Here is a 71,399-nt window from a genome sequence, read left to right as displayed (position 1 = left end):
TTTAAAGCAACAACACGATCAGCTTATGTTTTTTGTGATATTCACTGCACTTGGACTTTTTGGAGAAGTTGGTAGATAACCAGTATTTTTAAACCTGGGCTCTTTTTTTTCCAACATATCCTGGTGTGGAAATAACTGGTAGGAACATTAAGTGTTGGAATTGGTCCAATAAATCACCTCGGCCACCAGACTCCATTCACAAAAACAGTGATTTTAGCTCACAGACCAGCAGCTCCTGAGTTCTCTGAGCTAAAATGACCATTTTTCTCAATGGAGTCTGGTGGAGTGTACTGACTCCTGTGTTCTGAGTGTACTGACACCTGTGCTGTGTTTCATCACCTGCTGCAGTGTTCCCACCACCTCAGGCCTTCCTCCATGCAGGTAGGCAGGTCGCTGGAACAGGGAACACAAATATGGTCGATCCATGATCAATAAAATCTGATCTACGACGGCGGTTTGGGTTTGGAAAGATAAACTGTGGAGCCAGAGGACGGTTAATAATCTGTGAAGAGTAACGTCGCTAATTCATGAGAAAAAGCTCGACGTGACCTCACAGTTTTAAGACTTTAATCTGAAAGAACAATCAGATTCTTTTCTTTTCTTTTCTTTATAATCAGAGAACATCTGGTATGTTTTCAGTACGTATTCAGACTTCCTCCTCTGAGTCTTTTTTTAAACGGCCGGTCGTAGATTCATGATGTGTGATAATTCTGTTAAATGATAATTACAAATGATTTTGGAGTTTTTATGTTTAGTTGCACTTATTGAACATCTGCGACAGTCGAAAGCTTCTTGCTGTGATGTTTCTTGTATTTATTTTTCTTTGAGACGCTCGTCTGTCGCTGTCTTTGCTTTTCGCTTCGCTGTTGTGTTCTGCTTCACTGAAACTGTAAAAACGCCATCGGCTGCTTTTTAATGGATTTAAAGGGGAATTCCAACTATTTTAAGGACTTTTTAAGTCATCACATTTTTAGATTTACAGATTTACACACATGAACTGAACTGTGGTGGAAACAAAACCGTAAAATAGGTGAAACTCCCCTTTAAAAACCACAGGAAGTGCTGCGTCTGCTTTGGTGCTCACATAGAAATAACTGAATTATATATAGTTAAAATCATGACAATGAAAAACAATGAAATAGATTTAAATAATATTAACAATAATAACAGGGTTCAATCAATGAATTGATAATTAATAAATAGTTAAATATCCAAGTTTTTCCTCATAGATTTAGATTTTTACAACGTCAAAGAAATTAGTTTTAGTTTTTTCTTGTAATTGTTTGAGTTTCTTTACAATCAGAGAGCAACAGTTACTAAATTTGGACGTATACGTGTTTTTGATTTGTGATGATGTCATCACGTAATGATGCAGTTTTACATCAGTCGATTAGAAAAATATAAAACGTGAAATTTGTTGGTTTACGCTTGTTTATTGAATCAGACCTTCAGTCTGATGAGCTGGATGATGAACACATCAGTGAATGTTGTTTCCTGAATGTTTCTCTGTCTTCGTCCTGCAGCTCTGAAGCGCCCGCCGTCCACGTCGGAGATCATGTGACTCGGCCAGGTAAACTCACCCGGCGCACTCTCACCTCACAGCGTTTTCTCTGATGGCTTTAATTTACCACATTTAGACCTCCAGAGCTTTCAGGCACAGACGAGCAGCTTCATTCATGTTGTCTGTTATCAGTTCAAATCAAGTTACATTATTTTTCATTACATTCATTCAGCAGAAACTTTTATTCAAAGTGACAGCCGTTATATCGCTCTCTGCACACACACCAGACTACATTCACTAAAACAGGGATTTTAGAGAACAGGACACAGGAGCTGCTGATCTGCTGCTGCCTCCATCAGGTAGTTTGTTCCTGTTATTATGTGACTTTGGTGTTTTAGAGAGTTAGTCTGGATCCAAACTAGTCTATTAAAACACCAAAGTCACAGCAGCAGAGCAGCAGCTCCTGTGTCCTGTTCTCTAAAATCCCTGTTTTAGTGAATGTAGTCTGGTGTGTGTGCTGTTTGTGGTTAAACCAAAAGGATCTTCCAGGTCTCTCTTTGTAGGGATCCTTTCCATGATGCTGTCACACACTTAGAATAACACTCTGAGCCTGTCAGTGGATCAAACAAGCTCTTTTAGTGGACCTACTGTGATCAGGTGCAGTTGTCCCAAAGGATCACGTTGCAGCCATTGCAGCCCGTTTGGTGGCTGCTGGCTGAGGTGATCTACTGGACCAGTTCCAACACTTTTACTACCTACCAGACATCCTTTAGTCGCTTATTTAACAGTTATGTGTTCGTAGAGTCTTCGCAGTGACCCAGACGACGTAAAACGACGTCCTCACAGGTCTGAACGCCTGCTGTCACCTTACACCCCAATCTGTGTTACGTGACAGAGGAGTGGGTTCAGGAGGCTGATTCCTGTCACACGCTCAGCTCTCAGAATAGATCTGTAAGCCTATTTAGAGGCAGCAGTCTGGTCAATGGAGGGAGGGTGTAGCCGTGACTGAGTCAGTGCAGGACATCAGGGTTAGTGGGATCGTGGCTGCAGGCTGCTGCTCCTGGACTCACAGGGTTTATATTCAAACGTCTCCATCCGGTCTGTCAAACACTGGATCCTCCAACACAACAGAGGGAAAAACCTCCAGAGTCCTGGTTTAAATATCAGAGTTATCCTTCAAGCCACAGAACTGGTGTTACCGCCGTGCTTGTGGCTCAGGAGCTTCATTCGTCCTTTCACTTCTGTGTTTTCCTTCCACAGGTGGAAGTGTTGGCATCAGGTCGGACACAGCCACAGCCAACCAAGACGGTCGTCCACCAGGCTTTGAGGTCGATGCCTGGCTCTCTGCGACCGAGGGGTTCATTCAGGAGGCTCCAACGCTCTTGACTGAGATTCCTGTGGATTCGACTTTGGCGCCTGCGGTTGCTGCTAAACCAGATGACGCCAAAGACAACCAAGAGACCACTGTGGTACCGAGTCCGCCTTTGGTCATCGCTGACCCCGAGGTTCCCTCTGCGCCTGAAGGAGTGGATGTTGAGGACCTTGTGGAGGATACCGTTGCTGCCTCTGTTACCCAGAAACCCTTTGATGGGATCGTTGAGGAAGTAGAAGCCAAAACTGATACGACAGGAGAGGCTGTGGTGGAAGATGCCACAATCCTTGAGGTCATACCTGTCGATGTGGAAGTCCCCGATTCTGAGGTGATTCAAGAAGTTTCCCCAGAAGGCGAGAAGCCACCGTCCGAGGTCGTGGCTGAAGAAGCCCCCACAGAAGCTGCTGTGGTGGTTCTTCTGGAGCCAACCATAATACCAACTACAGAAGCTGCCACGCTGGGAGCAATAGGGCAGGAAGTAGCCCCAGAACCCGCCACTGAGGCTCCATCAGAAGTCGTGATGGAGCTGGGGGTCATTGTGGCCCCAGAAGTTGAAGAGACTCCAGAAGAGTCTTTGGTCACCACTGCAGATGTGGCCTTGACTGAAGAGGCTGTGGAGAACCTCACTGAGGAGACACCAGAGCCTGTCAGTGAAAGGGCTCCAATTGCTCCTGATTTAGTTGAGGCGGCAGTTCTTCTAGAACATGAAGGTGACGGACTGAAACCACCCGTTGAACATCCTTCTGAGGCAGCTGTAGAAGTTAGCCAACATGAAACTCCAACTGTATTTTTGATGACAGAGCCAGAATCAGAAGAAGACGATCATATTTTTATAAATGTAACTCCAGAACGGGAATCTGAGTCACACGCAGAAACAGAAGTTCCCTCCCAGACCACAACCGACAAGACAGCAGCAACAGTTCGTAAAGATGTTAGCGAGGACAAAGCACCAGAGGACAACCCAACACCAATGGCTGCGGTTACTCCTGAGCCCTTCGTAGTGATCCTGCACGACGACGAGGAAGAAGAAGATCCCACCAACGTCTCCGAGGAGGAACAAGTCCCAGAAGAAAAGCCAGAAGAGGAGGCAGAAGTAGAAACAGCAAAGACTGATGTAGAAGAGCTGAGTGAAGAACCAGCAGTGGAACCAGAAGGTGTCACTGTGGCAGAGGAACAACCACCGGTGGAGGAACAGGAGGGAACAGTTGGTGTAGAGGATTCAGCAGAAGCTCCGGTTCATGTCGGAACAGACACAGCAGAGGGAGAACCCAGCAAAGACCCGGTAAAGACAGTAGATGAGACAACAAAAGAACCAGAGGGAACCAGTCAGGCCACAGGAGAACCAGCTGTAGGTCGAGGTGAAACACCTGAGGAACCCCTGGGGAAAGAAGGAGCTGATGTAACCGAAACTGCAAAAGAACCAGAACCGGCATCCGAAAGTGTAAGAGAATCAGAACCACCAACTGCAACTGCACAAGAACCAGAACCAGAACAGGCAACCGATAATGTCAGAGAACCAGAACCAGCATCCAAAGCTGTAGGAAAACCAGAAATGGCAACTGACACTGCACAAGAACCAGAACCGACAACTGAAATTACACGAGAGCCAGAACCTGCAATCGAAAATGTACAAGAACCAGAACCTGTGGAGGAAACTGTAGAAATAGTAGAGTCTACAGGAGGTGCTGCAGTGGAAGCAGAACATACAGGAGAAAATGATGAAGAAATAAAATCTACAGAAGAACCAGCACAAGAAGCAAAACCGGCAACTGAAACTGCACAAAAACCAGAACCGGCATCCGAAAGTGTAAAAGAACCAGAACCACCAACTGCAACTGCACAAGAAGCAGAACAGGCGACCGATAATGTACGAGAACCAGAACCGGCATCTGAAAATGTACAAGAACCAGAACTGGCAACTGAAACTGCACAAGAACCAGAACCAGCATCAGAAACTACACAAGAACCGGAAACTGCAACCGAAAATGTACAAGAACCAGAACCTGTGGAGGAAACTGTAGAAATAGTAGAGTCTACAGGAGGTGCTGCAGTGGAAGCAGAACATACAGGAAAAAATGATGAAGAAATAAAACCTACACAAGCACAAGAAGTGGAACCTGCACAAGAAACAGAACCTGTAGAAGAAACTGCCATAGAAACAGAACCCAAAGGAGAACCAGCGCAAGAAACTGGACCTGTAGAAGAAACTGCCATAGAAACAGAACCCAACGGAGAACCAGCACAAGAAACTGGACCTGTAGAGGAAACTGCCATAGAAACAGAACCCAACGGAGAACCAGCACAAGAAATTGGACCTGTAGAAGAAACTGCCATAGAAACAGAACCCAATGGAGAACCAGCACAAGAAACTGGACCTGTAGAAGAAACTGCCATAGAAACAGAACCCAAAGGAGAACCAGCACCAGAAACTGAACCTGTAGAAGAAACTGCCATAGAAACAGAACCCGAAGGAGAACCGACACAAGAAACTGGACCTGTAGAAGAAACTGCCATAGAAACAGAACCTAGAGGAGAACCGTCACAAGAAACTGAACCTGTAGAAGAAACTGCCATAGAAACAGAACCTAAAGGAGAACCGACACAAGAAACTGGACCTGTAGAAGAAACTGCCATAGAAACAGAACCTAAAGGAGAACCGACACAAGAAACTGAACCTGTAGAAGAAACTGCCATAGAAACAGAACCCAACGGAGAACCAGCACAAGAAACTGGTCTTGGAGAAGGAACTGCTGAAGAGACAAAACCCCAAGTAGAAATATCAGAGGAGTCAGCAGAACCAACAACAGAACCATCACAAGTAACAGAACCACTCGAAAAAACTGCAGAAGAGACAGAACCAACAGGAGAACCAGCACAAGAAGCAGAACCTGAAGTAGGAACTAATGAGGGTAGAACAGATCTTTCATCTGTAGATGAAACACAAGAACCAGCTGGAGGGGAACCACTGGAAGCCTCAGGGGGGACACTGGAGGACAATGTTGTGGGTACTAAACCAGGCGCAGAACCAGAAGGATCTAAACCAGATGTTTCAGAGGAAGTTGTCCCAGAGACTCTTGATGAAACCCGTCTGGACTTTGATGAGGAGATCACCCCAGTTATCGTTGTCATTCCAGAAGACACAGAGTGGTTGTTTCCCGGGACCGAAGTGGACCGAACACCTGAACCAGAGGTGACGGTGGACATTCCAGGAGACTCTGAGGTTGGCAAACCACCAGAAACCACCAAGACAAGTACCATACAGGTGGTCGAGCCTGCAAGTGAAGGTCCAGGACCTGAATCCTTCCCTGAAGAGGAGAAAGAAATAGTCCCAGCGGCTCCACGCGAAGCATCTCCAGAAGTCGTGACTCAGGTCCGTCCAGGATCAACTGCAGGAGGAGAAACCACTGCAGCTGAGGAGCTTCCTGATGATCCTGTCCACGAGGTTACACCTGAGGAACATGGAGTCCCCAGAGAGGACGGCGTCCAGGTTGTCCCAGAGGAAGCTGAGGGCGTCTCTCCAGGTGATACTGCAGAAGATTCAGAGGAAACATCCTGGTCCCTTGATGAAACCCTCCCAGAAAGTGTTGTGGAGGTTGCTGCGGAGAGCACGCAAGGTCCTGCAGTGGCTGCCACCGAGGAGCCCACCCCAGGCGCCTCTGCGGAGGCCACGACAAAATACGACGTGGAGTACAATAACGGCAACTTCCCCGATCTAACCGAGAGGCCAGACGCAGACGACGACTTCCTCGGGAACAACGGCGCCGGGTTTGAGTACGACGACGGGAACTCGGTAAGCTAACAATGATGCTTGAGTGTGGACGGACCATTTTCAGCCCCAGAACCAACGGGACGAACTCGTATCTATTTGTTCCTGCACATCCAGATCAGTAACGAGATAGACGACACCGTGCTGTGGCCCCAGAGGCCCCTGAAGGAGCAGGTGGTGGAGCTGAGCATCAAGCTGAGAGGAGAAACCTACAACGACGACCTGAGAGATCCGAGCAGCGTCCAGTACCAGCAGCTGGCCAGACACTTCACACACAGGGTACGGCAGCTCATAGTGTTATTCTGAGTGTGTGACAGCATCATGGAAAGGATCCCTACAGAGAGAGACCTGGAAGATCCTTTTGGTTTAACCACAAACAGCACACACACCAGACTACATTCACTAAAACAGGGATTTTAGCTCTTACTGCTGCCTCCATCAGTCAGTGTGTTGGTGTTCTTGTGTGTTACACAGATGTTGTTGGAGCTGAATTAACCCTTTAAAACACCAAAGTCACAGAATAACAAGAACAAACAAACTAATCGAGGCAGCAGTCGACCAGCAAAAAATCACTGTTTTTGTGAATGGAGTCTGGTGTCTGAGGTGATCTACTGGACCAGTTTCAACACTTTTAGTACCTACCAGTCATTCAGACACCAGGATGTGGACAGAGAGGATCATGGGTAGAAACAGTGGAGTGTTCCTTTAATTGTGAACATTCAGAGCTGAGCCAAAGGCCTCCAGGAGGGCTCCTGTCCTGCTCAGAGACGTGGATGCTCCTCAGTGACATCGCCTCACTTTGGATGATGCAGAGGGCTGCGGTTGGTCAGTCAGCCAGCTTTTGTGATTCCTGCTCTGACGTCCAGGATTCACACTCACGTCCAAACCGACCTGCTTGTGGTTTCCTGCAAACTGCAGACTCAGGATCCGGCTCTGCTTTCAGGGCCTCGCCTGCTTGTCACGCTTTAAGGGCCTTCACGCTTTAGAGCGCGGCGTCCTGGGGCCGGCCACGTGACCCTCTGAGCCACAGACAGAATACGAGCGGTGACTCACCGCCAGCCGTGCCAGGAAAGCAGAGCGCCGTGTATTCCCGCTCCGCCGGCGTGACGTGGGGGCCAGTTTATGGGCTGAGAGCCGCGGTCATTAATGAGGAGTATGAAGTGGGGGGGGGGGGATTACTTTGGGCTTTAAGGCTCTTTAGTAAATCTATACCTTGGTGTTTTTAGTTTCTACAGATCCTGGTGTCTGAATGACTGTTGCTTGTTTGATCCACTGACAGGCTCAGAGTGTTATTCTAAGTGTGTGACAGCATCATGGAAAGGATCCCTACAGAGAGAGACCTGGAAGATCCTTTTGGTTTAACCACAAACAGCACACACACCAGACTACATTCACTAAAACAGGGATTTTAGAGCTGCTGCTCCGTCAGTCAGTGTGTCTGTGTGTGTTGTTGTGTTACACAGATGTTGGATCTGATTTAACCCTTTAAAACACCAAAGTCAAAAACAATCCAACAGATCACAACAGCAGCAGACCAGCAGCTCCTCTGTAAAATTCCTGTTTTTGTGAATGTAGTCTGCTGGCTGAGGTGATCTACTGGACCAGTTCCAACACTTTTACTACCTACCGGTCACTCAGACACCAGGATGTGGACACAGAGGATCATGGGTAGAAACAGCAGGAAGCTTTGGGTCACATGATTCTGAGGCAGCTGAACTAAAAGGCTAAAGACCAAACCGTCTTCGTGTGTTTCCCTCCAGATCGAGGAGGCCTTCCAGAGGCTGCCGGCCTTCAGGAGCGTTCACATCGTGGAGTTCAGGTACAGCTCCTCCCTGTTTGAATCCACGCTTCAACCGGCTGATGGTTAAATGGTCATGTGATGTTTGTTTGTGTTGTCAGGCCGCAGAAGGACCTGCAGCGGTGAGTCCATCCTCCTTTTCTTCTTAGGATCCTTTTTAACCCTTAAACCTGTTTTACTCACTGGATCCTCCGGCTGCTCTCTGCGGTTACATAACGAACCCTGTGGCCTGATAAATCCATCCCGTCCTCCCGCGGCTTTACGGCGGAGAGCACGGCCTGATGGGAAACTCAGCTGTCGTGTTTGGGGCTGAACAAAAAGAATCACAGCAGCACACCAGCTGTGTTCTGGTCCAGTGTCAGCGATCTTTTACAGACACGAGGAAGCATCGTAGGCCTCGTTAACTCGTTAGAGTCCGCTCAGAACCAGAGAGAACATCCAGGGGTTCGTCCTCTGCAGACAGGAGCTGCTGTCTGAACACCCAGGGGTTCGTCCTCTGCAGACAGGAGCTGCTGTCTGAACATCCAGGGGTTCATCCTCTGCAGGCAGGAGCTGCTGTCTGAACATCCAGGGGTTCGTCCTCTGCAGACAGGAGCTGCTGTCTGAACACCCAGGGGTTCATCCTCTGCAGGCAGGAGCTGCTGTCTGAACATCCAGGGGTTCATCCTCTGCAGACAGGAGCTGCTGTAACTCCCTGACTCCATGGCAGATCTTACTTCCTGTGTACACCCCCAGAGCATCATGGGAACTGTAGTTTATCTCCAAAGTAGACGTGAGACAAAGAATCCATCTTATGAGTTAATTTGGTTCTTATTTACCTGAAACCCCCCACACACCCCCCCCCCTCACAGTTCAGAGGGATTTCCTCACCTTGTGCCCCCCCTTTAGCCCCCCACCACCTGCCTGTCTCAGTAAATCAGACCTGCTGCTGCTCTAATTTCCCCGTAATGTCCTTAACAATAGTAGATCAGCTGTTAAGTGGGATAAGACGCTCGGCGCCACCTGCAGCCGCCACAGGATTACCGTTAAAGGTCAACCCCCCCACCCCCCACCCCTCTGACCACGCTGATAAATTCACTTTGTGACTCTTAAACTCACCTGAACTCTGAGAGTGGCGGTCGTAAAGCGGCGGACGGAGGTCGGCGAGGCGGGAAATAAGAGGCGGGATTACAGGGCGGCCATATTGGCAGCCAGGCTGCTTATTTAAGGTGAATGTGGAGGTTATGGGCCGGGACCAGAAAGAAGATTCAAAAGACATCCAATCAACGAGAAAGTAACCACAAGGTTAAAGGGACCGTCCATGTTTTTTAAAGTAGATGCCCACTTTGGGGGGTTTAGCCCCCCTAAAAAGGGGTGTGCTGACTGTGGAGACAGATAACACGGACTGTCCCTTTAAAGGATAAAGGTTGCCTAAGTTACTAGAACAGGTTGGCATGTTGTTGCTGGCCAACATGATCGTGGTCTCGCTGCCTCTCAGGGGTCTGGTGGTCCAGGTGCACTACGCCATCACTCTGGAGGTCGACGGCGGCGGCATCACCAACGACACGCTGGACTTCATCTCCCTGCAGAACAACCTGGTGGAGAAGAGCTTCCCCGGCGCCGGCGAGCAGCCCACCGTCGTCTACACCATCACCGACTTCCGCAACTACATCACGGAGGCGCTGCACAAAGACAACTTCATGGCCAACAGCAGCCTGGAGACGCAGCCGGACCCCCAGCAGCTGGAGAACAGTACGGTTCTTCTTTGTTCTATTTAGTCCTGCATGTGTCGGGATGTTCACTCAGAACCAGACAGATTATAAAATACAGAGCCAGTGATTAGAATAATTAGCTATAATTAAAAATGTTCAGATATTCTCTGAGATTAAATTGAAGAGGATTAATGAGAAAGATTTATGAAAAAAGTTTACATGAAAAACTTTGTGTAATTTATAATTTAATTTATTAATTAACTCAAATTTCCTCCAAGTGTGTAAAGTTGTAAATTTCCTAGAAAAAACAAAAATGTATGAGAAGAAAACTCAAATATTCTCTGGAATTAAATTTAGGAGAAGAAATAACGTATAAATATTTATTTATTATTTATTCATGAAGTCATACATTTGTGATAAAAACATCAATCTAGAACAATCAACAATCTGTACGTTTACACTAAAAAACTTTATTTCAGATTATCGAGTCACAAATTTCCGATAAAAACCTGAAAAATTCTCTGAATGTCAGAAAAGAACAAACGTAAAGTTGTGAATGTGAAAAAGTCAGACGCTCTAACAGACGCTGCCTTTTTCCCGCAGCAGAGAATTTGTTGCCGGCGGTGAAACCGACGAGCCGACCGGCCGACGCCTTCGATAACATGGTGAGTCACACCGGACGACATTTAAATGGAAGTCGGTAAACGTCAGGTGGAAAAGAAACTTCTCCTCTTCCAGGACAACGTCCTCGCCGCAGAGAAGCCTCCCGACGCTCCGAGCCACGAGGACGCCGCCGCCGACGTTTTCCTGAAGAAAGACGACTTCCTGTTCGACCCCTTCGACCAGTGGAAAGGCCCTCGGACCGACGGCGTGAGTGAGAACGACGTCTTCAGGTTCGACGACGGCACAGGTCCTCCGCCCGCCGCCGACCTGGACGGTAAGTCAGCGCCACGGCGGCCATATTGACACGGCGGCCATGTTGGCGGCCTGGAAGCTTCTTTCCCAGAAAGCTAGCGTAGCATGTTTAGCATCAATGGATTCATTTTGATCTCAGAGTTCGTTCTTCACCACGACGCCTTCAGACTGTGAGTTTGTTTCAATAAAGTTGGTGAATTCAAACAGTTTCGTAAAGAATCTAAAATAAGAGATAAAGATTATTGATTAAAGATTATTGAGTTAAAGTCCACTTACCACATTTTCTCAGAAGCTTTTAGTCACAAATTAACTCTTTAACGTGTTTAAAATGCTGTCGAGGACGTAACGCTGTCCATCATCGTTCAGACGACGCCGACAAACCCGGCGGTAAAACCTCTCTGTGTGTTTTCCTGGTTCACAGTTCATGGAACTATTGAAGATGATGGGTTCTTCCTCGGTAACGATCCGGCCACCGGGAATGCCACGCCCCCCCGGGGGGACCACGCCACCTCCGAGGTCGACGACGGATCTGGCTCTGGTTTCTCTGGAGACGGAGACGACCTCTGGTCCTGGCATCCGGCTGAGACCGCTGATGGGACTGGTTTCTATGATGACGGGGGCAGCCTGGAGGTGCTGCCACCGCCGGACCTGGAGGTCAGTGTGGATGAAGACGAGGACGAGGAGGCCGTTGGTGCCGTTGGTGAGGAAGATGAGCTAGTTACCAGTGGTCCACTTCCTGCTGCTGAGGAACCCGAGCCAGACAAAGGCATCGAGGAATCTTTCTTGGACCAGGTTTTGGTTACGCCGCACATCAGCACACACCCCCGGCACTCAACCACCACCGAAGCACCCGTTTTCTCTCCCAAAGGAACCCTGACTGTCGAACTTTCAGTGCAAACATCCAGCATCTACGATGACGACCCCTTGACCGAACTACATGCGCTTACGGCACCGGTCACAGGTTCTCCTGGACCTGAAGCTCGGACTCATGAGGCGTCTGTTTTTTCAGGACCAACTGAGTCAGCAGTCAGGCTTCAGGACACCGCCGAGGAGGTGGAGATGACTACTGAAGCAGCAGGAAAGCTCCCGGGGGCTACAGTTGGGTCTAAATCAGGGGATAAACCTGAAGATCCGGATACTCCCTCAACCACAGAGTCACCGACCTTTGTAGAAGTCCAGGCGGTGACCGTCAAAGAGTCCAGCTCTGATACTAAAGAGCCTCCAGAACCCAAGGCGTTCACTGAGGAACCCAAACCGCTGCTGCCGGAAACTCAAGGTCACCAAGAGCTTGAGATTTTAGAGGAGCAACACATCGACGCTGACCGTGCGGTTACAGCAGCACCGGCGGTCGGCGTCCAAGATGAGGATCTATTTGTGGATGAGGTCATGGTTGTCACCATGACGACTGCGGCTCCACTCTTCACGTCGTCTGTAAGTACAGACGGCAGCAGCAGCATTGCGCTCTCACCTGAGAAGGACTCGCCGTTCACTCGAGTATCGGATGTGGCGCCAGAGGACGAGGACCTGGTTCACCACGAGCACACGAACCATGACGACTTTGACGACGTTCCACCGACCTCAGATCCTCCTCATTTGACGCCATTGGTGGTTGTCATAGACAAAACAGAAGGCAGTCCAGCGGACGCCGTTGGAGGGCTGACAGGTTCTTCGGCAGAGGATGAAGACTCGGGTACCACCTTGACGAATACTTCAGAAACTGAAAACCTCCAGACAACAACTTCCCCTGTTCAGGAAGTCATCAGCAGCGGCGCCACTGAGATCGAACTCTTCGAACACGGTTTTTCCAACATGCCGAGCATCGACGTCAGCTTCGATGTCTTCCAGTACGGCGGCGTGGCGACCGAAGGCGACAGCAGTGGTTTCTCCAGCGGGGCTCAGGGGTCGGACCCGGACTCCGTCGCACTACCTAACCGACCTGGCCGGGCGCTGACGGTGTTCTTCAGCCTCAGGGTGACCAACATGGCGTTCTCCATGGACCTCTTCAACAAGAGCTCCCCGGAGTACAAGGCCCTGGAGCAACGGTTCCTGCAGCTGGTGAGACCTCAAAGAACCTGATGTCCGTCATTAAAAACATCCAGATCGACGTGTGAAACGTTTTTTGTCTGTTCGCCCTACAGCTGGTCCCATACCTTCAGTCCAACCTCAACAACTTCCAGAACCTGGAGATCCTCAACTTCAGGAACGGCAGCATCGTGGTGAACAGCCGGATGAGGTTCGGTAAGCCGGTTCCCAGAGGGGTCACCAACGTGGTCTACCTCATCCTGGAGGACTTTGCTAACAACGCCTACCAGACCATGAACCTGTCCATCGACAAGTACTCGCTGGACGTAGAATCAGGTGGGACGTTACATTAAAAAACAACAGTGAGAGTCATGTGGCCTTAGGGAGGTGGTCTGGGTGGTGGTTGAATCCTGAGTTTTATTTGGATATATTTTGGGTTTGAAAGGACTGAGACAGACCTGGAAGATCCTTTTGGTTTAACCACAAACAGCCGTTAGATCGCTCTCTGCACACACACCAGACTACATTCACTAAAACAGGGATTTTAGCTCACAGGACACAGGAGCTGCTGCTCTGCTGCTGCCTCCAACAGTCAGTGTGTTTGTGTTGTTGTATGACTTTGGTGTTTTAAAGAGTCAGTTTGGACCCAAACTAACATTGTAAAACTATTTAAGCCACAGCAACAAATGTAGCGGCTCCTGTGTTCTGTGAGCTAAAATCACTGTTTTACTCAATGGAGTCTGGTCTGGAACATGGCGCTAAAGTGCTCAGACGCTAAATGCTCTGATCGTATTGTTGGCGGATAAAAGACAGAGAGATTAACCGCGTTCACAGACTCAGATGTTTATGCCGCTGATCAGATGTGACTCTTACGCTCAGCTGTGTTTCCTGCGTGCAGTAAATGTGTTCCTGTGGTTTAGTCTCCCTCCGTGTGTCACGTATTGATCGTACACATACTGAGACGACTCCCAGAAATACTATTATACTAATCCCAGTTTGGACACCCTGAGTGCTTATAAGACCTTCACGCGCAGCAGCTGAGTCCCGAGTGTGTGAGTGAGTGCAGGTAACTCCTGTCAGATCTAATACCTGAGATAATCTGTCTGGGAGGAACGTGAGCAGCAGCACGACGACTCAATCTGATGAATCGACAAGTCGACAACACCCGGGGAGACTGAAATCTGATGGTCTGTTACCAGTTAAACTCCCCAGAGGTTTATACTGGTACAGCTGCAGCCGTCAGCCAGTCAGCCAGACTCCATTCACAAAAACAGGGATTTTAGCCCCCAGAACACAGGAGCTGCTGGTCTGCTGCTGCCTCCATCAGGAAGTTACTTTGGGTCCATTTGGATGCAAAACAATATTTGTGCAACACAAAATAACACAAACACAAACTGATGGAGGCACCTTGTTCTCACATACATTTACTGTAGTAACAGAGTACTTTTACTGCAGTAAAGTACCTGGATGCTCCTCCCATCAGTTTTAAGTATTTTTACAGCCGTTAAACGAGCTGAACATAATAAAGGTATGAGTCAATAAAAACTCTTAAAATGTCTAAAAAATGAACTGAGTCTGGTTCTAACAGATCTGCCCCCAGACAGTACGAGCTGGACTTCATTCCCCTTTGCAGACGGCGGAAGCTTTTATTTTGAAGGGCAGTTTGAGGTAGCAGGAAGTGTCTGGGTGTGTTTTATTGTGAAGAAGGTGTCCAGACTACAGCGGGATGATTCCTCCTGCTGAGACGAGGCTGTAACGTGAGGTTTCCATCTCTGCTGAGCTGCAGCTCTTTAATCTGTCTGAGCCAATCAGAGGGGCTCCTGACAGCCTGATAACCCTAATCTAGAGCGGTGAGTCACCGTGCTCACCGCCAGCACCATAATCACTTCACTCCGATCACCTCCACCGCGCACTCAAGCCACGTTTTCCATTGCACAAGCACACGGTGGACTGAACCGGGCCCATGTGGTCTGGTCTGTAAGTCCACCTTCAGGGCGTCTCCACGGTCATTACAGCCGTTATGTCGCTCGCTTCAAACACACCAGACTCCATTCACAAAAACAGTGATTTTAGTTCACGGGACACAGGAGCTGCTGGTCTGCTGCTGCCTCCATCAGTCAGTGTGTCTGTGTTACTGAGTGAATTACAGCTAATGTGCTAAAACACCAAAGTCACAGCAACTCCATTGTTCTGCGCAGTGGTAAAATCCCAGTTTTAGTGAATGTAGTCTGGTGTGTGTGCAGAGAGCGACAAACGGCTGTTAAACCAAAAGGATCTTCCAGGTCTACTGAACATCTTTCCATCAGTGTCCACAGAGGGCTGACGATGGCGGTACAGACTGATGGTAAAGTGAACACTGATATTTAAACAGGTGATGAAGCTCGTCTGATCCCCGACAGCTGATTTGTGGAATAATGAATCTTCTCAGGTGCACCAGGAGCAGCTCCTCCTCCTCCAGGTGTGTCCTCGTCTCTCAAACCGCCTCTTCTTCTTTTGTGGTTGTCGCTGTCTCGTGCTCAGGTGACCGGGCGGACCCCTGTAAGTTCCAGGCGTGTAACGAGTTCTCCAGCTGCATGGTGAACCGCTGGTCGGGCGAGGCCGAGTGCGTGTGCGACACCGGGTACGTGAGCGTGGACGGGCTGCCGTGTCAGAGCGTGTGCGAGGTGGAGCACGACTTCTGCCTCAACGACGGCAAATGTGACGTCATCCCCGGCAAGGGCGCCATCTGCAGGTGGGAGGAGCTCTCACATTAGTTTTTATTCTCACCGAAAAACATCGAGCTCAGTTTAAGTGGATTCAGAATATTGTCAGTGTTTGACCTCTCTGATGAGGAACTGAAGTTACATCACGCTCTTCAAACACACCAGACTCCATTCACAAAAACAGCGATTTTACCTCACAGAACACAGGAGCTGACATCATAGTTCAGATCTGAATTAACCCTCTAAAACACCAAAGTCAAAGTCAGTGACGGAGGCAGCAGAGCAGCAGCTCCTGAGCTCTGTGAGGTAGAATTAGTGTTTTTATGAATGTAGTCTGGTGTGTTTGAAGAGCGTGAAGAAGTAGAAGTTCAGCACTATAGATATACAGCTCACATTTCTGTTTACTGCGGGTGCAGGTGTCGGGTCGGAGAGAACTGGTGGTATCGCGGCGAGCACTGCGAGGAGTTTGTGTCCGAGCCGCTGGTGGTCGGCATCGCCATCGCCTCGGTGGCCGGTTTCCTCATGGTGGCGGCCGGGATCATCTTCTTCCTGGCGAGGTCGCTGCGGGAGCAGTACGACGACGAGGACTCGGAGGACCCGCTGCGGTGAGCACCAGGACACCAGGATGTGGGCACAGAGGGTCAGAAACACCAGAATGCTCCTTTAACAGAAGACCTTCACGTTCTTCTCTCCTCCAGACGTAATGACAGCGTGCCGACGCTTGAGCGCGCCGCCAAGTTTAACCCCATGTTCGAGAGCGACCCGGTCGGCGCCCAGTACTACCGTCGCTATGACGACAACGCGCCGCAGTACTACCACCTCTGTGACCCCGACCTCCCCCAGTACAGCAGCTCCGTCAGCGTCGACGGCTCCAGAAGCTTCGGCAGCGACGAGATACAACACGTCCACCGGAACGCCTCGCTCACCCACGAGGTTCAGACCTGTTCTCCACGTTCCACGTTTCACGTCTGTTCACGTAGAGCTCAACATCATCAGCGTAGAAGTTCATCTGACGCTTTGATCCAGATATTTATTAACAGCTTTTTACATGTTTTCTGTAATGTTTCAGGAAGAGCAGAAGTTACAGACGACCTGTTGATTGATTGATTGATTGATTGATTGATTGATTGATTGATTGATTGACTGTTCCGCCTTCTTTTGGAGTGCAGAAGTTCTGTCACTTAGCTTAACTAGCTAGTTTAACTCCGTCTAACAATGAATTAGTGATGAGTAAAGTAAACAAAGAGATACGAAGACTCCGTTCATGTCCATTGAGTCATAGCTCCTGAGTCTTCGGCTCTTTATCTGGACTTCCTCCTGGTTCATGTATTTCTGCTCCTCTTCCTCCTCTTCCCTTGTTAACCATCACGTCTCCCTCTGTGTGACCTCTGACCTCTGCAGGAGATCCAGGAGCGTCTGAGGGTCATCGAACTTTGCTCCAGAGACCAAAACTTTGCAGACTTTGTGCGCCAGACTCAAGTGTGAGTGTTCTAAAGTTCATAAAGTTTAACGTGGAACCTGCAGCAGTCAATTTAGTTTTATTAACTGTTTCATTTCAAATGTCATTATGTTTAAATTTGAACACAAATATTATTTACAAATTATTAACTTCAAATAAAAAAGAAAAATTCTAATAATTATATTTTAAATGACAAAAATTAAAAAGGTAAAGTAAAAAAAACTGATTGTTTAAAAGAACTAAATGTAAACTACAAAATCTACAATAAAACTTCCACTGAAGTAAAGATGTTTAACAAAAATAAATTATAACACATTTATCATAATTAATTAAACTTATAACCCATAAATTATTTTATTAAGGTTTGAATTCATAAGAAAATACATACAAATAGAATAAAATAGGAAATACAAACAATTTCTTTCCTGTATTACTACACATTAAATCCCACTGGATAATATTTTCAGTATTTTTACTTTCATGTTTTTAAGCATACATTTTCTTGGCACTAATGGGCTTCCGTAGTAACGATAAATGAAGAGTCTGAGCTGTGGAGCTTTTATTCAGCAGTGACGGATCATAATAAATGCTTTCATTTTGGTTTAAATGACACTGTTTCCCCCCCTGGTCCTCTGTGTCCACATCCTGGTGTCTGAGTGACTGATAGGTAGTAAAAGTGTTGGAACTGGTCCAGTAGATCACCTCAGCCACCGGACTACATTCACAAAACAGTGACTTTTACGTCACAGAGCACAGGAGCTGCTGGTCTGCTGCTGCCTCCACCAGTCAGTGTGTTTGTGTTATTATGTGACTTTGGTCTTATGATGAATTAATTTGCATCCAAACTATTGTGTTAAAGTGAACAAAGTCACAGCAATAGACCAGTAAATGCCACGTTCTGCGAGGGGGTAAAATCACTGTTTTTGTGAATGTAGTCTGGTGTGTTTGGAGGTCTATCTCTGTAGGGACACCAGAGTGTGTGAAAATAGGACCCAGGTTTAAAAATACTGCAGTTCTCCTTCCAAGACCCTGAAGGACTTAAATCACACTGTTTCATATAAAAAAGTTTCTGGTTTTCATCATGTGAAAGTAAAGTTTTCTGCTTCTTATTAAATCCTGTGAGGTGAATTTAGAGTCCGGGTTTAATCAGCGTCTCCTCCGTGTTGAAGGAAAAATGTTTGGAGCCGTCGGATCAGTGGAAACACAGCAGGCCGGGATGTTTGGGCGCTCTCGTGTTTGTATTCTGGGCTTTTTGTGGTCTGGACGTTCAAACTAAACACTGTCTGATCTTTGTCCTGTTCTGTGGAGCAGGTTCCTGGAGAGGAGAGGAAGCTCACACACACAGTGAGAGCTGAGCTGCTGACCTCCAGGTGACCCTCATTGGTTTTATACCAGTACACCATCTGTACGTGTCCTGGTGTCTGAATGACTGCTAAGTACTGTCCAGCACATCACCTCAGCCACCAGACTACATTCACAAAAGCAGGAATTTGAACTCACAGAGAACTCAGCAGCTGCTGGTCAACTGCTGCCTCCATCAGTTAGTGTGTTCGTCTTACTGTGTGACTTTGGACTTTTAAACGGTTTGTTCTGTCCAACGTGATATTTGTGTGACACAAAATAAGACAAACAAACTAATTAATAAAGGCAGCAGCTCCGGCGTCCTGTGAGCTAAAATGACTGTTTTGTCAATGGAGTCTGGCTGCAGTCATTTTGACACCAGACCGGTCAGAGGTTATGAAAGGAGCTGTGGACGTGTCCCACATCACTAGTACTAGTCTGACTGGCTATAATCAGTTCTATAAATCTAAACTAGTCATAACATCAACCGACAATCTCAGTTATCATCACATTCAGAAGTCCATTCATGAAAGGTGTGATTTAAGAACAGCATTTCCACTGAGTCGCTGGTGTCTTTCCCAGCAGGCAGACTGATGCTGACGTCTGTGCTCCTCCACAGGAAGCTGCCTTCGTCTCTGATTGGAGGAGGAAGAGGAGTCCGCTCTCCGTCACCCCGCCTGAGCTCCCCTGACCAACCGGAGGTGAAGGTGACGGGACGCTGAGGCCTCTGGGAGTTTATTTTGGGGACACTTTGACAGTGCTGTCCTCCTGTCCTGTACATACTGTGTTCTGTGTTTGTGTCGCTAACACTTCAGTCTCTGCTCGCCGCTCTCTCACTTTAACTCCACATGTCCGCTGCTCAGTACCTCCGTCTTACTCTTTCAACCATTTCTCATGGATTTCATCTTCACTTTGAATTCGAGGGCTTCTGTGTGACCTCCTCGTCCCCGTCAGTGCCTTCACCGCTCTGTTAGCGACTTTGGGATAAAATACGTAGGATCTCAAGCCCTTTGAAGTCAGGATTTCTGTTTCCACGACAACCCGGATCATTAAAGGGTCACTCCACCGTTTCTACCCTTGGGTCCTCTTTGTCCACGTCCTGGTGTCTGAATGACTGGTAGGTACGAAAAGTGTTGGAACTAGTCCAGGAGATCACCTCAGCCAGACTCCATTCACTAAAACAGGGATTTTAGCTCACAGAACACATGAGTTGTCTGTGCTACCACTGCCTCGATCAAAGAGCTAAGACACTAGTTTGGATTCCGACGATCCCTTTAAAACACAAAAGTCACATAATAAGACAGACAAACTGACTGACGGAGGCAGCAGCAGACCAGCAGTTCCTGAGTTCTGTGAGCTAAAATCACTGTTTTTATGAATGGAGTCTGGTGCGTTCGCCGACTTTAAATGACTGGAGTTCATGCAGCCCGTTTGGTGGCTGCCGGCTGAGGTGATCTCCTGGACCAGTTCCAACACTTTTACTACCTACCAGTCATTCAGACAGCAGGGCGTGGACAGAGAGGACCCTGGGTAGAAAAGGGGGAGTGTCCCTTTAAGCCATCACTCAGCTGCTCACCAAACGGCCGCCTGTGTGTCACCTGAATGTTTACAGTAGTCAGTCAGTCAGTGTTACCTGAAGAGTAGCTCACGTGTAGCCGTCCTGTCGTGTCCGTGCACGTGTTCTCTTTGTTGTTTTTACAGAACTTCACGAGGAAGTCCAGCTACGTTCTCTGAAAGTTCCTCACATCTGTCGACCTTTAGTCAGACTAATGTTTTAAAGGGACAGTTCACCGCACGTGAAGACGATTCAGCCACAAAGTCCAAACATTTCTATCTTAGCTTTTATTTTTACGCGGACGACTTCATGCTGCCGTCGCTTGTTTGAACTTGTCTCCAGCCGCTGTGAACAGTAAGTGCAGAGGAAGTGTTTGGAGGTGATTGTCACACATTTACCACAAGGTTGATGTTCGACGCTCTAAAATCAGAACTTTACCATAAAAACCATTCAGGTGGAAAATCTTATTTGAAAAACGTTGGATTCTCTGAAGACGTCACAAACTGAAGCTACGACGGTTCCTCTCCAAATAAAGTAGCTGTCTGTCTTTACGGTTTATAATCTGACAGATTATTTACCTTTTAAATGTATAATCTCATGTGAGGTCGAGTTTATTGTCCCAAATTTCTGACTCAAGTTTTTGTGTTTTTTCTCCGTAAATCTTTTTTCCGTCGTTCATTTGTGACTTTATAACCTCCAAAGTGTTTTTCTTCTAAATGTACCACTTTTATTTTCGGTCCTGATTGGTCTAATTGTCAAACAGTGAATAAAACAACGTGTTGAATCAGATGAAGCTTCCTTTTATCGATGGCTTGAATTATTTCTTTTGCGTTTACTTGAAAAGTTTGGACTTAAAGTCGCCGATGTGGATCGGAGGTGAAACGTGTCCAGTAGACGAAGTGTGTTTAGACGCCGTACGTTTGTTTCCTAGAGGCCCCTCCCACTCCACCGTCACAACGGGCCGCCTGATTGGCCGGGCGCCGGGGCGGGGGCGGGGCTCTGGTCTCTGTTGTCTCTGTGTTTTGTATCGTGTTTTCTAAGCTGTTTGTTGGATTTTAGAGCAGAAACTACGATGTGAACGTTTTCTAAAATATAATAAAATATTTTTTACAGTATCACCCAGTGCCCTGTTTTATTGATTAGTGATCATGATTGGAAACCCTTAACGCCTCTGGACAGACGTAACAAGTGAGTCAAGGAGAGGGGGCTGATGGGAAATGTAGTCTAGGTAGTAAAAGTGTTGGAACTGGTCCAGTAGATCACCAGTAGATCACCTCAGCCAGCAGACACCAAACGGGCTGCAATGGCTGCAACGTGATCCTTTGGGACAACTGCACCTGATCACAGTAGGTCCACTAAAAGAGCTTGTTTGATCCACTGACAGGATCAGAGTGTTATTCTAAGTGTGTGACAGCATCATGGAAAGGATCCCTACAGAGAGAGACCTGGAAGATCCTTTTGGTTTAACCACAAACAGCACACACACCAGACTACATTCACTAAAACAGGGATTTTAGAGCTGCTGCTCTGCTGCTGCCTCCATCAGTCAGTGTGATTGTGTTGTTTAGTGACTTAAGAGTTTTATTAATGTATGATTCAATTATTTAACTTCATTTAATCTAATCATATATTTAATATTTATATAACACACTTTTCGGTAGAGGAGCTAAAATCCCTGTTTTAGTGAATGTAGTCTGGTGTGTGTGCAGAGAGCGATAGAACCTTTAAGAGTCAGAAACATTTAGAACAACCAGATCAGTTAAAACTCAGAGAGATGCATGCTGGGTAATGGGGGTCTTCTGGGGGTCAGAGGAGACGTCACATGACCGTGAGATGTTGTTGTTAGGGTGCGGTCTAATTCCTGGAGCTCTGTCAGCGCCTGTCAATCAAACTCATCGCCACGACGACCCGCTGACAGGGAGGGGCGTGTGTAAACAAAGGTGAGAGGGGATCTCAGGTGTGAGGGGGGGGGTCACTCTTCATCGTCCTCATCATCCTCACCTGTTTCTCCTGTTTTATTCTATTTTCAGACTTTTAGACTCTTTATTCTTTATTTTGATCCTAATTTAGATTTCTATCATTTAATTTGTGTGAAAAATATTTTGGGATTTTTCTTGATTTGATTATTTTTATTTTCTATTAAATATTTTATTCTTAATATTCTTAATGTATTTATTGAATATAAATATAGAATGATGATGTATTTTTTATTGTTTTACTGTTTTTAATATTTCATATTTAGAAAAATAAAAATCTATTTTGTTTCTACATTTCTTCCATATTTCTGATTCATCTATTTATTGTTCTGTCTGTGGTGTTCTTCTCTGTTTTTCAGACAGGTGATGAAAAGAGGAGGATTGGACCTTCACCGCCTGCCGGAGGAGGAATGTGGCGACGCTCTGTTGCGTAACGTGAAGCAGGTGATGAAGGAACCTGGATCAGGTCTCTTCAGCTTCCTTCTTCATTTCTTCTTCTTTGTTCTTCTGCCCGTTGTGTTGGAGGACTCACTGGGATTTTCTGCTCATTTTCCATGAAGTGGATCAAAGCAACCAGACTCCATTAAAAAAACCAGTGATTTTAGCTCCCAGAAGTCTGGAGCTGCTGCTCTGCTGCTGCCTCCATCAGTCAGTGTGTTTGTGTCATATTATAAGTTTGGTGTTTTAAAAGGTTGGTTGAGATTCAAACTAATGTACTAAAGCATCAGAGGCACAGCAGCAGAGCAGCAGCTCCTGTGTCCTGGGAGCTAAAATCACTGTTTTTGTGAATGTAGTCTGGTGTGTGTGCAGAGAGCGATATGTTTATTGATCACTCATTGATGAGTTGATAAAAGTCACTGACTCGTCCTCGTCTCATCTCTGTGTCCTCTCAGTAAATGTTTGTTTCCACGGCGATGCTGCTGCTGCTGATGATGATGAAGATGTTTCCACTGTGTGCCGTTTGGAAAGTTTGTCTCCACAGTGTGAAGCGTTCAGCTGGTTTGTGTCAGACGTGTGAAAAGCTGATCCTCCCTCACGTCTCAGTTTCAGGGTTTTTCCACAGTTTTGGAGGAAAACACTCCTTCTTCTTCTTCTTCTTCTTCTTCTTCTTCTTCTTCTTCGTGTCTTCTGCTCCTGGTTACCGTTAGTTTGACCACCTGGTCATCACCTTTAGCGGACGCCCAGAGAGCTCTCTGACCTCAGACTCCCTCAGAGTCCTTCACAGACTCTGGATCTGTTTTAGAGCTGAAATGATCAACCAGTTCAACCACAGGCAGCCGTTATATCTGTGCTCTCTGCACGCACACCAGACTACATTCAAAAAAACACTGATTTTAGCTCACAGAGCGCAGGAGCTGTGTATTTAATGAAAACTGTCGTATTTATGTGGAAGTCATCAGTTATAGTGTCAGATATGTGAATGTGATTCTGTTTCACTCTAAATGTTTTATCTGCTGCATGTTTCTGTCACGTCTGCTCTTCCTGTTTACTTTATAGAATTAAACCTGAAGGAACCTTAAAAACAGACAGGTTCTCTAGGAGGGTCTGCAGCCTGGAGCTTTATTCTGGAGGGACGTCACACGATGACTTCCTGTGGAGGAGGAAGTTACTCTATAGTGTGTGTGTGTGTGTGCTAGTTAGTCAGTGTGTCAGTGTGTAGTGGAGGTCTATAGTGTGTGTGTGCTAGTTAGTCAGTGTGTTAGTGTGTAGTGGAGGTCTATAGTGTGTGTGTGTGCTAGTTAGTCAGTGTGTCAGTGTGTAGTGGAGGTCTATAGTGTGTGTGTGCTAGTTAGTCAGTGTGTTAGTGTGTAGTGGAGGTCTATAGTGTGTGTGTGTGTGCTAGTTAGTCAGTGTGTCAGTGTGTAGTGGAGGTCTATAGTGTGTGTGTGTGTGCTAGTTAGTCAGTGTGTCAGTGTGTAGTGGAGGTCTATAGTGTGTGTGTGTGCTAGTTAGTCAGTGTGTCAGTGTGTAGTGGAGGTCTATAGTGTGTGTGTGTGTGTGCTAGTTAGTCAGTGTGTCAGTGTGTAGTGGAGGTCTATAGTGTGTGTGTGTGCTAGTTAGTCAGTGTGTCAGTGTGTAGTGAAGGTCTATAGTGTGTGTGTGCTAGTTAGTCAGTGTGTCAGTGTGTAGTGGAGGTCTATAGTGTGTGTGTGCTAGTTAGTCAGTGTGTCAGTGTGTAGTGAAGGTCTATAGTGTGTGTGTGTGTTAGTTAGTCAGTGTGTTAGTGTGTAGTGGAGGTCTATAGTGTGTGTGTGCTAGTTAGTCAGTGTGTCAGTGTGTAGTGGAGGTCTATAGTGTGTGTGTGCTAGTTAGTCAGTGTGTTAGTGTGTAGTGGAGGTCTATAGTGTGTGTGTGCTAGTTAGTCAGTGTGTTAGTGTGTAGTGGAGGTCTATAGTGTGTGTGTGTGTGCTAGTTAGTCAGTGTGTCAGTGTGTAGTGGAGGTCTATAGTGTGTGTGTGTTAGTTAGTCAGTGTGTCAGTGTGTAGTGGAGGTCTATAGTGTGTGTGTGTGTGCTAGTTAGTCAGTGTGTTAGTGTGTAGTGGAGGTCTATAGTGTGTGTGTGTTAGTTAGTCAGTGTGTCAGTGTGTAGTGGAGGTCTATAGTGTGTGTGTGTGTGCTAGTTAGTCAGTGTGTTAGTGTGTAGTGGAGGTCTATAGTGTGTGTGTGTGTGCTAGTTAGTCAGTGTGTTAGTGTGTAGTGGAGGTCTATAGTGTGTGTGTGCTAGTTAGTCAGTGTGTCAGTGTGTAGTGAAGGTCTATAGTGTGTGTGTGCTAGTTAGTCAGTGTGTCAGTGTGTAGTGGAGGTCTATAGTGTGTGTGTGTGCTAGTTAGTCAGTGTGTCAGTGTGTAGTGAAGGTCTATAGTGTGTGTGTGCTAGTTAGTCAGTGTGTTAGTGTGTAGTGGAGGTCTATAGTGTGTGTGTGCTAGTTAGTCAGTGTGTCAGTGTGTAGTGGAGGTCTATAGTGTGTGTGTGTGTGCTAGTTAGTCAGTGTGTCAGTGTGTAGTGGAGGTCTATAGTGTGTGTGTGTGCTAGTTAGTCAGTGTGTCAGTGTGTAGTGAAGGTCTATAGTGTGTGTGTGCTAGTTAGTCAGTGTGTTAGTGTGTAGTGGAGGTCTATAGTGTGTGTGTGTTAGTTAGTCAGTGTGTCAGTGTGTAGTGGAGGTCTATAGTGTGTGTGTGTTAGTTAGTCAGTGTGTTAGTGTGTAGTGGAGGTCTATAGTGTGTGTGTGTTAGTTAGTCAGTGTGTTAGTGTGTAGTGGAGGTCTATAGTGTGTGTGTGTTAGTTAGTCAGTGTGTCAGTGTGTAGTGGAGGTCTATAGTGTGTGTGTGTTAGTTAGTCAGTGTGTCAGTGTGTAGTGGAGGTCTATAGTGTGTGTGTGTGTGTGTGTTAGTTAGTCAGTGTGTCAGTGTGTAGTGGAGGTCTATAGTGTGTGTGTGTTAGTTAGTCAGTGTGTTAGTGTGTAGTGGAGGTCTATAGTGTGTGTGTGTTAGTTAGTCAGTGTGTTAGTGTGTAGTGGAGGTCTATAGTGTGTGTGTGTTAGTTAGTCAGTGTGTTAGTGTGTAGTGAAGGTCTATAGTGTGTGTGTGTGTGTGCTAGTTAGTCAGTGTGTAGTGGAGGTCTATAGTGTGTGTGTGTGTGTGTTAGTTAGTCAGTGTGTCAGTGTGTAGTGGAGGTCTATAGTGTGTGTGTGTGTGTGCTAGTTAGTCAGTGTGTAGTGGAGGTCTATAGTGTGTGTGTGCTAGTTAGTCAGTGTGTAGTGGAGGTCTATAGTGTGTGTGTGCTAGTTAGTCAGTGTGTCAGTGTGTAGTGGAGGTCTATAGTGTGTGTGTGTGCTAGTTAGTCAGTGTGTCAGTGTGTAGTGGAGGTCTATAGTGTGTGTGTGTGCTAGTTAGTCAGTGTGTCAGTGTGTAGTGGAGGTCTATAGTGTGTGTGTGTGTTAGTTAGTCAGTGTGTCAGTGTGTAGTGGAGGTCTATAGTGTGTGTGTGTGTTAGTTAGTCAGTGTGTCAGTGTGTAGTGGAGGTCTATAGTGTGTGTGTGTGCTAGTTAGTCAGTGTGTCAGTGTGTAGTGGAGGTCTATAGTGTGTGTGTGTGCTAGTTAGTCAGTGTGTCAGTGTGTAGTGGAGGTCTATAGTGTGTGTGTGTGTTAGTTAGTCAGTGTGTCAGTGTGTAGTGGAGGTCTATAGTGTGTGTGTGCTAGTTAGTCAGTGTGTCAGTGTGTAGTGGAGGTCTATAGTGTGTGTGTGTGTTAGTTAGTCAGTGTGTCAGTGTGTAGTGGAGGTCTATAGTGTTCCTGTTGTTCTGGATCAACATGTTCTCTGTCTCTCTTTAGTCTCCTCTGATGAACAACATGTCTGAAGTCTTTTCTCACTCATTCAGCTTCACTGACTTCTGGAACCTTCTAGCTGAGGTTGGACACATTTTAGGGACATGAAGAAGAAGAAGGTCCTCCAACAGACGACGTCACCAGAAGAAGAAGCAGCAGCGAGGACGCAGGCGTGTAGATGACCCCCCCACAGAGCGTGACGTCTGATTGTGTCTCTCATTGTGAAACCAGCAGTTTCAGAAGCAGATTAAACAACAGTGACGTCACTGAAGACGACGAGAGGCTCTAAAACTGCCGCTGTCTCATTTTCAGAGAGAAAATAAAGGTAATCTGTCTGCACGATGAAGACCATGACAGGTGGTCAAAAGCTCTGAAAGCAGCTGATTTTACATGAATGATTTCTGTCAAGCTGCTGTTTCTAATGTTAGATCAGTGAACCTGTCAGCTGTGGACAGATGAGCTGCTGTTTGCTCTCTAACTTCTGTTTACTACATATTTCCTGTGTTAAAGTCCGTTCAGCTGGAGGAGGAGGAGACCAAACACGGAGCTAAAAGATGAGAAAACTGGACCGACGTCCATCAAAACGACTAAAAAGACAAAAACTTCAGCAGCTTTGATCACATGAAATCTGACTGTGGGTGTCGTCTACGTCAGCGTCACCGGATCATCTGCCGCCTCCATCGGCTGTTTGTGGTTAAACCAAAAGGATCTTCCAGGTCTCTCTCTGTAGGGATCCTTTCCATGATGCTGTCACACACTTAGAATAACACTCTGAGCCTGTCAGTGGATCAAACAAGCTCTTTTAGTGGACCTACTGTGATCAGGTGCAGTTGTCCCAAAGGATCACGTTGCAGCCATTGCAGCCCGTTTGGTGTCTGCTGGCTGAGGTGATCTACTGGTGATCTACTGGACCAGTTCCAACACTTTTACTACCTACCAGTCACTCACACACCAGGATGTGGACAGAGAGGATCATGGGTAGAAACAGGGGAGTTAGTAACCATGTAGCACTGATAGTAGAAGAAGAAGAAGAGCAGCAGGAGGTCTGTGTGGTTTTAAAGCACTTGTGAGTTTGTCCTGTTGAAGGACTCCAGACAAATCCGAGCTAACAGCCTGAAGTCTGTCTGGTATTTCTGGGGATTTCCTTCAATTCTGGTTTGGATCTGTGAGGAGGAGGAGGAGGAGGAGGATTACTGCCTCTCTCTGGGCCTCACAGAGCGTTCCTTCATGTAAGCTGGCGTGGAAAATCAGCCGTCCTCCTCTCCGCTCTGCCTTCCAGAGCCCAGGCCGTCCAAGTGGGGGAGCCGACACGGCGGCGTTCGGCCCTCACGGGCGCCATCTGCAAACACTTAACGTCCCACAGGTTCGCGGTCGTCCTGCTGCAGGGCGCCTGTCCCCGTCAGATCCACCTTTACCTGTGCATGCCACACAGGTCTGGTAGTTACTGCTAGCGGTCACCAAAAGACTGCAAGAATTCAGATTTGACAATTAATCTGGAGTCAATTTTATGAAGCAGACAAAACAGAATCAACAGCCAAGCACCACATGTTTTGAAATAACAATGCAACAGATCCCACCAGACTCAAGTGATGAAAACAGTCATTTTACCATGTTGAACACAGAACTTGCTGGTTCACTGCTGCCTCCATCAGTTAGTTTGTTTCTGTTATTATGTGACACACAGATATTCTGTTGGGTCCAAACCGACCCTTTAACACACTAAAGTCACACAACAACACCGACACACTGACTGATGGAGGCAGCAGCAGACCAGCAGCTCCTGAGTTCTGGGAGCTAAAATCAGTGTTTTTGTCAATGGAGTCTGGTGTGGAGTCAATGGAGTTCTCCTTGCAGACTTATTTACTTCCCTGGGAACAAACCCCCCCCGCTGGCCTGCGGTGCGTCATGGCTGGATGTTTACAGCAGAGAGTTCGGCTGAATCATTTCACCGCCCGACTTCCAAACAAGTCGGTTAACCTCAGAAACCGACCCGTCCGCCGCTCGAACGGTCGGTGTCATCGTTTCCCTCGTTCCTCTGCCAGTTTCCCAGCAGCCCCTGAACACAGCAGGACCAGGACTAAAGGGCTCTTTGTGTTTTTAACTTTCCTCTTCCTGCCTCGTCTTCCTCGGCGCCCCCCCCACCCTCCTCCTCGGCAGCGCCTGGCTCCGGTCCCGCAGCCTCCACACGTGTCTCCGGCCGTTAGGAAAGAAATACCCAACAATCACCACCTCATTACCCACAAGCCACCTGGCGGCCGGAGGAGGGCGATACTTCCTGTCACATGGTGAAACGTCGCTGCACTTTTAGGGGAACGGGTGGAGGTCGCAGTGTGACCTGATCCAACCTCGTGGCTAAAATGGTCACGAGACACAAGCTAACAGCGAGCTAAAAACCTGCGCCGCTAACTGCTATGTTACAACCTCCTGTACGCTACAGCTGCGTAAGCTAAGTACAACGTTTTAATGGAGATTACAGGCAGAAAAATAAGCTAAGCTAACAAAGCTAATCTGTTTGTAGCTAAAACCAACACAAAGAGGAAACACATCAGGGACTGCTAGCAAGTTTAGCTCCTAAACAGCCAGTTTTTAACTCAAGTTCATATAAAATTAATGTTAATCGATTTTCAAAACTATGCTAGCTCTTTGTAGCCTGCTAATAGTAGCATTTGCTTCATTGCAGTACTTGTTTTTAGCTAACAAGTATAGCAGAACATGTGTAGCTTAGCTTAGTTAATGTTATCTCATTGTCTAATGTTGCTAGTGTTGTCGTAGCATTTCCTTCAGTTCCTTTCATGTTACTTGTTTAGCCTAGCTTAGCACAAAGACTGAGGGGTAGAATGTCAGCTAGTGTAGCCACAAACAGCTAATATTTAACTTGCTTCTATAGCATTTCCGTCATTGTGGTATATGTTTAGCCTACCTTAGCTAACATAATGCTAAACATGATATAATGCTAACAAGCACAACCACAAAACAGCTAATATTTAACTTAATGTTTATATCTAATCAGTGTTGTAGCAACTACAACTTAGCATTTCAAAGATAAGGTTAGCATTTCTGTCATTGTAGTACATGTTTAGCCTAGCTTAGCTTAAGGACTGAGGCGTGTAATGCTAGCCAGGGTAGCGTTAAACAGCTAGCTTAATCGACATGTGTTAGAGAAATAGAGAAAGCTACAACCTATTCAACACTGTTAGCTTTTTGTAAGTAGCTAATGTTACTGTAGCTAATCACAGCTAGCATATCCAGTGTTGATTGTAGCTTTGTGGTCTTATAGCAGGATGTGCTTAGCTTAGCTTAGCTTAGCAGAAAGGCTGTAAACACGTGCAGGATGTGTCTTGTTAGCTAACAGGCTAGTCTCCGGTCCATCCAGGAGTGTGGTTTTAGAGTTAGCTCCAAAGCTAAGTGCTGCTAAAGCCACTTTATTAGCTGTAGCTGTTGGATGGAGGATTTAGACGTTTAAAGCCAAAAAAACCAAACTTGTAGGAATGAAATTGAGTCCAGATGAAGCTCATCAGTCAGGGGTCATTAAATGGATCAATTTAATGGCTCTCTTCACATTAATAACCGTGTAAACGGCTCAGAAAGGCTTTAAAATCCTCCAATTATCGTCTCTCCAGAGTTCAAACTATGAGAAATCCCTTAAACCCCCTCTTTAATTAATTAGTCCTGATTTAAGGGACATGAAGGGATTTAAGGCGTGAGATGTGAAGACGCTCTGTGAAGTGTCTCTGTGTTTGTTTTCAGCCTCTCCAGCGGCGGCGGTGAACAAAGGCGGCTTTGTCCAACAGTTTCCCTTCAAAGTGGAAGAGAAGCAGAGCTACGAAGGAGGTTATATAAGCGGCGCTGGGTTTTCTCCTCCGGCTTCAGCGCTCATCACCGTGATGCGATGCAGGTGGCGTGTGGGCTCTGGCGCGCCGAAACCACGCCGGCGCTCTGGCAACCAGAGACGTTTGATTTAAGAGCTCCGTGTTCCCGAGAACAGCTGGGCCTATCAGCTGAGGGCCAAACGCTGCAAGAAATGTCAGTCTGAGCTCAAAATCTGACGCTTTACCATAAAAACCAGCTTCTCTGCCCGCCGAGCGTCTTTCCACCCAGTCTGGTCCTACAGACGGTCTAAGAATGGCCGCCAAACAGGAATCAACAGGAATATTGTGGTGTTTTCACAGCGTTCCTCCTCCTCTGGGAGATTCAGCAGGTTTCACTCAGTCTTTTATTGTGAAGGCGCGTGTGCTTTATTGTGAAGGTGGGGGAGGTGAGGACTCGGGCGAGGAGCTGGCAGCGCTCGGCCTGGAAACAAGCTGCTGCTGGCGCTCTAATAACAGCTGCTTTGTTTCTCTGAGTTCACTGCAGAGCTGAGAATGGAGGCGTTAATGTTTGACCTGACGCCGCCAGCCAGTCACATGGTTCTGTTTCACCTGGGTTCATCCTCTGGGGCAGCGTTCATCCTCTGAGGCTCCGTTCATCCTCTGAGGCTCTGTTCATCCTCTGGGGCTCCGTTCATCCTCTGGGGCTCCGTTCATCCTCTGAGGCTCCGTTCATCCTCTGGGGCTCCGTTCATCCTCTGGGGCTCTGTTCATCCTCTGAGGCTCTGTTCATCCTCTGGGGCTCCATTCATCCTCTGAGGCTCCGTTCATCCTCTGAGGCTCTGTTCATCCTCTGGGGCTCCGTTCATCCTCTGAGGCTCCGTTCATCCTCTGAGGCAGCGTTCATCCTCTGAGGCTCTGTTCATCCTCTGAGGCTCTGTTCATCCTCTGGGGCTCCGTTCATCCTCTGAGGCTCTGTTCATCCTCTGAGGCAGCGTTCATCCTCTGGGAGCTGCTCACTGCAGCAGGTTCCACTTCCTGGTAGAAAAGTACCAGGATCTTCGTCAGAGCCTGCAGGACTAGCATCTCGGTCCTGCTGAGACGGCTAACCTTTGCTAACTTCCTGTTAGCTCTTTGCTAACTTCCTGTTAGCTCTTTGCTAAGCTTTCCGATCACTTCCCATTAAATAAAAAATCAATAATCCAGTAAATAACAAAGCAGCAAAGAGTCAGACACTCACAGGTCACCAACCTCTCCCCTCCTCCTCCTCCTCCCCCCTCTCCTCTTCATCCTCATCCTCCTCCCCCCTCTCCTCCTCTCCTCTCCTCCCCCCTCTCCTCCTCTCCTCTCCTCCCCCCTCTCCTCCTCTCCTCCCCTCCCCCCTCTCCTCCTCTCCTCCTCCCCCCTCTCCTCCTCTCCTCCTCATCCTCATCCTCCTCCCCCCTCTCCTCCTCTCCTCTCCTCCCACCTCTCCTCTCGCCCCCTCTCCTCCTCTCCTCCTCATCCTCCTCCTCCCCCATCCCCCCTCTCCTCCCCCCTGTCCTCCAGCTTGTTTTCTGTTGGTCCAGTAAAACTTAAACGTTCCCACATCAGACACTGACTAATTAGTGAAGTTGTTGTTGTTGCAGCATCGACTGCCCCCCCCCCCCCCCCCCCCCCCAAGGCTAACAAGGCTAATTAAGACTCAAGTCCAACAGAACACAAGTTGATGTTCCATTTTCATAGTAGTGTAGTAGTTGTGTTTCGTCTCTTCGTGGTTGTCTTCGTCTCTTCGTGGTTGTTCTTCGTCTCTTCGTGGTTGTTCTTCGTCTCTTCGTGGTTGTTCTTCGTCTCTCCGTCTCTCCCTGGTTGTCTTCGTCTCTTCGTCTCTCCGTGGTTGTCTTCGTCTCTTCGTCTCTCCGTGGTTGTTCTTCGTCTTTTCGTGGTTGTTCTTCGTCTCTTCGTGGTTGTTCTTCGTCTTTTCGTGGTTGTCTTCGTCTCTTCGTGGTTGTGTTTCGTCTCTTCGTGGTTGTGTTTCGTCTCTTCGTGGTTGTGTTTCGTCTCTTCGTGGTTGTGTTTCGTCTCTCCGTGGTTGTCTTCGTCTCTTCGTGGTTGTTCTTCGTCTCTTCGTGGTTGTGTTTCGTCTCTTCGTGGTTGTGTTTCGTCTCTTCGTGGTTGTCTTCGTCTCTTCGTGGTTGTTCTTCGTCTCTTCGTGGTTGTGTTTCGTCTCTTCGTGGTTGTCTTCGTCTCTTCGTGGTTGTTCTTCGTCTCTTCGTGGTTGTGTTTCGTCTCTTCGTGGTTGTCTTCGTCTCTTCGTGGTTGTGTTTCGTCTCTTCGTGGTTGTGTTTCGTCTCTTCGTGGTTGTTCTTCGTCTCTTCGTGGTTGTGTTTCGTCTCTTCGTGGTTGTGTTTCGTCTCTTCGTGGTTGTGTTTCGTCTCTTCGTGGTTGTGTTTCGTCTCTTCGTGGTTGTCTTCGTCTCTTCGTGGTTGTTCTTCGTCTCTTCGTGGTTGTGTTTCGTCTCTCCGTGGTTGTGTTTCGTCTCTTCGTGGTTGTTCTTCGTCTCTCCGTGGTTGTGTTTCGTCTCTTCGTGGTTGTTCTTCGTCTCTCCGTGGTTGTGTTTCGTCTCTTCGTGGTTGTTCTTCGTCTCTCCGTGGTTGTTCTTCGTCTCTTCGTGGTTGTTCTTCGTCTCTCCGTGGTTGTTCTTCGTCTCTCCGTGGTTGTTCTTCGTCTCTTCGTGGTTGTTCTTCGTCTCTTCGTGGTTGTGTTTCGTCTCTTCGTGGTTGTGTTTCGTCTCTTCGTGGTTGTTCTTCGTCTCTCCGTGGTTGTCTTCGTCTCTTCGTGGTTGTTCTTCGTCTCTTCGTGGTTGTGTTTCGTCTCTCCGTGGTTGTGTTTCGTCTCTCCGTGGTTGTTCTTCGTCTCTCCGTGGTTGTCTTCGTCTCTTCGTGGTTGTTCTTCGTCTCTCCGTGGTTGTGTTTCGTCTCTCCGTGGTTGTTCTTCGTCTCTTCGTGGTTGTTCTTCGTCTCTTCGTGGTTGTTCTTCGTCTCTTCGTGGTTGTGTTTCGTCTCTTCGTGGTTGTGTTTCGTCTCTCCGTGGTTGTTCTTCGTCTCTCCGTGGTTGTCTTCGTCTCTTCGTGGTTGTTCTTCGTCTCTTCGTGGTTGTGTTTCGTCTCTTCGTGGTTGTCTTCGTCCCTGAGGTGGGGGCAGACAGAGTATCAGGTCGTACGCTCTCTGTCTCACTCATGCTTCACTTTCTCTCGGGTGATGACGCCTGTCAGCCGTCTGTCGGCGGCCTCCTTCGTAGCTCTGTCGTGTTGTCTAACGCTGCAGCAGTTTGGCTTCGTCCCCCCGTGCTGCAGCATGTGACGGCACGTGTTGCACCAACAGCATCCATAAACCCAGAGCCCCCCCCCCACTCCTCTTCATCACCATCATCATCATCATCGTCCCTCCTGCTCGCTCCAACACGGAGAAAACATGTCAGCGCTGTTGGCTGTTCACAGCAGGCACGTGTAGTGATGCTGGAGGTGTGTGTGAGTATGTGTGAGTGAGTGTGTGTGTGTGTGTGTGTGTGTGTGAGTGTGTGAGTGAGTGTGTTAGTGTGTGTGAGTGTGTGTGTGAGTATGTGTGAGTGAGTGTGTGTGTGTGTGTGTGTGTGAGTTTGAGTGGGGGGTGTTTCATTTTTCCCATCATGCTCGGGTCCAGGAGCAGCAGGGCCTCTGAGGACGCTCTGATTTCACGAGTTTTTCTGCTCGAACACGTGGAAGAAACCTGAGTGACCCAAACACACAGTGTGTGTTACTGTGTGTGTGTGTGTGTGTGTGTGTGTGTGCTGACTGTTTTCTCTGTGGAAACGTTTACAGCTGATTTTCATTCCTCACATTCTTTAACGTCCAGCTGCTCCACAGCTACAAACTGTTGCCATCAGATTCACTGAAGAGGAGAGAGACAGAACTACAGAGAGACAGAACTACAGAGAGACAGAGCTACAGAGAGACAGAGCTACAGAGACAGAACTACAGACAGACAGAACTACAGACAGACAGAGCTACAGATACAGAACTACAGAGAGACAGAGCTACAGAGAGACAGAGCTACAGAGAGACAGAGCTACAGAGACAGAACTACAGACAGACAGAACTACAGACAGACAGAACTACAGATACAGAACTACAGAGAGACAGAGCTACAGATACAGAACTACAGAGAGACAGAGCTACAGAGAGACAGAGCTACAGAGAGACAGAGCTACAAAGAGACAGAGCTACAGAGAGACAGAGCTACAAAGAGACAGAGCTACAGAGAGACAGAACTACAGAGAGACAGAGCTACAAAGAGACAGAGCTACAGAGAGACAGAGCTACAGAGACAGAACTACAGACAGACAGAACTACAGACAGACAGAACTACAGATACAGAACTACAGAGAGACAGAGCTACAGATACAGAACTACAGAGAGACAGAGCTACAGAGAGACAGAGCTACAGAGAGACAGAGCTACAAAGAGACAGAGCTACAGAGAGACAGAGCTACAGAGACAGAACTACAGACAGACAGAACTACAGATACAGAACTACAGAGAGACAGAGCTACAGATACAGAACTACAGAGAGACAGAGCTACAGAGAGACAGAGCTACAGAGAGACAGAGCTACAAAGAGACAGAGCTACAGAGAGACAGAGCTACAAAGAGACAGAGCTACAGAGAGACAGAGCTACAAAGAGACAGAGCTACAGAGAGACAGAACTACAGAGAGACAGAGGTACAGACAGACAGAACTACAGAGAGACAGAACTACAGAGAGACAGAGCTACAGAGAGACAGAACTACAGAGAGACAGAGATACAGAGACAGAACTACAGAGAGACAGAGCTACAGAGACAGAACTACAGAGAGACAGAACTACAGAGAGACAGAGCTACAGACAGACAGAACTACAGAGAGACAGAACTACAGAGAGACAGAGCTACAGAGACAGAGCTACAGAGAGACAGAGCTACAGACAGACAGAACTACAGAGATACACAGCTACAGAGAGACAGAACTACAGAGAGACAGAACTACAGAGAGACAGAGCTACAGAGAGACAGAGCTACAGACAGACAGAACTACAGAGAGACAGAACTACAGAGACAGAACTACAGAGAGACAGAACTACAGAGAGACAGAGCTACAGAGACAGAACTACAGAGAGACAGAGCTACAGAGACAGAACTACAGAGAGACAGAGCTACAGAGACAGAACTACAGAGAGACAGAACTACAGATACAGAGCTACAGAGAGACAGAACTACAGAGACAGAACTACAGAGAGACACAACTACAGAGAGACAGAGCTACAGATACAGAGCTACAGAGAGACAGAGCTACAGAGAGACAGAACTACAGAGAGACAGAACTACAGATACAGAGCTACAGAGAGACAGAGCTACAGAGACAGAACTACAGAGAGACAGAGCTACAGAGACAGAACTACAGAGAGACAGAGCTACAGAGAGACAGAACTACAGAGAGACAGAACTACAGAGAGACAGAGCTACAGAGACAGAGCTACAGAGAGACAGAGCTACAGAGAGACACAGCTACAGAGAGACAGAGCTACAGAGACAGAACTACAGAGAGACAGAGCTACAGAGACAGAACTACAGAGAGACAGAGCTACAGAGAGACAGAACTACAGACACAGAGCCACAGAGAGACAGAGCTACAGAGACAGAACTACAGAGAGACAGAACTACAGAGAGACAGAGCTACAGAGAGACAGAACTACAGAGAGACAGAGCTACAGAGACAGAACTACAGAGAGACAGAGCTACAGAGAGACAGAACTACAGAGAGACAGAGCTACAGAGACAGAACTACAGAGAGACAGAGCTACAGAGACAGAACTACAGAGAGACAGAACTACAGAGAGACAGAACTACAGAGACAGAACTACAGAGAGACAGAACTACAGAGAGACAGAGCTACAGAGACAGAACTACAGAGAGACAGAACTACAGAGAGACAGAGCTACAGAGACAGAACTACAGAGAGACAGAGCTACAGAGACAGAACTACAGAGAGACAGAACTACAGAGAGACAGAGCTACAGAGAGACAGAGCTACAGAGACAGAACTACAGAGAGACAGAACTACAGAGAGACAGAACTACAGAGAGACAGAGCTACAGAGAGACAGAACTACAGAGAGACAGAGCTACAGAGAGACAGAGCTACAGAGACAGAACTACAGACAGACAGAACTACAGACAGACAGAGCTACAGATACAGAACTACAGAGAGACAGAGCTACAGAGAGACAGAGCTACAGAGAGACAGAGCTACAGAGACAGAACTACAGACAGACAGAACTACAGACAGACAGAACTACAGATACAGAACTACAGAGAGACAGAGCTACAGATACAGAACTACAGAGAGACAGAGCTACAGAGAGACAGAGCTACAGAGAGACAGAGCTACAAAGAGACAGAGCTACAGAGAGACAGAGCTACAAAGAGACAGAGCTACAGAGAGACAGAACTACAGAGAGACAGAGCTACAAAGAGACAGAGCTACAGAGAGACAGAGCTACAGAGACAGAACTACAGACAGACAGAACTACAGACAGACAGAACTACAGATACAGAACTACAGAGAGACAGAGCTACAGATACAGAACTACAGAGAGACAGAGCTACAGAGAGACAGAGCTACAGAGAGACAGAGCTACAAAGAGACAGAGCTACAGAGAGACAGAGCTACAGAGACAGAACTACAGACAGACAGAACTACAGACAGACAGAACTACAGATACAGAACTACAGAGAGACAGAGCTACAGATACAGAACTACAGAGAGACAGAGCTACAGAGAGACAGAGCTACAGAGAGACAGAGCTACAAAGAGACAGAGCTACAGAGAGACAGAGCTACAAAGAGACAGAGCTACAGAGAGACAGAGCTACAAAGAGACAGAGCTACAGAGAGACAGAACTACAGAGAGACAGAGGTACAGACAGACAGAACTACAGAGAGACAGAACTACAGAGAGACAGAGCTACAGAGAGACAGAACTACAGAGAGACAGAGATACAGAGAGACAGAGATACAGAGACAGAACTACAGAGAGACAGAGCTACAGAGACAGAACTACAGAGAGACAGAACTACAGAGAGACAGAGCTACAGACAGACAGAACTACAGAGAGACAGAACTACAGAGAGACAGAGCTACAGAGACAGAGCTACAGAGAGACAGAGCTACAGACAGACAGAACTACAGAGATACACAGCTACAGAGAGACAGAACTACAGAGAGACAGAGCTACAGAGAGACAGAACTACAGAGAGACAGAGCTACAGAGAGACAGAGCTACAGACAGACAGAACTACAGAGAGACAGAACTACAGAGACAGAACTACAGAGAGACAGAACTACAGAGAGACAGAGCTACAGAGACAGAACTACAGAGAGACAGAGCTACAGAGACAGAACTACAGAGAGACAGAGCTACAGAGACAGAACTACAGAGAGACAGAACTACAGATACAGAGCTACAGAGAGACAGAACTACAGAGACAGAACTACAGAGAGACACAACTACAGAGAGACAGAGCTACAGATACAGAGCTACAGAGAGACAGAGCTACAGAGAGACAGAACTACAGAGAGACAGAACTACAGATACAGAGCTACAGAGAGACAGAGCTACAGAGACAGAACTACAGAGAGACAGAGCTACAGAGACAGAACTACAGAGAGACAGAGCTACAGAGAGACAGAACTACAGAGAGACAGAACTACAGAGAGACAGAGCTACAGAGACAGAGCTACAGAGAGACAGAGCTACAGAGAGACACAGCTACAGAGAGACAGAGCTACAGAGACAGAACTACAGAGAGACAGAGCTACAGAGACAGAACTACAGAGAGACAGAGCTACAGAGAGACAGAACTACAGACACAGAGCCACAGAGAGACAGAGCTACAGAGACAGAACTACAGAGAGACAGAACTACAGAGAGACAGAGCTACAGAGAGACAGAACTACAGAGAGACAGAGCTACAGAGACAGAACTACAGAGAGACAGAGCTACAGAGAGACAGAACTACAGAGAGACAGAGCTACAGAGACAGAACTACAGAGAGACAGAGCTACAGAGACAGAACTACAGAGAGACAGAGCTACAGAGAGACAGAACTACAGAGAGACAGAACTACAGAGACAGAACTACAGAGAGACAGAACTACAGAGAGACAGAGCTACAGAGACAGAACTACAGAGAGACAGAACTACAGAGAGACAGAGCTACAGAGACAGAACTACAGAGAGACAGAGCTACAGAGACAGAACTACAGAGAGACAGAACTACAGAGAGACAGAGCTACAGAGAGACAGAGCTACAGAGACAGAACTACAGAGAGACAGAACTACAGAGAGACAGAACTACAGAGAGACAGAGCTACAGAGAGACAGAACTACAGAGAGACAGAGCTACAGAGAGACAGAGCTACAGAGATAAATGCAGGACGATGAAGAGACGTAAAGTGACTATGAAGTGATGCAAAACTACAATAAAGTGCAGGAGGAGGAGGAGGAAGGAGACATGATGAAGAAACCAGGGAGAAAGTTGAGAGTGAAGGAAGAAAAAAAAGGAAAGTTTCATGTTTGAGGCCCAGAGAGAGAAGAGGGGGAGAGAGAAGAGGGGGAGAGAGAAGGGGGGGGAGAGGGTCCACCCCCTGAGCTCTCGGGGGTGGTGATGTCACCCAGGCCACGCCCCCCGTGGAGGCTATAGATGTCCTCCTCCAGTGGTCCTCCTCTCCACAGCGAGGACGCCGACAGCTGAACAAGTGCTGAGACTGCAGGAGGAGACGCTGTTTAGCTCCTGGTCGCTCCTCATCCTCCTCATCTTCATCCTCCTCATCTTCATCCTCCTCATCTTCATCCTCATCCTCATCCTCCTCTTCGTCAGGGGTCATGGCGGGCTTCGCTCTCCTTCTCCGGGTCCTCGTCCTGCTGGTTCTCCTCGGCGGCGTCCCGGCTCAGAGGATCAGAGGCAAGTGAAGCAGATTAACCTTCGACCTCAGAGGGAGACTCCACCAATCAGGAGGGGGAGGAGGGGGAGGAGGGGGAGGAGGGGAGGCAGGAAAACAGGCTAGAGTAGAGAAATAACCAGTCTGGACTTCAGTCATGAACAGGGTGGAAGTCAACGGTACAATCAGCTTGAAGCTTAAAGGAGGGAAGTGAAGAGAAGTACGGAGGCTGTGAGGTGCAAAAACCTTTAAAATCACAAGAGCTGAAAGCTCTGGGAGTGTTGCACCATGGGAGTAAATCTGTTAACAGTATTAGAAGGATTCACAATCTGTAGTTTTTATTTATCCCGCAAACATTTTTACATGTTCATGGTTTCGCTGCAGGCTCACGCTGACTTTCATGTTTCTTGGTGTTTTGGTGTTTTCGGCGTGTCGGGTCGCGGCGTGCAGGTGTGTCGCCCCGCCCGCCGCCAGAAGGGGGCGGAGCTACGTTCTGATATAACCTGTGATTTTAGTCGTTATGTAAGACGATAAAATCCCCTCGGTCGCTGCGACTCGGGCTCGGAGAGGATTACCTCACCGGGCGAGAGACAGCCAAGAACAACAGGAGAGAGAGAGCGGAGCTACGGAGGCTCACGAGGGACAAAACCACCGAGTCAGTTAACGCTGTGAAACAGTTACGAACTGCAGGAAGAGTTTCCTGCTAAAATCCTGGTTCTGTGTGCTTTTATAAATGAATTCACTTATTGATTTATTGTCTGTCCACCTGACGACACGTCCAATCGGCCAACGTCTCCATAAACACCGTTAACCTGCAGCCAATAAACGTTAGGAAGCGTAAACACGACAACATTTACTAAAACACCACTGAGGTTCTGCTGCGTCAGACTTCTCCTCCGCTGAACAGGTCATATTTCACATGAAAACACTGTCCACATAAATAAAACATATGGTACAAAAAATGAGTAAAAAAGTCAAACTTTTCCTTCCTGTAATATTTTTATTAAAACATCGTGACAAACTTCTCGTATTTAGCAACAAACCTGGTTGTGATTAAAGTGACAAACACATTAATTCATTAATTATCAACAATTTAATTGACGTTCTTCATGGAGACTATTCGGATGACTTTAATGAGAAAACTTGTAGAAACACTGAAGTAAAAAAGTACTTTAACAACTTCACTCTCAGACTGACGGTGTGTTCAGTCAGTATTTTGTCATCAGTGGGCTTCCGTACTGTCCAGTTGAATTATCTGTTTGTCATGTTATCGCACAGAAACACAAACAGCTGCTGTCTGTTAAATGGAGGTTTTTCTGAGTGGAGTTCTGCACATACAGATAAACTCACAGCTGTTTCTGTTGAGCCTGTAGGGGGCGCCGGACCTCCCTCTGACTTTATGTTCATGAACGTTTAACGTTTTGATGATTTGGACGAACAGATGCTCCCTGGAGGTCTTAAAGCAGTTTTCAAACCTGGAGAGAGACCTGAAACTCCTAATGGTTCATCCTTTTGGTGGCCCTCTGCACACACACACCAGACTCCATTCACAAAAACAGTGATTTTAGCTCCCAGAACACAGGAGCTGCTGGTCTGCTGCTGCCTCCGTCAGTCAGTGTGTTTGTGTTGTTGTGTCACTTTGGTGTTTTAAAATGTTACTTTGGATTCAAACTAACATGTTAAAACACCAAAGTCACAGCAACTAGTGTAGGAACTGCCCTGTTCTGCGAGGGAGTAAAATTGCTTGTTTTGTGAATGCAGTCTGGTGTGTTTGCAGAGAGCGATATAACAGGTTGATCTCCAACACTTTTACTACCTTCCAGTCACTCAGACACCAGGATGTGGACAGAGAGGATCCAGGAGGAGAAACAGGGGAGTGACCCTTTAACTTAAAAGTGTGTAGGTGACCTGTGGGGGGGCGCTAGCTGTTTCTTACCCAGTGAGGCTCCAGTTGTTTTCACAGTTGTTTCTCCCCGACAGTTAAATGTTTTCTTTCAGGGTTCATTTCCCTCCAAACAGTTAACGATCCCAGTGAAACCAGTGAAACCAGCAGCAGCTCATTAGCCCCGACATGAAAGAGCCGTCGTTCCATCACACAGTTTTACAGCTGGAGCTAACGAGGGCCGCTGGCTGTGCCTCCCCACCAGACTCCATTCACTTTTTTGGCCTTTTTCCCGTCGAGGGCTGCAGGTGATTTCAGTCATTATCACCTGATTGGAAAACATTATCGACTTATCTTTAACGATCGATTATCGATTAGTGTGTACGGCTCATGACTCCTCTGTGGTTGGATCCTGGTCTGAGCTGGTACGGGGTATCGGACATGTAGATCCTAGTACTTTTTGTGGTACTTCCTTTAGTGCTGTGTTCTTTGTGATGTTTCCTGTCCTCTCTGAGTGACGCTGAGTAAAAAGTGAAAGATTTCAATGGAGTTTGGTAGAGTTGCAAAATGAGAATGATTTGATTTTAAAGTGTTGAAGTACTTTAAAAAGTGAACTTTTTAAAGTTAAAGATATTAAAGTCTGCTGGAGCAGGCCGTCCGTGTAAAAACGTGAAAGACTCCAGTGGAGTTTGGTTGAGAAACGGGTTGAACTTTTCCTTGCAGCACTTTGCCGCGCGCTGCTCCATCTCTTCAGTACTTCTCCTCTCCAGCTGTGAGGACGGTGCGAGCGGCTGGATTCCCGTCGGGCTGTTTGGACACCGAGGGGCTCCTGCAGGACGACTGCAGCAGGAAGACGTTCCCCCGACTTCCTCCGTGTTAAACACACAGTTTTTAGGGGCCTGAAGTCTTTCATGTCCACTTTTATCCCTCCGACAGGCTGCATGACTCCACATGTCCAGCCTGCAAACAGACGGTTCAGGAGCAGGGTCTGAGCGTGCAGCCGCCCGAGGCGCCACAGTAACTTAATCAGCTACACAAACAGTTCAGCAGCAGAACAATGATCCTCTGATGGAGCTCAGGCTCATCCCTCTAAAGGGACACTCCACCTATTTTAGGCCTTTAAGGGGCTTTTAGCTTTCAGCTCTCTGATACGGACACTTTTCATCTTGTTCTGCTCTGGATCCAAACACAGATGAAGTTTCTAGATATTCAAATATCAAAGCACTTTGACTATTTGACTGTGTGCAGGTTTTAATCTGATACCTAAAGTTTCAATCTTGACTTTAACTTTTTTTTGCAGAAGATAAAAAAGCAACACTTCTGTTGGAGCTCTGATGTCTGAGTAAAATCATGAAAAATTTGAATGGGGTTTGGTGGAAGATTACAGAATAATAATAATAATAATAATAATAATAATAATAATAATAATAATAATACACAATTATTGAACTCAACGTCTGCACTTTTTTGCCTGAAAATCAAAAACTAAAAAGAAATTTGAACATCTAAAAACTGGCCAAAGACTTGATCTGCCGATGAAGATTGTGTGATATGGTTGAAAGCTCCAGAAGTTTATTTATTTTATTCGAACAAACATGAAACATGAAAAGAGGCACTTTTTAAAAACATTCAGTGGTACGCCGTCTCTTTAAGAGCTGAAACAAACATTGGGAGCTTTTCATGCTCAGACGGACGTTTTTAGTTCACGAAGCCTCATGAAGGAGCTTCAGAGGACCTCGAGCTGTCGGGTCGTCTTCTGCAGACGAACTCCTGAAAACAACCAGCTGAGTTCTGCTGAATCAGACGTTCCACAGCTGTTTTCCTTGTCTCCTACATTTCCCATCATGCTTTGTCTCCATGAAAAGTGAGCCGAATTAGCAGTTAGCAGCTTCTGTCTGCAGAGGATGAACCAGCAGCTTCTGTCTGCAGAGGATGAACCCCTGGATGTTCAGACAGACCGAAGGAACCTTAAAAACAGGTTCTCTATGAGGTTCTGCACTGCGTCTTTCTAAGCGGATTTACAGACGATTATGGGATGGATCAGAGTTAATGATACATCCTCTGAAAGCTTAAGTCCTGCTGAATATAAAAACGTGGGTTCAGATTCTCCTGAGTTGTGAGTCAGTGACGTCTGAGCGTACTGTAATAATGTGCTTCAGAGTGGAAAAGAGAGAAGGTTTATAGTTCCTGAGGAGCCCGTAGGGACTGAAACATTCTGTACTTGTTAAACTTTTAAAAGTGGAGCGTGACGGGTCCACGTGCTGCGGGGACGCCAAACATGTTCATTAGCGTTGGTCCGCAGGCTCCGAGGGAAAACCATAGGAGCACATAAAACAGGGAGATATCTAAATGAGATATCCATCGGAGAGCCTGAGAACTGAATGCTCCTTCACTCGGGATAAAACTCAAACAGTAACAAGGAGCAAAAACAGACGAGAGGAAAACAGGAACGTTTTAGAACAAAGCAAACCTTTAGCGTGATATGGTCGAAAGCTCCAGAACAGCCGCTAAAGGACTAAAAAACCAAGGATCACAAAATGCAAAAGAACACACACACCAGACTCCACTGAAAAAAACACTAATTTTACCCCACAGGACAACGGAGCTGCTGGTCTGCTGCTGCCTCCATCAGTCAGTGTGTCTGTGGTTTTATGTGACTTCATGAGGTTTAGTTCATTTAGACTCAAACTAACATGTTAAAACAGTCACAGCTCTAAAATCCCTGTTTTAGTGAATGTAGTCTGGTGTGTGTGCTGTTTGTGGTTAAACCAGAAGGATCTTCCAGGTCTCTCTCTGTAGGGATCCTTTCTCTGTGGGATCCTCTCTCTGTAGGGATCCTTTCTCTGTAGGGATCCTCTCTCTGTAGGGATCCTTTCTCTGTAGGGATCCTCTCTCTGTAGGGATCCTTTTAGTGGACCTGCTCAGAAACAACATGCAGCAGCAGCCGAGGATCCAGAAAGTCAAAGACTTCCCTCCAGCCGATCGGCTTCGTCTGTTCGAGTGTTTCTCTTGTAATTAGCAGAACAATTTGGCAACGAGGCCGCCGGCGCTCTGTGGAGCAGCAGCAGGACTTCATCCCAAACTAATCCTTCTACGTCTGGAGTCTAAAACCTTTCTAACGTGTTTCTGTTCTTCTTCTCCTCCTCCTCAGTGCGCCGGCAGAACATGAAGGTCCGGATCAACGCCACCGGCGACACCATCGTCATGAAGTTCGTGCGTCCGAGTCCGGACGTGAAGCTGGAGGGCTACATCCTGGGCTACGGCAGCAGCATGTTCTCCAGGCAGCTCATCCAGCTGCCCGAGGACGGGAGGCCCTACGAGGCCGAGATGGGTGAGACAGGGGGGAGACAGAGGGGGGGAGACGGGGGGACACGGGGGTGAGACGGGGGGGACACGGGGTGAGACGGGGGGACACTGTTCCCTGCATGTCCAGAGGAACATGTGAGTGGAGTTTGGCCGACGGGGTTTTTCTGTCAGGTGTTTCGAACGTGTCCTCTCTGGGCTTCCGTACAGCTCCAGGTCACATGAGCACTGACTGAGGTCCTGAGGATCTGTGGGTCTGATGATCTGTGGGTCTGAGGATCTGAGGATCTGTGGGTCTGATGATCTGTGGATCTGAGGATCTGAGGATCTGTGGATCTGTGGGTCTGAGGATCTGTGAATCTGTGGGTCTGTGGATCTGTGGGTCTGAGGATCTGTGGATCTGTGGGTCTGAGGATCTGTGGGTCTGAGGATCTGAGGATCTGTGGGTCTGTGGGTCTGTGGATCTGTGGGTCTGAGGATCTGAGGATCTGTGGGTCTGTGGGTCTGTGGATCTGTGGGTCTGAGGATCTGAGGATCTGTGGGTCTGTGGATCTGAGGATCTGTGGGTCTGTGGATCTGAGGATCTGTGGGTCTGAGGATCTGTGGATCTGTGGGTCTGAGGATCTGTGGGTCTGACGATCTGAGGATCTGTGGATCTGTGGGTCTGAGGATCTGTGGGTCTGGTGATCTGTGGATCTGTGGATCTGTGGGTCTGAGGATCTGAGGATCTGTGGATCTGAGGATCTGTGGGTCTGAGGATCTGTGGGTCTGAGGATCTGAGGATCTGTGGATCTGAGAATCTGTGGGTCTGAGGATCTGTGGGTCTGATGATCTGTGGATCTGTGGATCTGAGGATCTGTGGATCTGTGGATCTGTGGGTCTGAGGATCTGTGAATCTGTGGGTCTGTGGGTCTGTGGATCTGAGGATCTGAGGATCTGTGGATCTGTGGGTCTGAGGATCTGTGGATCTGAGGATCTGTGGGTCTGTGGATCTGTGGGTCTGAGGATCTGTGAATCTGTGGGTCTGTGGGTCTGTGCATCTGAGGATCTGTGGATCTGTGGATCTGAGGATCTGAGGATCTGAGGATCTGTGGGTCTGAGGATCTGAGGATCTGTGGATCTGTGGGTCTATGGGTCTGAGGATCTGTGGGTCTGTGGATCTGTGGGTCTGAGGATCTGTGGGTCTGAGGATCTGTGAATCTGTGGGTCTGTGGGTCTGTGGATCTGAGGATCTGAGGATCTGTGGGTCTGTGGGTCTGTGGATCTGAGGATCTGAGGATCTGTGGGTCTGTGGGTCTGTGGATCTGAGGATCTGAGGATCTGTGGATCTGTGGATCTGAGGATCTGAGGATCTGTGGGTCTGTGGGTCTGAGGATCTGTGAATCTGAGGATCTGAGGATCTGTGGATCTGTGGGTCTATGGGTCTGAGGATCTGTGGGTCTGTGGATCTGTGGGTCTGAGGATCTGTGGGTCTGAGGATCTGTGAATCTGTGGGTCTGTGGGTCTGTGGATCTGAGGATCTGAGGATCTGTGGGTCTGTGGGTCTGTGGATCTGAGGATCTGAGGATCTGTGGGTCTGTGGGTCTGTGGATCTGAGGATCTGAGGATCTGTGGATCTGTGGATCTGAGGATCTGAGGATCTGTGGGTCTGTGGGTCTGAGGATCTGTGAATCTGTGGGTCTGTGGATCTGTGAATCTGTGGATCAAACCCTCAGACTGGTGGGAAAAGCAGACCGTGAGAAGCCGAGGCCTCGGCAGCAGGTGGCTCTGATCCCTCTTCTGATCGTTCTGTCACGGTGGGATCTGTTTCAGGCAGCGAATCATCGGGGGGGTTAACGGAGAACCTGCTGAGAGTCGTCCCTCAACACGTCGACTGTTTGCATTCTTACAAGGTTTTCTGGGTAAATGATTGTTTGAAATGGTCCAAATGTGAGTGAGGTTTGGTGCCCGGCCTCCGCTGACCACCGCTCTTCTAGTATTCCATTTAAAACGGTCCATACTTTGGCTGAAGTTGGTTTTGTGCTGGAAACTTCGACTCATTCTCTTAAAGCGAAAACAGCCCAAACATGCACAGGTTATATTATGGTCATATTTCTGTCTCTTCTGTGTTTGTCTTTAAGCTTCGGCTCTTCCTGATGAGAGCTCAGGGACCTTAGCTTCTTACCCTGTTTAAAAACGTCTAATATTTGGCTGGAGTTTGGTGGACAGACGCTCAGACGTGTACTGAATCTTTCATGATAATTCAGATCTGGGTTTCCATCGCTTTTTTGTGTTTTTGGCACCGTGTGACGTGGTGTGTTCAAGTGCAGCTGGGGAAATCAGACATCCCGGGATTCTGCGTTGCATGTACTTTCCGCTTTGTGGGTAAATTAAAGCCAGAAGATAAATGATAATCAGATACAAACAGTTTAGTTTGAGCTCCTCTGGGAGGCTTTTAATTCAATGTTTGTCTCTCTTCGCCGCTCTTTCTGCCCCGAGGCCACCTGTCAATCACGGCGTGTGGGCGGGGCCGCTCTGAAACGCTTGATGTGGTGTTTACCTTCCTGGTTAAAAGCCCTCAGCAGAGAACATCCATCAGCGGCTCAGGGGGACGTTCGACCGCACTGTTGACTCTTTAAATTCGACTCTGCCGGTGGTTTCAGGGTTTCGGCTTTTCCAGCCACGAGACGCAAACAGGGACTCGATAATTCAGTTTCCTCATCAGGTCACATGTTCTGCCCACCAAACCTCAGCCACGTTTGGGATGTTTCTAAACGTCCCTCCATTCTGGTCAACTAGAGGAAGAATTAGAGCAGAAAAGAAAGAAGTATTATCATAACATGAGCTGCAGATGTTTGCTTTGGTGCTGCTGTGTGCACCAGACTTCAGCCAAAATCTGAGCCATTTAAAAAAAAGCTTTAAGTTGAAAGATTGATGTCAAATGTCACGAGAGATTAATGAGCGGAAGAAGAAGTCCGTCTTATTTCTCTCTTTCGGTCTTCGTTAACTGACGTTTGACCTGTAAGAACAATTCTTTCAGTTACAGCAAAAGAAAAGGTAGAAATAAAAATGGCTCTCAGGTGTGTTTAACCTTCGTCACCTTCGTGACAAATGGAGCTGATAAATGTTCCAACAAGACGAGACAACGAACAGAACAAAGCTCAAACAAACAGCGACTGCTCGGCTCTGCAGGTGATTACAGGTGATTACAGGTGATTGATGAGGTCAGGAGGGGAGGGGGGGGCGGGGCGTGTTTCCACTCGTCGGCGTGTGAAGCTTTGAAGATTCAAACCAGGGTTTTTAGGGCAAAACAGCTCCAGGACTTTATCTTCAAATCTTCAAATTTTGAATGAAGTCTGGTGTGGGATGAGCCCAAATAAAGAGTTATTTTACAGTGTGTTCTGCTTGGCCTCCTTCCTGAGCTTTCAGCCAATAACCTGACAGTCCTCCCGCTCACACCCTTCACTCTTAATCCCGTTAACACCCGCGGCTTTTTGAAACATCCTGTTATTATTAACAGCAACACAACTTTATTTAAACGTCCTGCGGAGACGAGCTTTGAGTCGCTCATATCAGATCAGACCGTATTAGTTTTATTTTGAAGTGTACAAACAGTGAACTTGAACAACTTGAATAATAATAATTGATCTGATCTGAGAAATAAAGTCCTTACTGTTCATAAAAACATAGAAGAAGAAGACACAATATTGTTCATCTGCCCACCAAACTTCAGCCAAATCTTTGACATTTTAAACAGGATGAACAGCTAAAGTCCCTCCACTCTGCTCAAGCAGAAGAAAGAAGCATCATCACAATAGAAGCTGAGTTTGGCTGGTTGTTGCACCAGACTTCAGCCAAAGTTTGAGTGTTTTTAGACAAAGTTTCAAGTTGAAAGAAGAGCCGTTTGAAAGGACCGAGCCTCATGAAAATTACAATTTATTAAAGTTTGATTATATTTTCACGAGTTTGGGGACTTGTAACAAAATGGCGCCGCTTCCCTTCAGCCTGTGATTGATTGATTCTTAACTTAAAGCCCTAAAACGTTCCTCTGAATCCACGTTCTTGTTCCAGATGCGGAGCCAAAGTACCTGGTGGCCGTGCAGCCGATCCCAACCAACGACGTGAAGAAGCACTGCACAGGTAGGCCCGCCCACCACTTCCTGTTTGGTTCCAGGGGGCTCACAGGAAGCCTGACTCTGTCCTCACCTGTGTGCACAGGGAAGGTGAACCTGGAGAAGCCGCTCCACCTGGTGATCGGCTCCATCAGCCCGACGGCGGTGCTGCTGTCCTGGGGAAACTACCTGAAGACGCCGTACGAAGGGAACATCATGAACGAGTGTCTGGAGGACGGGTGAGATATTTATTTATATTTATATTATATTATGATGTAATGTTCATGAGAAAAAAAATTATTATGGAACAAATTCTGTCTCTAGCTGTGCAGATAACATTATATTGCTCTCTGCACACACACCAGACTACATTCACAAAAATACTAATTTTAGCTCCCAGGATTCAGGAGCTGTTGCTCTGCTGCTGCCTCCGTCAGTCAGTGTGTCTGTGTTGTTGTGTGAATTTGATGTTTTTTAAAAAGTTCCTTTCGATCTGAACTAATGTGTTACACCACCCAAGTCACAGAGACTAGAGCAGCAGCTCCTGTGTCCTGTTCTCTAAAACCCCTGTTTTAGTGAATGTAGTCTGGTGTGTGTGCTGTTTGTGGTTAAACCAAAAGGATCTTCCAGGTCTCTCTCTGTAGGGATCCTTTCCATGATGCTGTCACACACTTAGAATAACACTCTGAGCCTGTCAGTGGATCAAACAAGCTCTTTTAGTGGACCTACTTAAAAGACTGTTTTTGTCAATGGAGTCTGGTCATAGCAGCCCGTTTGGCAGCTACTAACTGAGGCTGCTGGACCAGTTCCAACACTTTTAGTGGACGCTGAGAAAGTTTGACCGCCTGTATTTGGCTCGTGTTGACCAGCAGAGCCTTCGACCAATCAGGACGACGACTGGTTCGCCTTAAAGCCCTGAAACTCTCTGCTGTGCTGAGTGACATTAAACGCCTCTTTTCCAGTCATCCGTGTTTTTTCCCTTCGCTGTCAAACCAGTTGGAGGAGCCGTCGGAAAGCCTGAGCCGCCGCCCGCCACCGCTTGGCCGCCTTATTAAACGCTAATGACAGTTCCTGCTGTGGACCGTTTGGCTGCTGCCGAACATTTCTTGGCGCTCTGCTGTGAAAAACACGACACGAGGGAGTGAAAGTGGAGAAGTGACCAGGACTAACAGCACCTGACGGGCTGAGGGCCCGTAGGTGTCGACGGGGTCTGAGGGCCCGTGGGTGTCGACGGGGTCTGAGGGCCCGTGGGTGTCGACGGGGTCTGAGGGCGTTTCCTGATGCCTTCGGTCGGAGGAGCTCTGATGAGTTCTTTACTCCAGATGCATCCAGCCATCAGGTTGGGGCTAGCTCACATGCTAACGGGGTTAGCCTTAGCGAGGCGTCGCTGATCAACGTTAAAACGTCTCATCAGCAGCTTTATGTGAGAGCTGTGTAGAAACAACGAGGACAGACGTCCGTTGTTTTACTTCTTCATCAAACTCTGGAGGAGGAACGTCGGCGTTTCCACCTGCCAGCCTTAGCTTGACGCTAACAGCTCCCTTAGCTTGAGGCTAATGGCTCCCTTAGCTTGACGCTAACGGCTCCCTTAGCTTGAGGCTAACAGCTCCCTTAGCTTGACGCTAACAGCTCCCTTAGCTTGGGGCTAACAGCTCCCTCTGGGTTTACTGTTCATTAGCTAATGTTAGCATCAACAGGCTAATTTGAGATGATCAGCATGTTGACACCATAAACTTGTTCACTTCCTGTCAGGTGTGAGTTTGCAGCTCGTTTTTTTTGTGACTGAACGTCATCAAACCTTCTTATGGCTCGTTTCTGTTTTAAAGGTTCTGACTGTTTGTGCTTCTGAAGGTTTACAGACACAAACTTACTGTAGCTGTTAGCATGCTAGCTAAAACCATAACGGACCGAGAACAGAACCCTGAGGAATCCCTGACGTGATTATTTACGTTTTTATGGAGATGACCATGTTGCTCTGAGTCTGCTGGATGAGGAAGTGGGTATCTGTTTGCTAACATGTTAGCCACCGCTGCTTTTACTACCTGCTAATGTGTCGGGTATGTTTTCGGTTTGTTCTGCTGCCCCGAGTGGCCAAAAACTTCGTTAGCGCTGCTGTAAGTACGTTTTTGAGAGTAACTCTGACTTCCCGCCCTCAGGTTCTACACCATCCGCTACCGAGAGAGAAACAGGAAGTGGATCTACCAGACCTGCCCGACCAGCGACACCGTCATCGACAACCTGAAGCCCAACACGCCGTATGAGTTCGGCGTTCGCTCCAACAAGGACGACCGCAGCGGCACGTGGAGCAAACCGGTCATCCACAACACCAACATGGGCAGTAAGGACCTCGCTGCTGTTCACGAAAAAAAATATCTGTACGAACTTTTCAGTCAGAGGCTTGATGCTAGCTTGGTGTTAGCTTCCAGAGTTTTGGTGTTGACGTCAGACGTTTCTGACTCCTCAGTCTGAGCGATAAAAACTAAAAAGTTCTTACTTTGCTTCACAGATAAGAATCCTCAGAAGCCGTACAAGCTACGAAATCCTCTCGCCAAGCCGCTGGTACGTAAACCTGCAGCGTGTTGGAACAAACACAGAGCATTTCAAAATAAATGTCGATTTCTTATGACTTTTTAATTCATTTATTTGTCTTTTAATTTCACTTGTATAGTTTTTATTTGTTGTGTTAAATTCTTATTAATGTATTAATCTTACTGTAATACTACATTACCCATGAGCCTCAGCAGTCTTCAGACAGCTCCAAAGCTCCAAAACGAACACAAAATTCAACGTTTATTCAAATTTTCTGGGTTCATCCACCAAACCTTCGTAACTCTGCTGTTATTTTTACAGCAGTGCATTCTGGGACTGGGATGATTTTAGACTCAAGCTTTGAGCCTGAAGTGAATCTTTCCTGTTTTTCAGAAACCTCTGGGGCCCCACGCCCTCTTCCCTCCTCGTCCTGGTGAGATTTGTCTGTTTTTGTTTTTATTTTACTTCCTCTTTAGCTGAGCGTGTTCGGGCCGCCGTCGTTAGAGGAATCTGTTTACTGGCGGTGCAGGTATGTCGACGACCTCCATCTGTTCTCAAGGTGATAAAACAGAGAATAGAAGCAGACGTGTTCAGGCGCCTCGAAAATATCTCACGTGAAATGTTTTACTAACGTCCAGACGGCTGATTTACTCCAAAATATTCAACTTACAATAAGATACATCTTCACGTCCAGCAGCTGGAACCAAAGATTTTACCGAATAAACAACTTTTTGTGTCAATTAGATGTAAAAAATATTTTAAAAAATCACTGATAGTGAAGTTGGAGGAAGTAACTGAGAGGAAATGAATCATTTTAATAATGAAGGATGAATTAAAGGGAAACGCCTGTGTTTTGTATCAAACCAGACTCCATTGACAAAAACAGTGATTTTACACAGGAGCTGCTGGTCTGCTGCTGCCTCCATCAGTTAGTTAGTTAGTGTTATTGTGTGACTTTGGTGCTTTAAACAGTCAGTTCAGATCCAACATGATATTTGTTTTACACACAACAACACACACACACACTACCTGATGGAGGCAGCAACAGACCAGCAGCTCCTGTGTTCTGGGAGCTAAAATCCCTGTTTTAGTGAATGTAGTCTGGTGTCTGAGGCAAGAACACAAATGATAAGTATGAACTTGGGGTTCAGACTTTAATAAATATCTTTTTAAACTGTGGTTTTGTTTGCAGCCCTGCACAACAGGACCCGACTCTCTCCTCTGCTCAAAAACCCGACTTTCCCTGGAGCTCCTCGCACTTCTTTTGGTGATTATCTCCTCCTGTTTGCACACACACACACACACACACACACACACTGCCTCCTCTCCTGCTCTTTATTCCTCCTCTCAGAGATGCACACACACACTTTGTCCTTGAAAGCTTCGTAGTCGGGTTTGACTGGTCGTAATAAAGTCCTATTTTTAATGTCCTGGTGTCCGAAGGACTGGTAGGTATTAAAAATGTTGGAACTGGTCCAGTAGATCACCTCAGTCACCAGACTCCATTGGTAAAAACTGTAATTTAAGCTGGAAGTGAACATGAGCTCCTGGTTTAGTTATTGTGACTTTGGTGTTTTAACATTGTTAATTTGAATCCAAACTGACCCTGTAAAACACCAAAGTGTCACAAAAACACAAACACACTAACTGAGAAAGGCAGCAACAGACCAGCAGCTCCTGTGTGCTGTGAGCTAAAATTAGTATTTTTCTCAATGGAGTCTGGTGTGTTTGAAGAGAGTGACATATTCAACGTTATAATAATAATAATATAATATCACAGCTTCTTTTTTATCAGCAAACTTTAGCTCAGCTGTTTTAGCCGGAGCTGTTTAACAAACAAAGTTGGTCACTTGACGACAGAACAAAATGAATGGTTCGTTGTGTCTCCTGTGTTCTGAGGTCACTCACGTCTGTTTGTTGGTTTCTAACATTAAAATGATCTCAGATCAGATCAGTCCGACCCGACTGCGGCTACAAACTGGGCTTCCAAACAAACCCATCATGTGTTCCTCTCCTTTCCAGCTTTTATTCTGACACTTCCCGCTTTTATTCTGACACTTCCTTCCTCTGAACCAATCACGTTATCCCCCACAGCGCCGCCTGAGAGCCACCAGGAAACGCTGCCTGTTCCCGCCTCTAAATGGCCTCGCGAGTCACTCGGTAACGACATGGACGCTCTTTCCCGTCTAACCCCCCCCCGCTCTCTCCGCAGCCTGCCCCCACCTGCTTCGGCTGAGCCGGGCGATGCACCTGGGAGGGGGCGGGGTCTGGGGCGTGCAGCTGTTGTGATTGGCTGCATGCGAGCATGCCTTGAGCCCGGTTAGAAAGTCGATTGGCGGCGTGGAGGTGATGTCGCTGGAGGTCAGGTGCTACCAGTAAGTCCACTTAGCCCCGCCCACCCTGAGTGCAGCAGGTTTACAGGTCATGTGACCACGGCGATGCTTCGTCTGTGCAGCTGAAGCCACCACTCCTCCTCTTCTTCTGCTTTTCTTCCTCCATCACTCCATCATGTTCTCCAGGTCCAGCAGAGTCCTGCACTCCAGAACCTGTTGAAGGAGAACGTCTGTGTTTTTAAACCTGGTTCTTATTTTAACACTTTGGGTCTGAAATGGCTGCTGGGACATCTGTTATATCTCTGCACACACACCAGAGTACATTCACTAAAACAAGGATTCAGGAGCTGCTGCTCTGCTGCTGCCTCCATCAGTCAGTGTGTTTGAGTTACTGAGTGACTTTGGTGTTTTAGAGAGTTAGTCTGGATCCGAACTAGTCTATTAAAACACCAAAGAGGCAGCAGCAGAGCAGCAGCTCTAAAATCCCTGTTTTAGTGAATGTAGTCTGGTGTGTGTGCTGTTTGTGGTTAAACCAAAAGGATCTTCCAGGTCTCTCTCTGTAGGGATCCTTTCCATGATGCTGTCACACACTTAGAATAACACTCTGAGCCTGTCAGTGGATCAAACAAGCTCTTTTAGTGGACCTACTGTGATCAGGTGCAGTTGTCCCAAAGGATCACGTTGCAGCCATTGCAGCCCGTTTGGTGTCTGCTGGCTGAGGTGATCTACTGGACCAGTTCCAACACTTTTACTACCTACCAGGCACTCAGACACCAGGATGTGGACACAGAGGATCATGGGTAGAAACACAGAGTTCTCCTTTAAGGAGGATTTTTCAATGAGCCATTGGGTTTCATTGTTGTTCTGAGAAACTGAGGCCTGATCAATAAATGATCTATAAATGATCAATAAATGATCTATAAATGATCTATAAATGTGATCATCCATCTGTCCGTCTGTCCTGTCGTCCCTGTGGCTGCTTCATGACGTTCGATCAGTCTGCATGAGATCAGGAAGCATGTCGGCCGTTCAGACGCAGACGTTGTTGGATTTTCCCTCCAACACAAGTCGCTCTGCCCCCCCCATTCCTACGAGGTTCGAGATCATGGGACGAAAACCTGATCCTCACTGACATAACACTCGTTTAGCTACTGTACCTTTAGAAGGTAGGACATCATCACGTCCGTTTGGGGATATTTAGCTTCTGTCGCCTTTGAAAACATTTAGATTCACATTCAGACATTTAAAGGCCGTTTTCTCTAAATTAGTTTTTTTCTCCACTTCAGCAAAGACACAAACTGTCCAGTTTTATTTCTATAACCTGAAGGATTTTACTCTTTATATATATAATATATCTAATATCACAGCCTGGAAGGTCTTTTTATGGCTGCTGACAGTACTTTCTGATCTATGAAGCCATTAAAAACAGGTTTCCTCTGTAAAAACCTTCTGGCTCTAATGTGGCAACAACATTGAACCTGCTTCATCCAGCGTTCAGGTTTCTGCTCTGGAAATATGCAAATGAGCAAATACTCAACTATATAAAACCTCATTTGCATATTTAAACATGTGTAATTAATGAACAGGAGACGTTTAATATTATCAGTAAATATGAAACTGATCAGAGTTTATATTAACGATCAGGGAATGAATCGTCTCCACCTGTTCACAGCTGATGTAAATAGATTTAAATTGGAATAAATGAAAAGGTCTGTTCTACGTCACTGCTGGAGGTGAATCTAAACGTGTCTCCGTCTCTCTTCAGTCGACCTAAAACCAAACTTTGGCGTCTTGATTGGAAGCTGATGATCAGACTCCCATGGTCACGGTACCTCTGTCCTCTCTCGCTCCAGACAAAGGAAACTCTGTTAGAAACGCCACCAACCGACCGGCGGATCGTCCTCCGGCCCTCCCCCAACTCCTGCCCACCAAAGCCCCTCCCGCCAACACCACAGCCTCCCCCCACCTTAAGTTACCGTCCAATGGCGACTCTCGTCAGGGGCAGACTACTAAGGCACCCTCTAATCCACCTGAGAAGCCTCGTAACCCTGCCGGTAATTTCCACCCACCAACTTCCCTTTTTTATTTGAATTTTTGTGAAATAATCGGCATGTTTTGGAAAACTGGATCTTGCTGAAAATGAGTTTGTGGTTTGAAAATAGTTGTTGTGACGGTGCACCGGCTGAGACAGGACCATAAAAAAGAAGCCCCCTGATAGTTAAGGGAATGCTACTGTATCTCCAACAGGCTTCATGGCCTCCATGGAAGTAAGAGTGTCATCTGCAAACAATTACATTTTAGAGGCTGAAGCTGCTGCCGATTAAGTGCCGTTTTACATTTGAATCTCTGAAATGTGGCTCAGTCAGAGAGAACCGTCCAATGACCCTTTGAGTCTTTAACTGATGTTTGAAAGAGCTAAATGCTTAAAGGATGTTTTATGTCTTTAAAAGCTAAAAACACGTGGCTCTCAAAATGTGAAGCCTTTTTTTGGAAAGCTGAGTTTGATAAAGATCTCCGTCCATCTTCCTTCGCTCATGGCAGCTTGTTTTTCTTCTTTAAAAAGGAACTGATGCTGATTTCTTTTGAAAATATTATTTCAAATTCAACAAGTTTGCAGCTTGAGCTTTTCAGAATGATCTATAACAGAATAACTGAGGGACCTGCACAAAAAAGAACAGTGTCATCTGCAAACAATTATGCCCTGAAAGCCAAACTGTTAATTACTGTTTTATATTTTTGAGGTAAATTTTACATTTTACGGTCGCTCTTTAAATCGTAAAACTTCCACTTGGAGGGCTGAAAGTGGTAAATCCCACCTTCCAGTTTCCACTTCTTACATTATTCTTTGTTTTCTTTTGAACTGTTTTACAGTTTCAAGTCTTGGTTCGGTATTTGGCTGCACTCACATCTGCAAGCAGTTACGATTTGAAGTCTGTTAATTAAAGAATCAGTATTTTAAAAATCTCCAACGTTGCACCTTGGACCACTAATTTCTCTTCATACCTTCTTTTTCTAGAGTGAATTAACACTGATTTCTGAACAACAGTATGTTTGCGGTTGTTCTGAGTCTTTGTGACTTTAATGGACTCCCTGTAGGACCTCCGTGAAAATAAGAGCATCATCTGCAAACAGTTGGTCCTGATTTAGCCAAAACTCTTTTTATGACTTTCAGACTGACTTTGTGTGATTAAGTATTATTTCTCAGTGTCATCAGATCAACAGGTTGTGGATCGTCTTTAAACTGAAAGTCTGACGTCTTCGTGGTGTTAAAACTTTTCTTTCCCACGCAGCTTTTGGCAAATCACAGGATGGATCGCCGCCGCTGAGATCAGCTCTGGCCAATGAGAGAGCCAAAAGTAGCAACTGGGGTAAAAATGGCCTCACGAAACGCTTGCACTCAGAGGCAGTCTTGCTCTTTCTGTCTGTGCTGTTCATCTGCAACCATCTCGTTCCCTCGAGCTTCCAGTCGGCTTCCAGACACGTTTGCCATGAATTTTTTGTCCACAGGAATGGCTGCTCACTCCGGGAGTCACAACCATTTAAACCCATCCCATCCAACATGGCCGCCAATGTCTGCATGCGGCGCACAATCTTCCAGTCATGGTTGCGTCATCCAAACTCACCAGCAGCTTAAATGACTGTGGTTTCCAAGATTGTGAGCGCTTAAAGACTCATCATGACCCCATCAGAGTTACGTTGAACTAAATGGTCCATTAGAGTAAAAACCTCCATCACTAACAACATCACCGCTCAGGGCTGCTGCAAGCAAAGCTTCACTGGCAACGCACATAAAGACGACACCAGATTGTAACGCAGGAAACTGCAACTTGTTTTTCATCTTTTAGGTCAAGGCAGCAAAAGAAACCTGCCTCCATCGCTGCCTTTTCAGCCCTACAAGCCGGCAGCAACCACCATTGCCAGATCCATGAGGCCTGCATCAAGAAAACCCCTCTTTCCCTTTTCTAGCGGCCCCCGACTGCCCCACTCCTCCTCTAGGCCCAGTAACTCTTCCCCGACCTCCGGGATGCTCGGGGGTAATCCTCCCTGTGCCTCACTCTTCACTCTTCTCAGCTTTCTGCCTTATCTACTGTTTGCCGCCTCCCTCTGAGTCGTCCGTCACATCTTTAGCTGCTCCCCACCAAAGGGACCTCATGTTTGGTCACACGTGAGTGCACAGGTCAGGAAGCTGCTGACATCACACAGGTGGTTTCAGCTCTCAGCGCTCTGACTGGTCAGTTCCTGGTTACCTGTGCACGCTCAGGTGAAGCTGTTGGCGTCACTGGATGGTTTCTGTGTCTGACGACTGTTTTAATTTCAAAGGGAATGAATGGAAACCCGGCGGGTCGGTTTAGTCTCCTCGCTGTGGTTCACGTCTGCTTTCAACACTTAGACTGTTTGACTCAGTTTGTTTGACCTGCTAAACGAACCCGACAGCTGAACAACCAAACACGTCAGGCGCCTGAACGTCTCATTTATTCTCTCACATCAAACAGACAAATAATTTACCTTCAGTCACGTCTGCTGATGAACTGCTCGCAGCTTTGTCACATTTAAAGCTCGTTCATAAAACAGGATGATTTCTAGGAGACGGGCTTGTTGGAAATGTAACCCTGACCAGGTACGAGGTTACACAAGTAACAAAACATGTTTTATTGCAAGTAAATAAATGTGATTCAAACTTCATTTATGCAAAACCAAAACCTTTGTTTGCCATCGAGCTGAATCTTGTGGTCACCACTTTTTTCAGCGTTGGCTCCGCCTCCAGTTTGGCTGAAGAAGATTTCTGAGAACATTTTAATGGGGAACAGTTGAAAGTTGAGCGAGTTGAGCGAGTGCAGGACCTGAGCGGTTGTTCTCATGTCGGGTTCAGTTTTCTTTCCCTCCGTAACACTGGCTTCTCTCCCAACAGTAAACGGACAGCCACACCGGGGCATTTCCCCGCCCAAACCGGCCTTATGGTCCCGACCTCGACTGGGTAAAAAGACCTCGTTTGTCTCTGTGTTCCATCATTAACCCTCCAGTCGCTTTTGCAGCATCTTCACCTCCCTGCAGCTCATGTTGGTGTTTGTGTCTCCATCGTTCTGTTCATTAATACTTCCATGTCCATCCGTCCGTCCGTCCGTGTTGCCTTTTGTCCGACATGTTTGTTGTCTCAGCTCGAGCTCCTGCAGGGTTTCACTGAGGCTTCTGGCAGCGACTTCTTCAAATAATCAAGTAGATGTTGAAGCTGCAGCTTGATTATTTGAGTTGGTTACATAAGTCCAGGAGCAGCAGCAGATGGTGGCGGTTTGGGGGGGTTCACATGTCTGGGTTTGGGTCTTCGGATGTTCGGCTACCGACTCGGTCTAAGAGCTGTGAAGTTAGGTCCGACTTTATTTTCAAACTCAGCTCCCCTCACTGGCTTTTTCTGGGGCTTCAGACTCCGTTAATCTGTCCATGTTTTCTTTAAAATCATCGTATTTCTGCAGATAAACTCAGTCGAATGAGGAAGACAGTGAGATGCAGCTGAAAGCCTCTAAAGCTTTTTACCTCAGAGGAAGAATCCTGAAATCTGAGCATCAAACAGACGAGTTAGATTTCCTGTCATTTCTTCACTTAATCTCACAGATCGTTACATAAAGACCCCCCGCCCCTCGTTAGGCCTTTAAATTCACACCGGGGACAATTCGCCATTTCTCAGGTCGCTCTAAAGGTCATGTGACTACTGCTCTTTAGCAGTGTTAGCGTTATGTCATGTGACCCTGGTGCCCCCCCCTCACATATTAGCGTTAGCTACATTAGAGTCAGTGCAGTTTAACAACCAATCCTCAAAGACTCTTTAGACCTTCTTAAATCTTTTTCCAGATAACGGAAGGCAGGCGGCCATCTTTGTTAGCATTAGCATTAGCTGGAGGACACAGGGCTCAGATCCTTTCTCTGGTGCAGCCGAATGAAGCTTGTTTCTTCTGGGGGGTTCGAGGAGTCGAGCAGCAGGACGTCGGCTCTTCAGTCGTTCCCTTTGTGAGTTTTTGTGTGGGGGCTGGAGTCGGTGCTCCGAGGCTGAACCGATGCTTCACTGGTGGTGGTTTACGTTGCATGTGATGGTGTGCATGAGCTGCTCTGTGGTGTCTCCCATTGGTTTGTGTTGTTTCTACGTTAACGACCAGAAAAGAACGTTTTTTTACAGGAACTTTGCGATAAAAATGTAAAACAGTGGAACTCCTGCAGAGTCTTGGTCCTCAGAGCTGAGCCAAAGCTGCTCCTCCTGCTCTGGTCAGTTTTAACGGCGATGCGTCTTCTGCTGCAGTGAACAACTCATTACCGGAGGACAGGAAGTCCAAGCTCCCCGACACCTTCGCCCGCTCGAGTCCTGCCGGCGCCGAGCGGCGTTACGGTTGGTAAAGGCATGAGATTTGCCCGCCTGCACCCACAACTTGTTGCACATGCTGCGAGTGGACTGAGGCTTCGGGCTGCATGGCGTCGGTGTCCAGAGGCGAATCTTCAAGGCGACCAGCTTCAAAGCTTTGTCCAGACGCTGGCCAAAATACCTCCCTTCATATCGTTAGCTTACTTTGCAGAGCTTTGCGCTTTTTCCCGCCGCAGAATCTGAAAGAAGCTGCCGTTGATTCCCAGCGATGAACCCGTCCGAGCTTCGGCCTTTGCTTCCTGCCTGACAGCGAGCGTCTGAGCTTCAGACCTGCTGCTGTTTCGATAAACCCTCACGCAGCATGGCGTGCGTCACGGCGTTGCTTGTTTTAATGCAGGACTGTTTGTGAACAGAGAAAACCAGAGCAGTTTGCTCCATCAGTGTCGTACTGTGACCTGACCGCTTCCTCCCAGCATGAAGAGATTATTCAGCCAGCGGCTCCATGTTTGGACAGAAAACTCCGCAATAACAGAAGCTTTAATCGGAGAGATAACTGAGCAGCGTCAGGCGTGTTTACATGAGTCTGATTGGGAGGAATGAGTCTGGTTCATGTTACCAGCTGAAAACCTCCAGGACTCCTTCAACTTTCATGTTTCTGACTTCGCATTTATTCCATTTAGTTTTGGACGACCGTCAACTCCTTGATTGTGAAGAATTTTGGCTTCTCCTTAAATGGGAGCTTGTGGGGGGGGGGGGTAATTGGCTGCAGATCCTGGATTCCATGTTGGACTTTTAGAAAAACACGGAGGAATTACACGGGATTGTTCATGTTTTCAGGGTCATTTGGCGTTTGGAGGCGGGTGTCAGGTTCCACCTTGGGGAGGGAAAAGCAGATTTTCCAGGAGATTAAGGAGCATCTAGGTAGAAAACAGAGCCGCAGCGCTGAAAGCTTCACTCAGCGCCTTGTTGAGACAGAGAGTGTCTGATCACCTGTCCGTCACCTGTCAGCTGATGTTATTGTTGGTTGGAGGAGCGTTCCGCTGTTTTCCATTAGCGGAGCAGGTCTAACCACCTTTGGAGGCCTTCGGGTGAAGGATGATGAATGATGTGTTGTGTTTGCTGCAGGGTCTCCGGCTCGCCCGTCCATAGCCATCAACAAGAAACTGAACCTGGTGGGGAAACCTGGAGAGACAGGTGAGGACGACAGCATGGTGGCAGGTTGTGTCCCGGGTGTCGCAGGTATCCACCTGAACAGCCTTTACCTGTTCTCCACCAGACAAGCTGAACAACTTCAAGCAGACGGACAAGCTGCCGATCCTGAAGCCCAAACTGCCGCCGGCGACCGTCAAGCCGACCAAACAGGAGCGGAAACAGACGACAACCGTCGCGCCGACGACAGCTGGTACGAAGATCTGCTCTGTGTCATGTGACACGGGGAACTAGACGAGCACAAAGAGGGAATGATTCTTTATTTAAGGTGATAATCTTCTGTCTGTTCACGTCTTCGTTCAGCCAGTCGACAGGAAAGCTGGGAGGAGTCGGAGCTGTTTAAACCCCAGCCGGCCTCTGACGTCGACGCCCTGGGGAAGAAGCGTTTTGTGGGTAAGTGACCGAGAAAAGCCTCACAGGAAACTGACCCCCCCACCGGCCGACTAACCGCCCCCCTCCTCCCCTCGAAGCGCCTCACGTCGTCTACCAGACGGGGAAGAAGCCGGACGAGCCGTGCTCCATCACCTCCTCCCTCAACTACTTCCCCGAGGACGAGGCCGGCGAGGCCAACGTCACGGCCCCGCCCAGGTCCCCGCCCTCCAACCTCACCGTGGTGACGGTGGAGGGATGCCCGTCCTTCATCATCCTGGACTGGGAGAAAACCGACAACGACACCACCGGTACGAAGAAACTAAAATATGTCAGACAGAGAAAAGACATCTTTTAGTTGTCTGAGACCTGGAAGATCCTTTTGGTTTAACCACAATCAGCCGTTCTATCGCTCTCTGCACACACACCAGACTACATTCACTAAAACAGGGATTTTAGAGCTGCTGTTCTGCTGCTGCCTCCATCAGTCAGTGTGTTTGTGTTGTTGTGTGACTTTGGTGTTTTAAAGGGTTTGATCAGATTCAAACTAACATTAAAAAAAATAACAAAGCCACTGAAACCACTATAGCAGCTCCTGTGTTCTGTGAATGTAGTCTGGTGTGTTATAGCGGTTGTTTGTGGTTAAAGGATGTTCCAGGTGTGTTTAGACACCTGAAAACAGGACGCCCTTTATGAGTGTTGTCCCTCCCGTCAGAGTATGAAGTCATCTCCACCACTAAAGGACCCGACGGCGAGCAGGTTTCCATCCTGACCACCAACCAGACGCACACGGCGGTGGAGAACCTCAAACCGGAGAGCAGGTACGTTCGATCCTCGAGTGCCTCAGGTGGAGACCAGGTTCCCTGAAGCTGTGTTATGTGACAGAAAGGTCTGGCAGGAACGTCGTCCGTCTCTGCTCCGCCGCTCAGCTGTCCAAACACGGCGAGCAGTCAGCGGGTCGCCCAGACGACCCCCCAGTTACAGAGAGCAGAGCGTCATCACGCCGATGACGGGATGAGCTAACTCTGTTAGCAGTACAAGTACCAATAAAACACAGTACAAGTACTCTGTTAGCAGTACAAGTACCAATAAAACACAGTACAAGTACTCTGTTAGCAGTACAAGTACCAATAAAACACAGTACAAGTACTCTGTTAGCAGTACAAGTACTCTGTTAGCAGTACAAGTACCAATAAAACACAGTACAAATACTCTGTTAGCAGTACAAGTACTCTGTTAGCAGTACAAGTACCAATAAAACACAGTAAAAGTACTCTGTTAGCAGTACAAGTACCAATAAAACACAGTACAAGTACTCTGTTAGCAGTACAAGTACTCTGTTAGCAGTACAAGTACCAATAAAACACAGTACAAGTACTCTGTTAGCAGTACAAGTACCAATAAAACACAGTACAAGTACTCTGTTAGCACTCCGACGATCTTCCTCAGTGAACCAGAGCTATGACTAATAGCCATCTCATTAGTATGCGTGTCTCCGTTAATTAATCCTGTAACCGCTCTCAGGTGTGTTCATGTGTTTGTTTGCTTTGTTACCATAGTTACGAGTTTAAGGTGAAGCCGAAGAACGAGCTGGGTGCCGGTCCCCCCAGTGACCCGGTGTCCTTCAGCACCGAGTCGGGTACGTTTGATTTACACTCTCTCACAACATAACCATCGTTAAACACACCAGACTCCATTCACTAAAACAGGGATTTTAGCTCCCAGAACACAGGAGCTGCTGCTCTGCTTGTTGTGACTCTTTAACCCTTTAAAACACCAAAGTCACTCAGTAACACAGACACACTGACTGATGGAGGCAGCAGCAGACCAGCAGCTCCTGTGTTCTGGGAGCTAAAATGAGTGTTTTTATGAATGGAGTCTGGTCATTGCAGCCCGTTTGGTGGCTGCTGGCTGAGGTGATCTACTGGACCAGTTCCAACACTTTTACTACCTACCAGTCATTTTACCCATTAAAGTGTCCAAGTTGCTGCTAAAACTCTCTGTTCTTTGCTTCCGTTAACCAGCCGACCCGCGGGTGAGCGAGAACGTCTCAGGTAAGGTTCAGTACCGCCACACGTGGTCCACATGTTGGCGGCCGTCAGGACATCGTGGTCAAACCTTCCTGTCTCTGCAGGTAAAGACGCCATCTGGACTCAGTTCCCCTTCAAGACGGACTCGTACTCCGACTGCCACGGCAAACAGTACGTGAAGAGGACCTGGTACCGCAAGTTTGTCGGCGTCCAGCTGTGCAACTCGCTGAGGTACAAGATCTACCTGAGCGACTCTCTCAACGGTGAGTCCACGCCCCCCACTTTACCCCCCGCTGTGCACCTGAGCCCGTGCTGACCCGCCTCCGCTCGTTTCAGGTAAATTCCACAACATCGGAGATCAGACGGGCTTCGGCGAGGATCACTGTCAGTTCGTCGACTCGTTCCTGGACGGACGGACGGGCAGGCAGCTCCGCGCCGACCAGCTCCCGCCCAGACCGGGTAAACACTTCACCTGTGCTGAAGTCCACCTGTCTTTAACGTGGCTCACTTTGTTTCTCTTCAACACGTTCATCAGTTTGATCTCAGAGAAGACGTCGTAGATGTATATTCTGTGAGATTAAACCGTTTCCGATAAACAAACCTGATCTGCGGTCAGTGACCTCGTGGCGAAGGCTGGGAACTCAAACCGCTCTGTCGTCTTTCCTCGCCAGGTTTCTACAGAGCCGTGCGCCAGGAGCCCGTCCACTTCGGCCAGATCGGCGGACAGTCCCACGTCAGCTACGTCTCGTGGTACGAGTGTGGGACGCCCATCCCGGGGAAATGGTGAACACGCCGAGGGGGAAGATGCGGGGCCCGGGCTGGGATGGCGACCGCGGCGGGGGTCCGCCCGGATCCTCGCCAGCTTTACCCAGTGCTGTAAAAACATGTAGAGGACAGTAAGGAGAGAGCATGTTCGAGTACGTAGCAGCAAACACGCCTCGTCCTTACAGTTTATCGGCTGGAGTGCAGGAAGAAGAGGATCCGTGGAGGTGTGCCCGCCCTCTGCGGAGTGGGGGGGCGGCAGACTCACGCTAGATATATTTTATTTTGTGTTAAAAATGGGAAGCTGGCTCCCTGGATTACTATTTTCATAACGTGTGAGATGTTATTTATCTAAAGGTCTTTGAGACGTCAGGGCTCCTGCTGCTCCTCACAACATTTAGTTTGTTTCCAGTCGAGCTCGTTCCTGTCGGTTAGCACCAAAGGTGTTTTTAAACCAGGGCCCTGTTTGTCCACATCCTGGTGTAAAACACTGGTGGGTACTGAAAGTGGTGGAACTGGTCCAGTGGATCACCTCAGCCACCAGACTCCATTCACAAAAACAGGAATTTAAACTACGTCCACTAAAAGTGCTTGTTTGATCCACTGATAGTGGATCAAACAAGCTCTCAGTGTGTGACAGCATCATGGAAAGGATCCCTACAGAGAGAGACCTGGAAGATCCTTTTGGTTTAACCACAAACAGCACACACACCAGACTACATTCACTAAAACAGGGATTTTAGAGCTGCTGCTCTGCTGTTGCTCCTAAATCTGCTTTTAAAACACCAAAGTCACACAATAATACAAACAGACGACCTGATGGAGGCAGCAGCAGAGCAGCAGCTCCTGTGTTCTGGGAGCTAAAATTCAGGTTTTTTTTTCAATGCAGTCTGGTCATTGCAGCCCGTTTGGTGGCTGCTGGCTGAGGTGATCTACTGGACCAGTTCCAACACTTTTACTGCCTACCAGTCACTCAGACACCAGGATGAGGACACAGAGGATCATGGGTAGAAACAGTGGATTCACCCTTTAAAATTGACGGGCTCAGGCGACGTCCTGCTCGACATTCTTACAGGTCGATTGGTTCCAGTTAAACCAGTGTGTTACTGGAGGCTTAAACCAGCAGACTGGTGCACAGCCCGGCTGCTCGTGGGGAGAACTTGTGCTACGTGTGATAAACTTGCTGGATATTTTTCTGCCTCATGCATGTTGATGCTCTGAGTTCGTTCGCCTTCAACTACAAACCCTGAAAATATACCCAACATTTATAATTCAGGATGTTTTCATCAATATTTCTTTGGTCCATTGATGAAAAAACACCAAAAAGCTCACGTTAGCCCGGAGCGCTAACGTGAGCTTCAGGAATCTTTAAGTCAGCATGAGAAAGATTAAGAATAAAATCTTGCCGTGCTGATATTCTGGAACAAATCAATCATTTTTAGGAAACACAAACGGCTGAATGTCGTCGGTCAGCCGTCAGACGAGTTGCTCAAACCGTCGTTCACTTGCAGTTTGCACAACAGAAGCGTATTTATGTGAATATGGAGAGAAGGAATTTGATCAATACATTTTTACAGATGCATTTCTTACCGAGGCCTCTTTAGCTGTCCCATAACGTGCTAACATGCTCATGCTAACGCAGGACGGGAAGCTAGCTACGCAGCCTGTTAGCTAAAATAACTGCGTTTGAACCAAACACTCAGACTTAGCTTGGTGGGTGTTTCTAGCACGAAGAAAGCATGCTAGCGTTGTTAGCATTGATATAGCAGTGACCAAGTGGTCCCGCTGCAATGTAGCTAACGTTATCAGATTAAAAACAAACTGGCAGAATGAAAATCCTCTGAATTTAACGTGGAAAACGTTTGGTCAGTCGGCCGTAAAGCAGCTGATGTTATGAACGCTAACCGCGCTGGATCAGTGCTAGCAGCTAACACGCTAATCATGTCTGTATAATTGCTGGTGGCTGCCGCTAATTTCCCGTCCCGCCGCCAACCGTCACCATACCGACCACAACAGTAATGCTTTACTGTGGAGGGTTGTCGTGGTGGGGTACGCCACCAGAGGCGACGCAGGGCGTTTTCTCGTTCTTCCGTACGACGGAGCGCGTGGTTGGACGCAGTTTTCAGAGTATAAAACAGCGAAGTGTGCCTTTAGCTTTCAGCTGGAGTCCCGACTGTATTCATGCGTAGACCCGTTACTATAAAACATTTAAAGCGAGCATTTTGTAAAGAAAAGGAGAACGTACGTTAGCATGAGGCTGCGCTGTGGGTGTTTTTCTACTTATGTTTGTTTCTATATTGATTTTCAACAATAAAGAAGTTTTGATTTGTTTTTTAACAGAGACGTCTCTTATTTATCCTCCACACGCCGACACTCACGTCTGCTCATGAGCTACACTTAGCTTAGCTTAGCTTAGCTTAGCTTCTCCACTCAGACTGATTCCACTGGACAGCTTTTCCTGCTAAATGCTAAATGGGCCTTTTCCTTCACATCCGCATCCACTCATCCACACACTGGGGTTCAGTGTCTCCAAGGACGCTTCGACATGTTGACCCTGGGGATCGAACCCCGACCTTCTGATTGAGGGACGACCCACTCTACTTCTGAGCCCCCCCCCATGTTATTGCTGTAACATAACATCCAGTTATGGAAAAAGCCAAACTATCATGCTAATATGCTAACCATGTAGCATAGTAGCAGGAGGTAGCCACTGGACCACTGGTGATTTTTAGCTTATTTCAGTGTCCATGTGGTCAGCAGCTCCCGTCTGCAGAGGATGAACCCCTGGACGTTCAGACAGCAGCTCCCGTCTGCAGAGGATGAACCCCTGGACGTTCAGATAGCAGCTCCCGTCTGCAGAGGATGAACCCCTGGACGTTCAGACAGCAGCTCCCGTCTGCAGAGGATGAACCCCTGGACGTTCAGATAGCAGCTCCCGTCTGCAGAGGATGAACCCCTGGACGTTCAGACAGCAGCTCCCGTCTGCAGAGGATGAACCCCTGGATGTTCAGACTATCAGTGGATCACTGAGAGACTGAAGGAACCTTAAAAACAGACAGGTTCTCTATGAGGTTCTGCAGCCTCTGTTTTCTGGAACTTTATTCTGGAGGGACGTCACACGATGACTTCCTGTGGAGGAGGAAGTTACTCTGAGTCTAAAAAACATCATTTGTTGAGGAAGCAGGATTTTAGCCAAGCTGAATCCACGCTGCACAAAGAGAAACAGGTTATTACCTCTAGGGGGGGCAGTGTTTGTCAGGTCAGGTGTGTTTGGTCCTTAGAGCTCCACCTTTGAGCCTCAGCTGGCATTACATCACTTCCTGTCAGGAAGTCCAGCAGGTGTTGAGCAGCAGACAGAAGACGCGCAGGTGAGATCAAACAGTGTGATGAAGCTTTAGTGATGATGAAGATTTAGTGATGAAGATTTAGTGATGATGAAGCTTCAGTGATGAAGATTTAGTGATGATGAAGCTTCAGTGATGAAGATTTAGTGATGAAGCTTTAGTGATGAAGATTTAGTGATGATGAACCTTCAGTGATGAAGATTTAGTGATGATGAAGCTTCAGTGATGAAGATTTAGTGATGATGAAGCTTCAGTGATGAAGATTTAGTGATGAAGCTTTAGTGATGATGAACCTTCAGTGATGAAGATTTAGTGATGATGAAGCTTCAGTAATGAAGATTTAGTGATGAAGCTTTAGTGATGATGAAGCTTCAGTGATGATGAAGCTTTAGTGATGATGAAGCTTTAGTGATGAAGATTTAGTGATAATGAAGCTTCAGTGATGATGAAGCTTTAGTGATGATGAAGCTTCAGTGATGAAGATTTAGTGATGATGAACCTTCAGTGATGAAGATTTAGTGATGATGAACCTTCAGTGATGAAGCTTTAGTGATGATGAAGCTTCAGTGATGAAGCTTTAGTGATGAAGATTTAGTGATGATGAACCTTCAGTGATGAAGCTTTAGTGATGATGAAGCTTCAGTGATGAAGCTTTAGTGATGATGAAGCTTCAGTGATGATGAAGCTTTAGTGATGAAGATTTAGTGATGATGAACCTTCAGTGATGAAGATTTAGTGATGATGAAGCTTCAGTGATGAAGCTTTAGTGATGATGAAGCTTCAGTGATGAAGATTTAGTGATGAAGCTTCAGTGATGATGAACCTTCAGTGATGAAGCTTTAGTGATGATGAAGCTTCAGTGATGATGAAGCTTTAGTGATGAAGATTTAGTGATGATGAACCTTCAGTGATGAAGATTTAGTGATGATGAACCTTCAGTGATGAAGATTTAGTGATGATGAAGCTTCAGTGATGAAGATTTAGTGATGATGAACCTTCAGTGATGAAGATTTAGTGATGATGAACCTTCAGTGATGAAGCTTTAGTGATGATGAAGCTTCAGTGATGAAGATTTAGTGATGATGAACCTTCAGTGATGAAGATTTAGTGATGATGAACCTTCAGTGATGAAGCTTTAGTGATGATGAACCTTCAGTGATGAAGATTTAGTGATGATGAAGCTTCAGTAATGAAGATTTAGTGATGAAGCTTTAGTGATGATGAAGCTTCAGTGATGAAGCTTTAGTGATGATGAACCTTCAGTGATGAAGATTTAGTGATGATGAAGCTTCAGTAATGAAGATTTAGTGATGAAGCTTTAGTGATGATGAAGCTTCAGTGATGATGAAGCTTTAGTGATGATGAAGCTTCAGTGATGAAGATTTAGTGATGATGAAGCTTCAGTGATGAAGATTTAGTGATGAAGCTTTAGTGATGATGAACCTTCAGTGATGAAGATTTAGTGATGATGAAGCTTCAGTGATGAAGATTTAGTGATGAAGCTTTAGTGATGAAGCTTTAGTGATGAAGATTTAGTGATGATGAACCTTCAGTGATGAAGATTTAGTGATGATGAAGCTTCAGTGATGAAGATTTAGTGATGAAGCTTTAGTGATGATGAACCTTCAGTGATGAAGATTTAGTGATGATGAAGCTTCAGTAATGAAGATTTAGTGATGAAGCTTTAGTGATGATGAAGCTTCAGTGATGATGAAGATTTAGTGATGATGAAGCTTTAGTGATGAAGATTTAGTGATGAAGATTTAGTGATGATGAAGCTTTAGTGATGATGAAGCTTTAGTGATGATGAAGCTTTAGTGATGATGAAGCTTCAGTGATGAAGATTTAGTGATGATGAACCTTCAGTGATGAAGATTTAGTGATGATGAACCTTCAGTGATGAAGCTTTAGTGATGAAGATTTAGTGATGATGAAGCTTTAGTGATGAAGATTTAGTGATGAAGCTCAGGATCAAGGTGTGAATCCTCGGGGTCTCCTGCAGATGTTCCTGAGCTCCTGCTGCCTCCTCAGAGCAGCAGCAGTGAGTCAGAGGTGGAAAACTGTGGTTTGGTTGGAAGCTGGTCAGATTCCACACTGACAGGGGGAGTCATTATAGTGATGGAGGAGGACATTTGGGGGGGGGGGGGGGGTGATATTGTGTTAGCAGCCCTTTCTCATCCTTATATTACCCACAACCCCCCCCTCCCGCCCCCCCTGCCCCCCCCAGTTAGAAACACCAGCAGGGATGTGACGGATTACATCACTTTTCCAGACCACCGCCGCTCAAACCGCAGAGATGGGCTTTGTGTGGCGTTGCCGTGGCAACCGGTGGATTATTTCAGTCAGGGGGAAAAAGTCTGACAAGTTTTTGACTGTGAGGAGAAAAGTGACGGGTTATTCACCACAGAGGGGGGGTGAGAAAATAAGAGCAGGAAATCTCGTCAGAATAAAAGCACGATGCTCTGCTGTAATTTCAGCCTGTTATGTAACACGTGAACGGTTCCACTGGGAACCGGAGAACTCCAGTACTGAGGAACGCTGATGTAATGCCACACACACACACACACACACACACACACACACACACACACACAGCTCTGCGTGGCTTTGGTGCTTTAAAGTGTTCAGATCTAAATTAACCACAAACAGCCGTTCTATCGCTCTCTGCACACACACCAGACTACATTCACTAAAATAGGGATTTTAGAGAACAGGACACAGGAGCTGCTGCTCTGCTGCTGCCTCCATCAGTCAGTGTGTTTGTGTTGTTGTGGGACATTTTTTGTTTTTAATTTGTTTTAAGACATTAATTTGGTTGTAAATTCACCTTTGAAAACACCAAAGTCACAGCAATTATTATAGCAATTCCTGCTTTTTGTGAGGTAAAATCCCTGTTTTAGTGAATGTAGTCTGGTGTGTGTGCTGTTTGTGGTTAAACCAAAAGGATCTTCCAGGTCTCTCTCTGTAGGGATCCTTTCCATGATGCTGTCACACACTTAGAATAACACTCTGAGCCTGTCAGTGGATCAAACAAGCTCTTTTAGTGGACCTACTGTGATCAGGTGCAGTTGTCCCAAAGGATCACGTTGCAGCCATTGCAGCCCGTTTGGTGTCTGCTGGCTGAGGTGATCTACTGGTGATCTACTGGACCAGTTCCAACACTTTTACTACCTACCAGTCACTCAGACACCAGGATGTGGGCTCAGAGGATCCAGGCTCCCACAGCCTCCTGTCTGTGCTCTGTTAGTTGTTTCCTCAGTGATAAATGTTCCACAGGACGTTCTGGTAAACGGCAGGTTCCACGTCAGCCCCCTCAGTGACTCCTGGGGGGCTCCGGGTGTTTCTGCAGGATCTGTTGTTTGGTCCTCTGCAGACCGTCTCACCTCTCCGTCAGGTAACGGACTCGTCAGGTCTTCTACACCTCGTCTTCCTGACTGGGCGGGAACGTTTGGTGGTCCTGACCTGGGACCGGTCGGCCTTTAGAAACTTTGACTCGTCTGTACTGACTCAGGATGAAGTCCAGACTAAAGAGCTCCAGTCTGTGGATTTCTGATTGACTTCACTGAAGACTTCTGTCCTGACTCGGGACTTCAAAAGGGACTCGTTGGTCCTGATCTGGGACCTGTCAGACTTAATGTGGGACATGACTCAGACTCATCTGTCTTGGTGTCTGTCGCTCTGGACTCGAGTCCAGTGACTTCAGACTCTAGACGTCAGAAACTGATTTAGTTTTGATCAGTTAAGAGAAGAAACGATTCGTCTTTTCTCTCTTTGGGTTTGTAACGTCCTCCTGGTCTCTTCCTGGTCTCCTGGTCTCCTCCTGGTCTCCTCCTGGTCTCCTGGTCTCCTCCTGGTCTTCTGGTCTTCTCCTGGTCTCCTCCTGGTCTCCTGGTCTCCTCCTGGTCTCTTCCTGGTCTCCTGGTCTCCTCCTGGTCTCCTCCTGGTCTCCTGGTCTCCTCCTGGTCTTCTGGTCTTCTCCT

The 71,399-nt window shown here is 47.1% G+C and overlaps 1 protein-coding gene across 1 annotated transcript; it reads left to right on the top strand.

Annotated features, from left to right (window-relative positions):
- The first annotated feature begins 39,165 nt into the window (after positions 1-39,165).
- abi3bpb (ABI family, member 3 (NESH) binding protein b) lies at positions 39,166-66,412 on the top strand. Its single transcript, XM_070855590.1, has 24 exons — positions 39,166-39,244; positions 44,255-44,434; positions 48,457-48,525; positions 48,604-48,736; positions 50,654-50,835; positions 51,004-51,056; positions 51,420-51,459; positions 52,219-52,293; positions 53,121-53,186; positions 55,213-55,413; positions 56,650-56,727; positions 57,205-57,393; positions 58,269-58,334; positions 59,646-59,732; positions 60,831-60,899; positions 60,982-61,107; positions 61,218-61,307; positions 61,385-61,594; positions 61,999-62,104; positions 62,843-62,922; positions 63,308-63,337; positions 63,418-63,576; positions 63,650-63,772; positions 63,985-66,412. Exons 1-24 carry the CDS (start codon positions 39,166-39,168, stop codon positions 64,098-64,100), a joined length of 2,607 nt encoding a protein of 868 aa, XP_070711691.1. The 3' UTR covers positions 64,101-66,412.
- Positions 66,413-71,399: the final 4,987 nt, after the last annotated feature.

The sequence above is a fragment of the Pempheris klunzingeri genome, chromosome 24 (genome assembly GCF_042242105.1).
Source record: "Pempheris klunzingeri isolate RE-2024b chromosome 24, fPemKlu1.hap1, whole genome shotgun sequence".
Classification (NCBI taxonomy): Eukaryota; Metazoa; Chordata; class Actinopteri; order Acropomatiformes; family Pempheridae; genus Pempheris; species Pempheris klunzingeri.
This window is presented reverse-complemented; position numbering and strand designations above follow the sequence as displayed.

What these genes read in the sequence shown, in the direction of transcription:
- abi3bpb (XM_070855590.1), top strand. Translation starts at nt 39,166, where the DNA reads ATGGCGGGCTTCGCTCTCCTTCTCCGGGTCCTCGTCCTGCTGGTTCTC. An exon ending in GGTGAGCGAGAACGTCTCAG is followed by an intron (nt 63,338 to 63,417) that starts GTAAGGTTCAGT and finishes CTGTCTCTGCAG; the next exon opens with GTAAAGACGCCATCTGGACT. An exon ending in CCAGCTCCCGCCCAGACCGG is followed by an intron (nt 63,773 to 63,984) that starts GTAAACACTTCA and finishes TTTCCTCGCCAG; the next exon opens with GTTTCTACAGAGCCGTGCGC.